The sequence below is a fragment of the Scyliorhinus canicula genome, chromosome 6, assembly GCF_902713615.1.
Source record: "Scyliorhinus canicula chromosome 6, sScyCan1.1, whole genome shotgun sequence".
In the NCBI taxonomy this organism is placed as follows: Eukaryota; Metazoa; Chordata; class Chondrichthyes; order Carcharhiniformes; family Scyliorhinidae; genus Scyliorhinus; species Scyliorhinus canicula.
In genome coordinates, this window is record NC_052151.1 from 2,198,638 (window position 1) to 2,270,444 (window position 71,807).

General features: G+C 49.7%; 2 protein-coding genes across 2 annotated transcripts; one reads left to right on the top strand and one right to left on the bottom strand.

The window, feature by feature from the left end:
* Window positions 1–2,586: 2,586 nt before the first annotated feature.
* LOC119966779 (heme-binding protein 2-like) lies at window positions 2,587–14,992 on the bottom strand. Its single transcript, XM_038798757.1, has 4 exons — window positions 14,806–14,992; window positions 8,782–8,911; window positions 3,496–3,670; window positions 2,587–2,842 (listed from the first exon to the last, which is right to left on the bottom strand). The coding sequence occupies exons 1-4, from the start codon at window positions 14,935–14,937 to the stop codon at window positions 2,677–2,679; spliced, it is 603 nt and encodes a 200-aa protein (XP_038654685.1). The 5' UTR covers window positions 14,938–14,992; the 3' UTR covers window positions 2,587–2,676.
* A 16,936-nt stretch (window positions 14,993–31,928) lies between these two features.
* LOC119966953 (heme-binding protein 2-like) lies at window positions 31,929–54,008 on the top strand. Its single transcript, XM_038798907.1, has 4 exons — window positions 31,929–32,148; window positions 42,123–42,252; window positions 48,105–48,279; window positions 53,606–54,008. The coding sequence occupies exons 1-4, from the start codon at window positions 32,017–32,019 to the stop codon at window positions 53,769–53,771; spliced, it is 603 nt and encodes a 200-aa protein (XP_038654835.1). The 5' UTR covers window positions 31,929–32,016; the 3' UTR covers window positions 53,772–54,008.
* Window positions 54,009–71,807: the final 17,799 nt, after the last annotated feature.

The window sequence follows — 71,807 nt, forward strand, 5'->3', positions numbered from 1 at the left end:
CAGTGATATCCCATTGACAGAGTTAGAAACACTGCTCAGAGTGGAGTTTGACAGGTTGACGTGTCGGACTGCACGCGGTGTGAGCTGTCACCTGACCAATATGGAGCTCGCTCTCCAAGTGTCACATCTCCCAATAAATTACTCTCCGTATCTTCATTCTTTCTCATTCTTTAATTTTACACCTCAACATCTGAACAGAATCATTTCACTGAAATGTGGAGAGTTTATCTGATATAGAACATAGAACATAGAACATAGAACGGTACAGCACAGAACAGGCCCTTCGGCCCTCGATGTTGTGCCGAGCAATGATCACCCTACTCAAACCCACGTATCCACCCTATACCCGTAACCCAACAACCCCCCCTTAACCTTACTTTTATTAGGACACTACGGGCAATTTAGCCTGGCCAATCCACCTAACCCGCACATCTTTGGACTGTGGGAGGAAACCGGAGCACCCGGAGGAAACCCACGCACACAGGGGGAGGACGTGCAGACTCCACACAGACAGTGACCCAGCCGGGAATCGAACCTGGGACCCTGGAGCTGTGAAGCATTTATGCTAACCACCATGCTACCCTGCTGCCCCAAGTATGAAAGTAGTGATGTGATCATTGACCCAGATTGATTTGTGAGGAAGAATCTAACACGAGACCAAATGTGTAAATGCATCACCCTCTTTATTTCACAGTGAGAATCATTCCCAGCAGTTTGAAAAACAAAAGACAAACAAAGACTAGAAGACGATGGATTATTTACTGCAGCAGAGAAGCCTGTGAATGGCCCCCTGTTAACGGGAGTCAGATCTGAATCCATCATTTTCTCAATCACAGATTCAGTCTGTCGATATTCCCAAAGTCAGCTCCCAGTGTGGGTTTGAGGAGATCTGAATGGAAACTTATTCCATCTTCAGTCTCTGGATTCTAATTTAGATTGGGATTCTTGATCCAGTTTAAGGACCAAGTTTAAGCTGCTTCAGACCTGGGTCAGCAAACTGCCACTTCCCTGAGCTGGGCCCATCTGTTTCCTGAACTTGGACTGATCTGAGTCAGATCAAACCCGATTGAGAAACAACCTTTTTAATCATCCCCACCACAATGTCCAGTGTTTGATTCTCAGGTCTGGCAGGAAAAGGGAATATTTTACTGCCCACACAGGATGTTGTGTCCATTAGCAGGTTTGTCCAGTGAGTGACGTGTTCTTCCTACAGTGTCCAGTATCTATACCACACAGTCTGTTATATGGTCCATTCCCATTATACAGCACAGGACACAGAACTATTCAAACATTGAAGCAAAATCTTCCAGATGATGTGATGAAAATCTCATTATTTTACAAATGGTGAACACACTTTACAGTTTTAAACATTCCCTTGTAATTAAATCATTCATCTGGAACTAACTCCGAGTGAGAGAGCCCAGGAACAGTCCCACATCTGATCACTCCATGATTTCATATTGAACAGCTTCAATACTCTGTGCTCTGTAACAAATCCCAACTCTTTTCACATCAACTTGAAACATTCTGGTCAGTATGGGGATAAATATGAATATATTCCATCGCTGTGTGAAGATAGAACATTCTGGAACTATATCTGACACTAGGGCCATCTCAGTCTCAGTTTCACAATTCATTGAAAGCAAGATGACAGAAAAAGCAAATTAGTGCAGTGATTAATCCCCGTTCCCCAATAGAGGGCCCAGCACCCGGTACTATTGAGTTTTGCCCTGTATCTGTGCAGTGTGGAGCCGTGTTCAGCAATGAATTTGAGACGTGAAGGGAAACCAAATTAAAAAACATTATTAACGGAAATAGAGCAGGCGGGACTCAGAGACAGTCAAATATATCAGGGCTGGAGTCACATGTACGGTTAACGTGTGGGTGGACGATCACGTGTTTGCTCCACATTTGGTTGGTTCAGTGAGTGGTGAAGAACATGGCAGGTAGAATATGATGTGATGATGTTTGGGCTCCTTAGTTAAGGGTGGATGATCCGAGTTTAGTGGGAGTACATTCCCTGTTTATTAGACAGATTACACACTCGAGGGACAGTGTGGGAAGGTGGAGTTTATAGAATTTAGAATAGAATTTAGAGTGCAGAAGGAGGCCACTCGGCCCATCGAGTCTGCACCGGCTCTTGGAAAGAGCACCCTACCCAAGGTTAACACCTCCACCCTATCCCCATAACCCAGTAACCCCACCCAACACTAAGGGCAATTTTGGACACTATGGTCAATTTAGCATGGCCAATCAACCTAACCTGCACATCTTTGGACTGTGGGAGGAAACCGGAGCACCCGGAGGAAACCCACGCACACACGGGGAGGATGTGCAGACTCCGCACAGACAGTGACCCAAGCCGGGAACCGAACCTGGGACCCTGGAGCTGTGAAGCAATTATGCTAACCACCATGATACCGTGCTGCCCTAAAGTTAAGTTCAAAGATCAGCCATGATCTTCCTGAACGGTGGAGCGGACTTGAAGATTCTTTGTTTTTATTTAATTTTCAACAGACATTGCCGTCCCTTAAAGGTCCTTCTGAAGGTAAGGAGATTAAAACTATGCTCAATATTCCAGATTAAACCCAATGCAAAGTTAAACAGTTTTAGAATAGAGTTAAGCACTTCTCACTGTTTGATGCCATGAAAGGTACAGAACCTTCCAGAAAACCTTCATTCTCCTGTTTTTTCAAAACCTATTTCCATTAGCCCATGTGTGCTATAATAAGGGACGCCAAAAAATGTGCTATTGAAGGGTCGGTTGTCTTTTTCCAAATCCTTCAGTAATTGAATCACACGTTCTTCAGTTTGCTGATCATCAACCTTTGTGTCAAAAGTCCTGCAACAGAATTAAGAACAGAGGAATTTAATTTTTATACTCCTGACAAATCCTGTTTGGAAAGTCGGTTGCCAGGACAACAGGGACAGGGGTTGACCATTCAGCCCATTGAGTGGCCTGCACCAGTCAGTTAGTCCACAGCTGGAGTAAGATCATCGAGAAGCTGGCCAAATGGGCAGGCAAGTGGCAGATAGAGTTTAGATAGATAGAACAGTACAGCACAGAACAGGCCCTTCGGCCCTCAATGTTGTGCCGAACAATGATCACCCTACTTTAAACCCACGTAACCCGTATACCCGTAACCCAACAATCCCCCCATTAACCTTACACTACGGGCAATTTAGCATGGCCAATCCACCTAACCCGCACATCTTTGGACTGTGGGAGGAAACCGGAGCACCCGGAGGAAACCCACGCACACACAGGGAGGACGTGCAGACTCCACACAGACAGTGATCCAGCCGGGAATCGAACCTGGGACCCTGGAGCTGTGAAGCATTGATGCTAACCACCATGCTACCGTGAGGCCCCGTCACAGAGAAATGTGAGGTGATGCATTTTACAGAAAGGGTGGAGAGAGTCAATGCAGACTAAATGGCACAGTTCTAAAGAGAGTGCAGTAGCAGAGGGACCTAGGTGTGCACTAAACTCACCGGATATAGTACCAAAGAAGAGGTCCAGTTTGTAATGTAACTGTTGGATCTGTTGGTTCAGGTGGATTGTTGACTTCGGAAACTATCCGGAGAAATACACTGAATCTTTGTTGTATTTTGCCATTTTCCAAATATCCAAAAAATCCCCAAGGTGCAGAGAGAGGGACAACAGTAGCTGTAGGCAGAGAGACAGAGAATTTAACTGGGTAATCAGCTTATGGGGAGTAAAACGTTACAGGTGAGGGGGCAGGGTGACTTTGTTGAAATGTGGAAAATGTTGTGATATCACTTTAAGGGAATATGCAAATGAACAAGTAGCCAGGATGTCGAGCAGCACTTGATGAACTAACTCCACCATCAACAACAACCAAACAAATCATCCTGAAGCCCTGACAATCGTGGCTGGAAACTTCAACCAGGCCGACCTCAGGAATGTTCCACCCAAACTCCATCAACATATCTCCTGCTCTGCCGGAGGTACAAACACCCTGGACCACTGCTACACGGGCATCAAAGGATTCTCCCGCTCCATTCCCCAACCACACTTTGGCAAATCCGAAGGAAACCGTGCAGTGTGGGTCCGAGAATGCAAAAAGACAATATCACATCAAACGAGAGTCCCAGGCCAACGACACTAACCCATGACGTCTATGACAGGGCTTACATGAGATCACGGGCTACAAAGGAAGGCCAGGCGGAATCTCTGGGGCTGGAGCATCCCTACCCGATGATCTGAACAAGTACTATGCCCGCTTTGAGCAGTCAGCCAATGTATCAGTGCCACCCACCCCAACATCCCTGGACACACTCATACCCACTATTACAGCCTCAGGGGTAAGAGCTGCCTTCTTGAAAGTGAACCTGAGGAAAGTGACGGGTCCCGGCGGAGTCCCTGGGCGAGCACTCAGAGCCTGTACAGACTAGCTGGCGAGTGTATTCGCAGATATCTTCACCACCTCACTCCTCCGCTCTGAGGGCCCCACCTCCTTCAAGAAGACCACCATAATACCAGTACTAAAGAAGAACAAGGTAGCCTCCCTCAGCGACTACTGACCGGTGGCCCTGACGTCTGTTATCATGAAATGCTTTGGGCAGCCAGTCATGAGATGGATCACTGCCAGCCTCCCAGACGGTCTCGATCCACTGCAGTTTGCTGATCACCACACCAGTCCACAGCAGGCACTATCTCCCTGGCTCTACAATCAACACTCAACAACACCTCGACAAGAAGGTCACCTACGTCAGACTGCTGTTCATAGACTACACCTCCACCTTGTAATTGATAATATGGAAACATGTGTCACTGCAAACATGGAAGCCTGGCAATATCTGGTCTGAGAGAAACATGAGAGGGTACAGGGAAAGATCCCACGAAGGGTTAATAGCAGCCGCAAAGTACAGGATTATAAAATGCAGATTCCTTCTCTCAAGCAGGCTTAGCAAACACACAGGATTTTTGTATGAAGCGAAAAACAATGGCTCACACCTTCATTGAAAGTAACTATTTTAGGAAGCATCTGGAAAAACATGGACGAAGGTTTCAGTTGAATTAAGTGACGAATGTTTAAAACAGGCAGGCCTTTCAAGTCATAACCAAGTTAAATTTTAGCATACAGCTAAAAGCAATGATTCACACCTTCGTTGAAATTAACTATCTTAGTAAACAGCTGGAAAGGAAAGGATGAGGTTCAGTTGGATTTGGTGACAATTCTAGGTGTGAAATTTTGCTAATATCAGGTAAATTAAAGAAAATTGGAGGCTATTAGTCTACGAGAAACATAATTTAAAGCCAAAATCAAAGTCAAAATTATGAGCTGGGGACAATTGTAAAATAAAACTATAGAAATGACAGGAATTAAAAGTAACACCTCTTGAAACCAAAGCATTTTTGAATATCACAAAGGAACTTTGAACATCACAAAGGAAACAATGTAATCAGATCTGAGAGGTGAGGCCATGCCCAAAATGAATACTTAGTTGTGTTAGAATGTTTAGATCAAAGATACTTTTTACAATCAAAATGAAATAATAGTTACTTTACAATAAGGTCATAAAAACTTAATAACTGTTAGACAGAAAATATAAACCCAAAGACCAGAGCAGGAACTACCAGAACCAGAACTGAGAGAGAAGGAACAAGAGAAGCAGAGTTAGCTTACAGCCAGCTCAGTCATGGGAAACATAAGACAAGCCGAGCTAACACAGCTAATACATCTAAGGAAGACGGGAATTTAAAGAGGAGGCAGAGTCAGCTCAGAGATAGCCAGCAGAGCCAGCTCTCACAGCTCGGTACATGGGAAAGATAGGACACAGCAACCGAGCTCACCAGCAAATACATCTAAAGAAGACCAGATTTTAAAAAGAAGATAGATTGTCAAGGTGGGCCTGAAGGTCCCTTCAACCAACCAGAAGGATCCAGAAGCAAGATCTTTTTACCTTTCTGGAAAGAGAGTGATTGCAGCTTTTAAAATAAAAAAATATAATAATAAAATAACTTAATTTAACCTGAAACAGTGGTTATTCCTAAAGTCTACTTTACTTACTGAGCAATGCAGGACCCAGGATCAATGCTACTAAGTGGTAAGTAGATTAAATTTTCGGTGAAGGTATGGGTTATACCGGGGGATAACTTGAAAATACAGTTTGAGCTGAATAGCACCCACCGAAGCCTGCATCGGAGTCAGGGAGTGAGAATCCCTGTTCACCATTTAGAATGTCGGCCCTTTTTGGTATGGGGGGAATTCTAAGAATAGTGGTGAATTTTCAACAACAGCCTTCAACACTATTATCCCGACAAGACTAATAACCAAACTCCGCAATCTTGGGCTTGACCCCTCCCTGTGCAGCTGGATCCTTCCTCACCAACAGACCGCAATCTGTCAGGATGGGCAACAGCACCTCCTCCACAATAGTCCCCAACACCTGGGCCCCGTAAGGATGTGTGCTCAGTCCTCTACAGCACTCCCTATACACATGACTGTGTGGCAAGATTTAACTCCAACTCAATCTATAAGTTTGCGGATGATACAACTGGTGGGCTGCATCTCAAACAACGACGAATCAGACTACAGAAGGGAGATAGATCACTTGGTTGCATGGTGTACCAAAAACAACCTCTCTCTAAATGTTGGAAAGACCAAGGAACTGATCATTGACTTCAGGAAGGGCAGCACGACACACACTCCCGTCTGCATCAATGGCTCCGAAGTGGAGATAATAATCATAATAATCGCTTATTGTCACAAGTAGGCTTCAATGAAGTTACTGTAAAAAGCCCCTAGTCACCACATTCCAGCGCCTGCTCAGGGAGGCCGGCATGGAAATTGTACCCGCGCTGCTGGTCTTGTTCTGCATTACAAGCCAGCTGTTTAGCCCACTGTGCTAAACCAGCCCCGAAACCAGATGGTCGATAGCTTTAAGTTCCTGGGGATCACCATCACCATTACACTGTCCTGGTCCACTCACGTTGATGCAACAGTCAGGAAAGCCCAACAACATCTCTACTTCCTCCGGAAGCTAAAGAAATTCAGCATGTCTGCATCGACTCTCACAAACTTCTACAGATGTTCCACAGAGAGCATCCTATCCGGCTGCATCACAGCTCGGTATGGCAACTGCTCGGCCCAAGATCGCCAGAAACTGCAGAGTGTGGTGAACTCAGCCCAATGCATCACACAAGCTTGCCACCCCCACATTGATTCTGTCTACACCTCCCGCTGCCTCAGGAAGGCAGACAGCATTATCAGAGACCCCTCCCACCCAGACATTGCCTTCCTCCAGATCCTTCCATCAGGCAGAAGGTACAGAAGTCTGAAGACCCGCACATCCAGACATAGGAACAGCTTCTTCCCCACAGCTACCAGACTCCCCAACGACTCCCCCTTGGACTGATCTATTCCCTGTGAGAACACTATTCACGACGCCTATGCTGCTTTTGTTTGGCCTTGTTCCGCACTGTAACCAATCAGTATATGTTGATGTACCATTTGTTCCTTTGGCCACAGAAAAATACTTTTCACTGTACTTCGGTACATGTGACAATCAATCAATGGATCAATTCTGGATCCAAGCTGCTGCCCCTTCCATCACATCAGTTTAAATTCTGCTAACAGTCTACTAATCATTCACCCTCAACTACCATTAACCATTCACCCTCAACTACCATTAACCTTTAAACATTCAGCCTCAACCACCATTAACCATTAAACATTCAGCCTCAACCACCATTTACCATTAAACATTCACCCTCAACCACCATTAACCATTAACCATTCACCCTCAACTACCATTAACCATTAAACATTCACCCTCAACCACCATTAACCATTAAACATACAGCCTCAACCACCATTAACCATTAAACATTCAGCCTCAACCACCATTAACCATTAAACATTCACCATTATCCACCATTAACCATTAAACATTCACCCTCAACCACCATTAACCATTAAACATTCACCCTCAACCACCATTAACCATTAAACATTCAGCCTCAACAACCATTAACTATTAACCATTCAGCCTCAATCACCATTAACCATTAAACATTCCCCCTCAACCACCATTAACCATTAACCATTCAGCCTCAACCACCATTAACCATTAAACATTCACCCTCAACCACCATTAACCATTAAATATTCAGCCTCAACCACCATTAACCATTAAACATTCACCCTCAACCACCATTAACCATTAAACATTCACCCTCAATCACCATTAACCATTAAACATTCACCCTCAATCACCATTAACCATTAAACATTCAGCCTCAATCACCATTAACCATTAAACATTCAGCCTCAACCACCATTAACCATGAAATAACTGGACGCAGTTAGTTACAGACGATTTCTCTTTAACAAGGTAGAATTTCCTGTCACTGAGTCTCAGACAGGAGCCAGCTTTCCTGCAGCATCCACTGAGCTGAGAGAGATGCTGTTTCTCAGCTTCTACAAGGGTTCATGTCGACTCCAATAGCGGGTTCATGCCTGACAAAGAGCCTTTATTACACTGGGGAAATTCAGCAACTACAGCTGGAATCCTGCTCCCAGTACACGTGGGAAACTGTCCTGGATTCTGGGAATATAAAGCCGGCAGGTATCAAAGCAGGAGCCCCATTAGCGCCTCAACCCACTAGTCCCATGTGACCGAGGATCACTCTGGGATTGACAATTCTTTGGTCAGTGTGTCAGTCTGTACAGAAAGTTTCAAACCTGACAGGTTAAAGAGGGAACGGTTGTTTTATAATCTGTTGTTACTTTGAAGGAACATCTGACATACCTGCAACATTCCCACAACGTGCATAACTGAATAGTTTCTCCAGACCGATTGCCAGCGCACTTTCAATATCCTCTGCATCAACTTCAGTTTGAACCCATTGCCGAAATTCAAATTCAAACTCATAATAATTCTGAAACAAGAAAATAAAATCCATCACCATGTGACTCAACTGAACTGGCACCAAAACCCATCAGTGTTGAGGGGCCTGTCCTCGGTTCCCAGGTGTGGGAACAGTATTCATGTCCTGCATGGAGTGACCTGGGAAAAGAGTTTGGAGTTGATGATGGGAGACTTGGCATCCCCATTTCCAGATGGATTTTCCTGACCCCCTCATGCACTCTTTCAACTTTCGAGTTACCCTGCACATTGGGCCTGACTCCTTCCCCTTGGGCTTTCAATGAAAACAAATATAGAGAATGTTATTGACGGCCATCGACACTGAATCATGTCCAGTCATTGTGTTTCCCTTTGACTGTTTTACCACATTATTTAAACAGAAAGGTTTCAATGGGTCAGAAACTGGGCCTCGTATCCAAGCACTAATCCAGGCTGAAAGCATAGGAGCTGGAATAGGCCCAACAGCTCCTCAAGCCTTTTGTTTAGAAAATATTTTATTTAAGCATTTGCAATTTTTACAATTTGACATGTTGACATTTCTAAAACAACCGCACAGGTCGACGCACAAAATACCCCCTAAAAGATCAAATAATAAACCACATCCCCCACGTCCCCCACCCTGTCCCCAATTACCCGTATACTAAGCTCCCTGTCCTTATCCAACATTACCCTGCCTCCTGATATCCTTCCCCCCCTTTTCCCTTTCCCCCCTTACTGCTGACGTTCAGTTTTTGTTGAAGAAATCGATGAGCGGCTGCCAACTCCGGGCGAATCCCTGTATTGATCCTCTCAGAGTGAACTTGATTTTCCCCAGACTGAGAAACTGGACCATATCGCTGACCCACACTCCTGACTTCAGGGGCTCCGGGTCCCTCCATCTCAGCAAGATCCATCTCCGAGCCACCAGGGAGGAGAAGGTCAGGATATCAGCCGCCTCCCCCCTTTGCCCCCGGACCCTCCGACACCCCAAATATTGCTCATTCTGGACTCGGAGTTACCCTACCTTCCAGGACTTCTGACATAACATCTGCAAATCCCTGCCAGAATTCCCTCAGTTTGGGACATGCCCAAAACATATGAACATGGTTGGCCGGGCTACCCCCACACCGCCCACATCTTTCCTCCATGTTCTCGAAGACCCTACTCATCCGAGCTGCCGTCATGTGGGCCCTGTGGGCTACCTTGAACTGAATCAAGCTGAGTCTAGCACAGGGCGAGGATGCATTTACCCTTTTCAAGGCTTTTTCCCACAGTTCAGTTTCCAGCTCCCCTCCCAACTCCTCTTCCCACTTCCTCTTCACCTCTCTGATAGGGGCCCCTTCCCACTCTAACAATTCCCTGTTTATCTATGGAACTTTCCCACTCCAACCCCTGTTTTTGACAGCACTTTATCCTCAGGGGGAGGCTTGGAAAGCTTGGGGCCTGTCTCTGTACAAAGTCCCGCACACCCTCCGGGCCCCCACACCCTCAGGGCCCCCACACCCTCAGGGCCCCCACACCCTCAGGGCCCCCACACCCTCAGGGCCCCCACACCCTCCGGGCCCCCACACCCTCAGGGCCCCCACACCCTCAGGGCCCCCACACCCTCAGGGCCCCCACACCCTCCGGGCCCCCACACCCTCCGGGCCCCCACACCCTCAGGGCCCCCACACCCTCCGGGCCCCCCCACCCTCAGGGCCCCCACACCCTCAGGGCCCCCACACCCTCAGGGCCCCCACACCCTCAGGGCCCCCCCCACCCCCCCCACCCTCAGGGCCCCACACCCTCAGGGCCCCACACCCTCAGGCCCCCCCACCCTCAGGGCCCCCACACCCTCAGGGCCCCCACACCCTCAGGGCCCCCCCACCCCCCCCACCCTCAGGGCCCCACACCCTCAGCCCCCCCCCCCCACCCTCAGGGCCCCCACACCCTCAGGGCCCCCCCACCCTCCGGGCCCCCACACCCTCCGGGCCCCCACACCCTCAGGGCCCCCACACCCTCAGGGCCCCACACCCTCAGGCCCCCCCCACCCTCCGGGCCCCCACACCCTCAGGGCCCCCACACCCTCAGGGCCCCCACACCCTCAGGGCCCCCACACCCCCTACCCCCCACACCCTCAGGGCCCCCCCACCCTCAGGGCCCCCAGACCCTCAGGGCCCCCACACCCTCAGGGCCCCCACACCCTCAGGGCCCCCACACCCTCAGGGCCCCCCCACCCCCCCCACCCTCAGGGCCCCACACCCTCAGGGCCCCACACCCTCAGGCCCCCCCCACCCTCAGGGCCCCCACACCCTCAGGGCCCCCACACCCTCAGGGCCCCCCCACCCCCCCCCCCACCCTCAGGGCCCCACACCCTCAGGCCCCCCCCCCCCCCTCAGGGCCCCCACACCCTCAGGGCCCCCCCCCCCTCCGGGCCCCCCCACCCTCCGGGCCCCCACACCCTCAGGGCCCCCACACCCTCAGGGCCCCCACACCCTCAGGGCCCCCACACCCCCTACCCCCCCCACCCTCAGGGCCCCCCCACCCTCAGGGCCCCCACACCCTCAGGGCCCCCACACCCTCAGGGCCCCCACACCCTCAGGGCCCCACACCCTCAGGGCCCCCACACCCTCAGGGCCCCACACCCTCAGGGCCCCCACACCCTCAGGGCCCCCACACCCTCAGGGCCCCCACACCCTCAGGGCCCCACATCCTCAGGGCCCCCACACCCTCAGGGCCCCCACACCCTCAGGGCCCCCACACCCTCAGGGCCCCACACCCTCAGGGCCCCCACACCCTCAGGGCCCCCACACCCTCAGGGCTGTCACCACCACAGGACCTGTGGAGTATCGAGTCGTTGAGAACGGCAGGGACGCCATCAGTAAAGCCTCCAAACTCGTACCTTTGCAGGATGCTGCCTCCATCCGCTCCCAGACCGACCCCTCCCCCTGTACCCACTTCCTGACCATCAATGTGTTGGCAGCCCAGGAATAGTTAATAAAGCTCGGGAGAGCCAATCCCCCTTCCCCGTGTGCCGGTTCCAGGAGTGCCCTCCTTACTATCGGGGTTTTACCTGTCCATATAAACCTCGATATCACCGCATTCATACTTCTGAAAAAAGCCTTTGGGACGAAAATCAGGAGACATTGAAAAAAGAAAATCAGTCTCGGAAGGACAGTCACCTTCACCGTCTGAACCCTCCCCGCCCCCAGCGTCAGTGGGAGCCGGTCCCATCTACAAAAATCCCATTGGATCCACTGCTTTGCCCAAATTTAACTTGTGAAGCTGCCTCCAATCCTTGGCCACTTCAATCCCCAGATCCCTAAAGCTCTTCACCCTCCATCCCAGGGCTCCGACCCGCTGTTCCTGCCAACCCAGAGCCCCCAGCTCGGAGCGCCGCAGGTATGTATCACGGAGGGAGTTGCAGGCGGGGGATGTGGGGGCCTGGTGGTGGGATGCGGGGTCCGTGCCCCAGGCTTGATTCCCCCCCCCCGCCCCAATCTAGTTGGTGAACCTGGAGACGATCAGAGCGTCCCGTCCCCATTTGCCCCGGTGCACATGTCGGGCAGCCTCCTGTGCCGCCCATTGCAGGGGACCCTGGGGGGGTCTCCCTATCACAGGGGTCTCTGTGGGGGGTCTCTGTGGGGGGGGGGGTCTCCCTATCACAGGGGTCTCTGTGGGGGGGTCTCACTATCACAGGGGTCTCTGTGGGGGGGGGTCTCCCTATCACAGGGGTCTCTGTGGGGGGGGGCTCCCTATCACAGGGGCCTCTGTGGGGGGGGGGTCTCCCTATCACAGGGGCCTCTGTGGGGGGTCTCTGTGGGGGGGGGTCTCCCCATCACAGGGGCCTCTGTGGGGGGGGGGTCTCCCTATCACAGGGGTCTCTGTGGGGGGTCTCTGTGGGGGGGGGTCTCCCTATCACAGGGGTCTGTGGGGGGTCACTGTGGGGGAGGGGTCTACCTATCACAGGGGTCTCTGTGGGGGGTCTCTGTGGGGGGTCTCTGTGGGGGGTCTTTGTGGGGGGGTCTCACTATCACAGGGGTCTCTGTGGGGGGTCTCTGTGGGGGGGGGTGTCCCTATCACAGGGGTCTCTGTGGGGGGGGTGTCCCTATCACAGGGGTCTCTGTGGGGGGTCTCCCTATCACAGGGGTCTCTGTGGGGGTGTGGTCCTCCCTATCACAGGGGTCTCTGTGGGGGGGGGTCTCCCTATCACAGGGGACTCTGTGGGGGGGGGTCTCCCTATCACAGGGGTCTCTGTGGGGGGGGTCCCTATCACAGGGGTCTCTGTGGGGGGATCTCTGTGGGGGGTCTCTGTGGGGGGGGTCTCCCTATCACAGGGGTCTCTGTGGGGTGTCTCCCTATTACAGGGGTCTCTGTGGGGGGGGGGGGTGGTCTCTGTGGGTGGGCCTCCCTATCACAGGGGTCTCCGTGGGGGGGTCTCCCTATCACAGGGGTCTCTGTGGGGGGGGGTCTCCCTATCACAGGGGTCTCTGTGGGGGGGGGGTCTCCCTATCACAGGGGTCTCTGTGGGGGGGGGTTCTCACTATCACAGGGGTCTCTGTGGGGGGGTAAGTTGTATCACTGCTGTATTTGTGCGTCTGGGAGGGGTCGGAGGTGGGGGGTGGGGGTTGGGGGTGTCGGCGATGGGTTGCGGCTTATTGGGGGGGTGGGGCAGGGTTGGGGTGGGGGGAGTGTCGGGGAAGGGTTGGGGGTTGTTGGGGGGAGTGTTGGGGCAGTTTCGGGGGTGGGACGTCACACTACCACAGGGGTTAGCACTATTGCTTCACAGCTCCAGGGTCCCAGGTTTGATTCCCGGCTTGGGTCACTGTCTGTGCGGAGTCTGCACGTTCTTCCCGTGTCTGCGTGGGTTTCCTCCGGGTGCTCCGGTTTCCTCCCACAAGTCCCGAAAGACGTGCTGTTGGGTGAATTGGACATTCTGAATTCTCCCTCTGTGACCTGAACAGGCGCCGGAATGTGGAGACTAGGGGCTTTTCACAGTAACTTCATTCAGTGTTAATGTCAGCCTACTTGTGACAATAAAGATCATTATTATTATTATTATCCTGTCCATGCCCCTCATAATCTTGTCCACCTCGATCAGTTCGCCCCTCAGCCTTCTCTGCTCCTGGGAAACCAACCCCAGCCTATCCAACCTCTCTCCATAACTGAAATGTTCCATCCCAGGCAGCATCCTGGTGAATCTCCTCTGCACTCCCTCCAGTACAATCACATCCTTCCTATAATGTGGTGACCAGAATTACACACAGTCCTCCAGCTGTGACCTCACCAAAGTTCTCCAACTCCAACATGACCTCCCTGCTTTTGGAATCTAGGCCTCGATTGATAACAGCGAGTGTCCCATTTGCCTTTTTCCCCACCCTATTAACCTGCCCTCTGCCTTCAGAGACCCACCCTCAGCTTCCTGCCTCCCCTCCAATGATGGATCCAATATATCCCTTTGCCTTGGGTCCCATGGGCCCTGACTTGATCAATCTGTCAATAGGGACCTTATCAAAAGCCTGGCTAAAGTCCATATCGACCACTCCAAATGTTCCACATCAACACTCCTGGTTCCTGCCTCAAATAATTCTACTGTATTTGTCAGGAAAGACCTTCCCTTAACAAATCCACGCTGACTATTCCTGATTAATCCGTGTCTAAAGTACAGATAGATTCTGTCCCTCAGAATACTTTCCTGATCCCAGCCTTGAATTTAGAAATCATTAACTGTGTGAGTGCCGGGTCCCAGGATGTCTGAACCTCCCGGGGCAGATATTTCACTGTTTATTCCAGTTCACACACTCAGCATTGACAAGCCTCCCTGCCTGAGTGACACAGATGTTTGACAGTAAAGAGAGTAAAGGGGACTCGACCCAAAAATACAGGCATTAAATAATTTCCACTGGGTACGAACATTACAGAGAGCAGCAAACTCTGAATTATACTCACCTTGTCCTTAATGACGACTTCGGGTTTAAGGCAGTCATCCCGTTCACAGAGTTCGATCACCTTGCCTACTGGATTCTGTGCAGCGAGATGGTTCCAGAAGAGGACAGACACGGTTAAGAAGATTCTCAGCATCTTGGTGTCGGGACAGGTCTCTGGTGAATTCACTGAATGACCCTCAGCACCTTCAGCCTCGATCTGCAGTTTGAGCAGAGAGCTCAGAGATTTTTATACAGTTTCAAAGGGATGATTTTGAATAAAGTTTAGCTACGGGAACATCAAATGTTAATGAAATGCCTCGGATGATTAACTATGGAAATGTGTTTTGGTCCCAACCTTGAATTTGGGAATCATTTAGACATCATGATCTGTGTGATGCTGGTTGCTGGGAAATGTGAACTGCCCGGGGGCAGATATTTCACTATTGATTCCCGTTCACACACTCAGCATTGACCCCCCTGCCTGAGTTAGACAGGGTTTTGGTGGGAAAGGTTATGGGGACAGGCAGCAAAGTGGGGTTAAGGCCACAGTGAGATCAGACATGATCTAATCGAACGATGGAGCAGGTTGGAGGGGCTGATCGATCTACTCCAGCTCCAATCTTTATTTAATTCATCCTTGGGATGTGGGTGTTGCTGGGAGGGGCCGCCATTTGTTGCCCATCCCTAATTACCCTGGTACTGAGCGGCTGGCTCAGAGGGAACCGCATTGCTGTGGGTCTGGAGTCACGTGTAGGTCAGACCGGGTAAGGGCGGCAGATTCCCTTCCCTGAAGGACATTAGTGAACCAGATGGGTTTCTACGATAATCGGCAATTGTTTTATGGTCATTATTCGACTTTAACTTCCAGATTTATAAAATGTAATTAAAATGTGACCATGTGCCAGAGTGGGATTGGATCCCGGGATCCCAGACCATTCTCCTGGCTCTCTGGATTACTCGGCCAGTGACAGTGCCATTGTGCCACCTCCTCCCATCTCTGAGGGTTTGATGACACTACCTGTTACGATGCATCATCCTCTGTTTTTAACAGTCAGAATCTATTCCCAGCCTTTTGAAAAGCTAAATACAGACAAAGGTGACAAGACTTTGTTTAATTTACTCCACAGTAAAAACCTGTCAATGGGCTGCCTGTTAATAGACCATACATAGAATCCCTATAGTTCAGATGGAGGCCACTCGGCCCATTGAGTCTGCACTGACCCTCTGAAAAAGCCCCCTACCTCGGCCCAAGGCCCCCTTCCCCGGAAAGCCACCTCACATTTGGACACTAAGGGCAATTTAGCCTGGCCAATCCACCCAACCTGCACATCTTTGGGCTGTGGGAGGAAACCGGAGCACCCGGAGGAAACCCACACAGACACGGGGAGAACGTGCAGACTCGGCACAGACAGTGACCCAAGCCGGGAATCGAACCCGGGTTCAACGTCCTGGCTGAATATTCAAGAACACCAGGTGAGGTTGATGGATTTGGTGTGGAGATGCCGGCGTTGGCCTGGGGTGAGCACAGTAAGAAGTCTGACAACACCAGGTTAAAGTCCAACAGGTTTGATTCAAACACGAGCTTTCGGAGCACTGCTCCTTCCTCAGGTGAATGGAGAGGTATGTTCCAGAAACATTTATATAGACAAAGTCAGAGATGCTGGACAATGCTTGGAATGCGAGCATTTGCAGGTAATCAAATCATTACAGATCCAGGGAGAGGGATAATCACAGGTTAAAGAGGTGTGAATTGTCTCAAGCCAAAACAGTTGGTAGGATTTTGCAAGTCCAGGCCAGATGGTGGGGGGTGAATGTAATGCGACATGAATCCAAGATCCCGGTTGAGGCCGCACTCATGTGTGCGGAACTTGGCTATAAGTTTCTACTCGGTGATTCTGCGTTATCGCGTGTCCTGAAGGCCGCCTTGGAGAACGCTTACCCGGAGATCAGAGGCTGAATGCCCTTGACTGCTGAAGTATTCCCCGACTGGAAGGGAACATTCCTGCCTGGTGATTGTCTTGCGATGTCCGTTCATTCGTTGTCGCAGTGTCTGCATGGTCTCGCCAATGTATCACGCTTCGGGACATCCTTTCCTGCAGCGTATGAGGTAGACAACATTGGTCAAGTCGCACGAGGATGTGCCGCGTACCTGGTGGGTGGTGTTACCACGTGTAATGGTGGCATCCGTGTCGATGATCTGGCATGTCTTGCAGAGATTGCCCTGGCAGGGTTGTGTGGTGACGTGGTCACTGTTCTGAAGACTGGGTAATTTGCTGCAAACAATGGTTTGTTTGAGGTTGCGCGGTTGTTTGAAGGCCAGTAGTTGGGGTGTGGGGATGACCTTGGCAAGATGTTCATCTTCATTGATGATGTGTTGGAGGCTGCGAAGAAGATGTCGTAGTTTCTCCGCCCCAGGAAAGTACTGGACGACGAAGGATACTCTGTCAGTGGTGTCCCGTGTTTGTGTTCTGAGGAGTTCGGTGCGGTTTTTTGCTGTGACGCGTTGGAACTGTCGACCGATGATTCGAGTGCCATATCCCGTTCGTATGAGGGCATCTTTCAGTGTCTGTAGATGTCTGTTATGCTCCTTCTCGTCTGAGCAGATCCTGTGTATACGGAGAGCTTGTCCATAGGGGATGGCTTCTTTAATTTGTTTAGGGTGGAAGCTGGAGAAGTGGAGCATCGTGAGGTTGTCTGTGGGCTTGCGGTAAAGCGAAGTGCTGAGGTGACCGTCCTTGATGGAGATGAGTGTGTCCAAGAATGCAACTGTCATCGATGTGTCTGGTGGATAACGTTGGTTGAAGGTTCTGTGCGGTGAGGAAGTCTTGTTCAAACTTGTGCATGAAGATGTTGGCATATTGAGATGCGAATGTGGACCCCATGGCTGTTCCATGCGTCTGGATGAAGAATTTGTTGTCGAAGGTGAAGACGTTGTGATCTAGAATGAAGCGGATGGGTTTCAGAATTGTGTCTGGAGATTGGCAGTTGTTGGTGTTGAGGACTGAGGCTGTTGCAGCAATGCCGACGTCAAGGGGGATGCTGGTGTAGAGTGCCGAGATGTCCATTGTGACGAGGAATGTTCCTGGTTCAACTGGCCCATGGGTGCTGAGTTTCTGTAGGAAGTCCGTCGTGTCGCGACAGAAGCTGGGTGTACCTTGTACGATGGGTTTCAAGATGCCCTCGATGTGGCCAGAGAGGTTCTCACACAGGGTCCCATTGCCTGATACGATAAGACAGCCTGGTGTGTTGGCCTTGTGTATTTTCGGGAGGCAGTAGAGATCTCCAACGTGGGGAGTACGTGGGATGAGAGTACGTAGGGTGCTCTGAAGGTCTGGGTCCAAAGTCTTGATCAGTCCGTTGAGTTGGCGGATGTGTTTGGGGTTCGGGGCCTTGTGACCATTTCTGATTGGACATGACCCAGGGACGCCAATGTAGACGGTGACAAAACGCCAACAGTCACACACTCGATACGATGCTGAACATCGTTTATCCAGGAACTCTGTAATATTGAAACCAACAAGAAACCACACACGTCGGACATGAAACAGTCAGAACTTTATTCATCAAATAGGTCAAGCGTGAAAATCCATTTAACATTGACAACAATACTTCTATCTATCTTCCCGAGACCTTCCCAGTAATACTTTCCCAGACCTTCCCAGTAATACTTCCCGGGCCCTCCCAGTAATACTTCACGGGCCCTCCCAGTAATACTTCCCGGGACCTTCCCAGTAATGCTTCCCCAGACATTCCCAGTAATACTTCCCGGGCCCTCCCAGTAATACTTCCCGGGACCTTCCCAGTAATGCTTCCCCAGACATTCCCAGTAATACTTCCCCTCGTCGCCACATTCTGGCGCCTGAAGTTTTACTTCAGTGGTCAGTGGGTGCTCCAGACCACCCGGACATTTCCAATGACCTTGTTTTTGAGTGAGGCAATCAGCTGATGTGATTACTTTGCATTGACAGATCCACACACCATCTCCTGGCCTCTCTTCACAGTAACATTTACATGGTGCTTTGCAACTCATGGGAGACGAAGAAAAACATTGTCACAAACTCAAAGTGACTTCAGCTGCACCTGGACAGACTAAATTCCTGAATCTCCTACCATGATGTTCAAAACGTAGCTGTAATTCTCTCGGACTCTTTATTCCCGGGATTAGTTACACAGATTGTCGGCAAACCAGAAGCTGACAGGAATGAGGAGGTGGGTGGTGGGGGTGATTCCGCACAGCAGAGACTGGAGGGAATGATCCCTGGCATCCGGATAGGGGGCTGGGAAAATATCTGGAAGTTATTGCAACTGGGAAAGGTGAAGAGAATTCTGCAGCAATGAATGGCCAAGTGTTTCGATGTTGCCCTGGAGAGACACTCGAATAGACCGGGGGCTCTGATTGGACAGACAGTCGGGGTGGGGGGGGGGGGGTTTGTACTATCTGCTCCTGCCCTCTCTGTCCAATAGCAGCCCATCACAACATTAAAAAGATGGAACACCTGTCCTTCTCGCTGCCACCATGTCACTTTGAGGGGGTTTGTGCCTCTAGATCTGACAAATGGTGTCAATGCCTCATTGTCCCTGTCAGCAGTTAAACCAGCAGCAGAGATGTCTCTGTACCCCAGCATTGAAATGGTCAATAGGACCTGCCTGTCTCCAGCGCAACGTTGGTGAAGTGAACGTGGAGTTTGGCCTGGAATAGATCGACAGCAAGTCTTTCAGCCTTAGATCGACGTTTCTCTTTCAGCCTTATTCCTGCACACACGCACACACACACGCACACACGCACACGCACACGCACACACACACACACACACACACGCACACACACGCGCACACACACACACACCCCTGGTAACTACGTTGTGCGTTGGGAGGTGTAGGGTTCTGGAGGAGGTGATAAAAGTCGGGGTGTTGTCTGAGATACCAACACAGCTGATCCCAATCCTGTCCTCATTAAATCCCCGTGTGGAGTTTGGAGAGCAGAGGTCAGTGGGTTCCACCAGGAGCAGGAACACTGCTGGTTTAATTTTTCCCTTTCCCAGACAAGGAATAAACCGTTGAGCCAACTGGCAGCAGGTTGAGATCAGAGAAGCCCTCACAGACAGCAGGTTAAAGGTGGAACATTCCTGTTCAGATATGTTTCAGTTCCACCTCCCAGGACAACTTCCCCTCACAGAGATCACAGGAGAGGCTGCAATCTCCCCTTGGGCAGTAATACAATCTGAGAGATAGTGAATGGCGGCTCCTTTTACACCCAGCCGATTGTGTAAATCAGCGGGAAAAGGATTGGGCTTCACGCTGACACCTGAGACATGCCATTCACTCTATAACAATACAGGCTCACTGAGAGGTGTGGCCCTGCTATTGGATACTCACATACTGGAATCAGAAATCACCTTCTTAAACATTGACATTTCAGGGAATGGACACAGCTCCGATCAGCACAGGGTGAACATTATTCATAGATTTCCCCCCATCAGTTTGACAGACAGCTCTGTGATCACAGAGATATTTTATTCCCCACCTTACAGAGATAGCAGAACAGTTGTTGGAGTGAAGTTAGTGAGAGAGCAGATAAAGGCAGAGCATTTGCTGCAATGTTTATGCCAGCTCATTTTACTCTTGACACTGAGAGACAGAAAGACATTCGGTCGATGTTTGTTTGATGATCAGGTTTGATTTTGGGCCTTGTGGAAACATTTGACTGGAGTTGTTTTTGTGAATAGAGTTTGGACAATAAGAGTCTGGAATAACATTGGGTTGAACAACAAATCCACTCTTGTCCTTTGTTCATCTCATGAGTAACGTCACCGTGGAAACGGGTTTGAATATAAACTGGCCAAAGAGTCGAACACTTCAGACAACAGGATGGATAAATGAGTCTGTTTTGGATTGGGAAGCTGGAATCACTGTCAAACCACAGCTATTTACAATCTAGATCAATGATTTGGATGAAGAAGCCAAATGTACGGCAGCTCAATTTGCTGATGGCTCCAAGATAGGTGGGAAAGTAAATTGTGAAGAGAAGGTTCAAAAGGTGGGACCTCTATAGACAGGATGGTCTACATCTGAACCTGAGGGGCACCAATATCCTGGGGGGGAGATTTGTTAGTGCTCTTTGGGGGGGTTTAAACTAATTCAGCAGGGGCATGGGAACTTGGATTGTAGTTTTGGGGTACGGGAGATTGAGAGTATAGAGGTCAGGAGCACAGATTTGACTTCGCAGGAGGGTGCCAGTGTTCAGGTAGGTGGTTTGAAGTGTGTCTACTTCAATGCCAGGAGTATACGAAATAAGGTAGGGGAACTGGCAGCATGGGTTGGTACCTGGGATTTCGATGTTGTGGCCATTTCAGAGACATGGATAGAGCAGGGACAGGAATGGTTGTTGCAGGTTCCGGGGTTTAGGTGTTTTAGTAAGCTCAGAGAAGGGGGCAAAAGAGGGGGAGGTGTGGCGCTGCTAGTCAAGGACAGTATTACGGTGGCGGAAAGGATGCTAGATGGGGACTCTTCTTCTGAGGTAGTATGGGCTGAGGTTAGAAACAGGAAAGGAGAGGTCACCCTGTTGGGAGTTTTCTATAGGCCACCTAATAGTTCTAGGGATGTAGAGGAAAGGATGGCGAAGATGATTCTGGAAAAGAGCGAAAGTAACAGGGTAGTTGTTATGGGAGACTTTAACTTTCCAAATATTGACTGGAAAAGATATAGTTCGAGTACATTAGATGGGTCGTTCTTTGTACAATGTGTGCAGGAGGGTTTCCTGACACAATATGTTGACAGGCCAACAAGAGGCGAGGCCACATTGGATTTGGTTTTGGGTAATGAACCAGGCCAGGTGTTAGATATGGAGGTAGGTGAGCACTTTGGAAACAGTGACCACAATTTGGTGACCTTTACGTTAGTGATGGAAAGGGATAAGTATACCCCGCAGGGCAAGAGTTATAGCTGGGGGAAGGGCAATTATGATGCCATTAGACATGACTTAGGATGTGTTGGTTGGAGAAGTAGGCTGCAAGGGTTGGGCACACTGGATATGTGGAGCTTGTTCAAGGAACAGCTATTGCATGTTCTTGATAAGTACGTACCAGTCAGGCAGGGAGGAAGGGGTCGAGCGAGGGAACCGTGGTTTACCAAAGAAGTGGAATCTCTTGTTAAGAGGAAGAAGGAGGCCTATGTGAAGATGAGGCATGAAGTTTCAGTTGGGGCGCTTGATAGTTACAGGGAAGCGAGGAAGGATCTAAAGAGAGAGCTGAGACGAGCAAGGAGGGGACATGAGAAGTCTTTGGCAGGTAGGATCAAGGAAAACCCAAAAGCTTTCTATAGGTATGTCAGGAATAAAAGAATGACTAGGGTAAGAGTAGGGCCAGTCAAGGACAGTGGTGGGAAGTTGTGTGTGGAGGCTGAGGAGATAAGCGAGATACTAAATGAATACTTTTCGTCAGTATTCACTCAAGAAAAAGATAATATTGTGGAGGAGAATGCTGAGACCCAGGCTATTAGAATAGATGGCATTGAGGTGAGTAGGGAAGAAGTGTTGGCAATTCTGGACAAGGTGAAAATAGATAAGTCCCCGGGGCCGGATGGGATTTATCCTAGGATTCTCTGGGAAGCCAGGGAAGAGATTGCTGAGCCTTTGGCTTTGATTTTTAGGTCATCATTGGCTACAGGAATAGTGCCAGAGGACTGGAGGATAGCAAATGTGGTCCCTTTGTTCAAGAAGGGGAGTAGAGATAACCCCGTTAACTATAGGCCGGTGAGCCTAACGTCTGTGGTGGGTAAGGTCTTGGAGAGGATTATAAAGATACGATTTATAATCATCTAGATAGGAATAATATGATTAGGGATAGTCAGCATGGTTTTGTGAAGGGTAGGTCATGCCTCACAAACCTTATCGAGTTCTTTGAGAAGGTGACTGAACAGGTAGACGAGGGTAGAGCAGTTGATGTGGTGTATATGGATTTCAGTAAAGCGTTTGATAAGGTTCCCCACGGTCGGCTATTGCAGAAAATACGGAGGCTGGGGATTGAGGGTGATTTAGAGATGTGGATCAGAAATTGGCTAGTTGAAAGAAGACAGAGAGTGGTAGTTGATGGGAAATGTTCAGAATGGAGTTCAGTTACGAGTGGCGTACCACAAGGGTCTGTTCTGGGGCCGTTGCTGTTTGTCATTTTTATAAATGACCTAGAGGAGGGCGCAGAAGGATGGGTGAGTAAATTTGCAGACGACACTAAAGTCGGTGGAGTTGTAGGCAGTGCGGAAGGATGTTGCAGGTTACAGAGGGACATAGATAAGCTGCAGAGCTGGGCTGAGAGGTGGCAAATGGAGTTTAATGTGGAGAAGTGTGAGGTGATTCACTTTGGAAAGAATAACAGGAATGCGGAATATTTGGCTAATGGTAAAATTCTTGGTAGTGTGGATGAGCAGAGGGATCTCGGTGTCCATGTACATAGATCCCTGAAAGTTGCCACCCAGGTTGAGAGGGTTGTGAAGAAGGCCTATGGTGTGTTGGCCTTTATTGGTAGAGGGATTGAGTTCCGGAGCCATGAGGTCATGTTGCAGTTGTACAAAACTCTAGTACGGCCGCATTTGGAGTATTGCGTACAGTTCTGGTCGCCTCATTATAGGAAGGACGTGGAAGCTTTGGAACGGGTGCAGAGGAGATTTACCAGGATGTTGCCTGGTATGGAGGGAAAATCTTATGAGGAAAGGCTGATGGACTTGAGGTTGTTTTCGTTAGAGAGAAGAAGGTTAAGAGGTGACTTAATAGAGGCATACAAAATGATCAGAGGGTTAGATAGGGTGGACAGCGAGAGCCTTCTCCCGCGGATGGAGGTGGCTAGCACGAGGGGACATAGCCTTAAATTGAGGGGTAATAGATATAGGACAGAGGTCAGAGGTGGGTTTTTTACGCAAAGCGTGGTGAGGCCGTGGAATGCCCTACCTGCAACAGTAGTGAACTCGCCAACATTGAGGGCATTTAAAAATTTATTGGATAAGCATATGGATGATAAGGGCATAGTGTAGGTTAGATGGCCTTTAGTTTTTTTCCATGTCGGTGCAACATCGAGGGCCGAAGGGCCTGTACTGCGCTGTATCGTTCTATGTTCTATGTTCTAGGTGAAGTCACACGGGATCAGGGGTGAGGTGGCAAGGTGGATACAGAACTGGCTAGGGTCATAGAAGGCAGAGAGTAGCAATGGAAGGGTGCTTTTCTGATTGGAGGGCTGTGACTAGTGGTGTTCCGCAGGGATCAGTGCTGGGACCTTTGCTGTTTGTGGTATATATAAATGATTTGAAGGACAATGTAACTGGTCTGATTAGTAAGTTTGCCGACAACACAAAGGTTGGTGGAATTGCGGATAGCGATGAGGACTGTCAGAGGATACAGCAGGATTTAGATCGTTTGGAGACTTGGGCGGAGAGATGGCAGATGGAGTTTAATCCGGACAAATGTGAGGTAATGCATTTTGGAAGGTCTAATACAGGTAGGGAATATACAGTGAATGGGACAACCTTAAAGAGTATTGACAGTCAGAGAGATCTAGGTGTACAGGTCCACAGGTCACTGAAAGGGGAAACACAGGTGGAGAAGGTAGTCAAGAAGGCATACGGCATGCTTGCCTTCATTGGCCGGGGCATTGAGTATAAGAATTGGCAAGTCATGTTGCAGCTGTATAGAACCTTAGTTAGGCCACACTTGGAGTACAGTGTTCAATTCTGGTTACCACACTACCAGAAGGATGTGGAGGGTTTAGAGAGGGTGCAGAAGAGATTTACCAGGATGTTGCCTGGTATGGAGGGCATTAGCTATGAGGAGAGGTTGAATAAACTCGGTTTGTTCTCACTGGAACGACGGAGGTTGAGGGGGCGACCTGATAGAGGTCTACACAATTATGAGGGGCATAGACAGAGTGGATAGTCAGAGGCATTTTCCCAGGGTAGAGGGGTCAATTACTAGGGGGCATAGGTTTAAGGTGCGAGGGGCAAGGTTTAGAGGAGATGTACGAGGCAAGTGTTTTACTCAGAGGGTAGTGGGTGCCTGGAACTCGCTGCTGGAGGAGGTGGTGGCAGCAGGGACGATAATGACATTTAAGAGGCATTTTGACAAATACATGAATAGGATGGGAATAGAGGGATACGGACCCAGGAAGTGTAGAATATTTTAGTTTAGACGGGCAGCATGGTTGGCACAGGCTTGGAGGGCCGAAGGGCCTGTTCCTGTGCTGTACTTTTCTTTGTTCTTTGGCCAGGTGCCTCCTCGTCCTCCTCTGGGGTGGCCACATGTCCCTCCTCCTCCACCCCCAGCACGTCGGCCCGCTGCTGTGCCAGGTTGTGGAGGAAAGAGCAGACCACCACAAAGCGGGTGACCCTCTGGAGGGGGTGTACTCAATGGTCGAGGTATCGGAACCGCATACGATAATGAAGAGTAGACTGGGACTGTACTCGCTAGAATTTAGAAGGATGTGGGGGGAGCTTATAGAAACATATAACATTATGAAGGGACTAGATAGGATAGATGCGGAGCAGGTTGTTTCCACTGGCGGGTGACAGCAGAACTAGGGGACAGAGCCTCAAAATAAAGTAGGTTTAGGACTGAGTTTAGGAGGAACTTCTTCACCCAAATGGTTGTGAATCTATGGAATTCCTTGCCCAGTGAAGCAGTTGAGGCTCCTTCATTACATGTTTTTAAGGTAAAGGTAGATAGTTTATTGAAGAATAAAGGGATTAAGGGTTATGGTGTTCGGGCCGGAAAGTGGAGCTGAGTCCACAAAAGATCAGCCATGATCTCATTGAATGGCGGAGCAGGCTCGAGGGGCCAGATGGCCTACTCCTGCTCCTGGTCCTTATGTTCTTATATTGAGGAGTCCGATGCACGGCTCAATCACAGCCTGGTTGGCTGCATGGGCTCCGGTATCTGGTCTCCGTTTCAGTCTCCGGCCTCTGTACTGTTGTCATTAGCCAGATTCTCAACGGGTACCCCTGATGCCCCGAGAGGCAACCCGGCATCATGGCATGGTCCTCAAAGGGGCCAGGGATGTCCAACTTCCCCAGGATGTAGCTGTTGTGCACACTCCATGGGAAGCATGCACATGTGCATGATCTTCATGTGGTGGTCACACATGAACCTGTTGATGTAGGGCACTCCCAGATGGCTTGATGAGGGCAAGGCGGCATGCGTGCAATACACTATGGAGAGTACTTGCAGGCAAGGAGATGGGTTGAAGTGTGTATACTTCAATGCAAGAAGCATCAGGAATAAGGTGGGTGACCTTAAGGCATTGATCGGTACTTGGGACTACGATGTGGTGGCCATCACGGAAACTTGGATAGAAGAGGGGCAGAAATGGATGTTGGAGGTCCCTGGTTATAGATGTTTCAACAAGATTAGGGAGGATGGTAAAAGAGGTGGGAGGGTGGCATTGTTAATTAGAGATAGTATAACAGCTGCAGAAAGGCAGTTCGAGGAGGATCTGCCTACTGAGGTAATATGGGATGAAGTCAGAAATAGGAAAGGAGCAGTCACCTTGTTGGGAGTTTTCTATAGGCCCCCCAATAGCAGCAGATATGTGGAGGAACAGATTGGGAAATAGATTTTGGAAAGGTGCAGAAGTCACAGGGTAGTAGTCATGGGTGACTTCAACTTCCCAAACATTGAGTGGAAACTCTTTAGATCAAATAGTTTGGATGGGGTAGTGTTTGTGCAGTGTGTCCAGGAAGCTTTTCTAACACAGTATGTAGATTGTCCGACCAGAGGGGAGGCCATATTGGATTTGGCACTTGGTAATGAACCAGGGCAGGTGATAGATTTGTTAGCGGGGGAGCATTTTGGAGGTAGTGACCACAATTCTGTGACTTTCACTTTAGTAATGGAGAGGGATAGGTGCGAGCAACAGGGCAAGGTTTATAATTGGGGGAAGGGTAAATACAATGCTGTCAGACAAGAATTGAAGTGCAGAAGTTGGGAACATAGGCTGTCAGGGAAGGACACAAGTGAAATGTGGAACTTGTTCAAGGAACAGGTACTGCGTGTCTTTGATATGTATGTCCCTGTCAGGCAGGGAAGAGATGGTCGAGTGAGGGAACCATGGTTGACAAGAGAGGTTGAATGTCTTGTTAAGAGGAAGAAGGAGACTTATGTAAGGTTGAGGAAACAAGGTTCAGACAGGGCGCTGGAGGGATACAAGATAGCCAGGAGGGAACTGAAGAAAGGGATTAGGAGATCTAAGAGAGGGCATGAAAAATCTTTGGCGGGTAGGATCAAGGAAAACCCCAAGGCCTTTTACACATACGTGAGAAATATGAGAATGACTAGAGTGAGAGTAGGTCCGATTAAGGACAGTAGCGGGAGATTGTGTATTGAGTCTGAAGAGATAGGAGAGGTCTTGAACAAGTATTTTTCTTCAGTATTTACAAACGAGAGGGGCCATATTGTTGGAGAGGACAGCATGAAGCAGACTGATAAGCTTGAGGAGATACTTTTCAGGAAGGAAGATGTGTTGCGCGTTTTGAAAAACTTGAGGATAGACAAGTCCCCCGGGCCTGACGGGATATATCCAAGGATTCTATGGGAAGCAAGAAATGAAATTGCAGAGCCGTTGGCAATGATCTTTTCGTCCTCGCTGTCAACAGGGGTGGTACCAGAGGATTGGAGAGTGGCGAATGTCGTGCCCCTGTTCAAAAAAGGGAATAGGGATAACCCTGGGAATTACAGGCCAGTTAGTCTTACTTCGGTGGTAGGCAAAGTAATGGAAAGGGTACTGAGGGATAGGATTTCTGAGCATCTGGAAAGGCATTGCTTGATTAGGGATAGTCAGCACGGATTTGTGAGGGGTAGGTCTTGCCTTACAAGTCTTATTGAATTCTTTGAGGAGGTGACCAAGCATGTGGATGAAGGTAAAGCAGTGGATGTAGTGTACATGGATTTTAGTAAGGCATTTGATAAGGTTCCCCATGGTAGGCTGATGCAGAAAGTAAGGAGGCATGGGATAGTGGGAAATTTGGCCAGTTGGATAACAAACTGGCTAACCGATAGAAGACAGAGAGTTGTGGTGGATGGCAAATATTCAGCCTGGAGCCCAGTTATCAGTGGCGTACCGCAGGGATCAGTTCTGGGTCCTCTGCTGTTTGTGATTTTCATTAACGACTTGGATGAGGGAGTTGAAGGGTGGGTCAGTAAATTTGCAGATGATACGAAGATTGGTGGAGTTGTGGATAGTGAGGAGGGCTGTTGTCGGCTTCAAAGAGACATAGATAGGATGCAGAGCTGGGCTGAGAAGTGGCAGATGGAGTTTAACCCTGACAAGTGTGAGGTTGTCCATTTTGGAAGGACAAATCTGAATGCGGAATACAGGGTTAATGGTAGGGTTCTTGGCAATGTGGAGGAGCAGAGAGATCTTGGGGTCTATGTTCATAGTTCTTTGAAAGTTGCCACTCAAGTGGATAGAGCTGTGAAGAAGGCCTATGGTGTGCTAGCGTTCATTAGCAGAGGGATTGAATTTAAGAGCTGTGAGGTGATGATGCAGCTGTACAAAACCTTGGTCAGGCCACATTTGGAGTACTGTGTGCAGTTCTGGTCACCTCATTTTAGGAAGGATGTGGAAGCTTTGGAAAAGGTGCAAAGGAGATTTACCAGAATATTGCCTGGAATGGAGAGTAGGTCATACGAGGAAAGGTTGAGGGTGCTAGGCCTTTTCTCATTAGAACGGAGAAGGATGAGGGGCGACTTGATAGAGGTTTATAAGATGATCAGGGGAATAGATAGAGTAGACAGTCAGAGACTTTTTCCCCGGGTGGAACACACCATTACAAGGGGACATAAATTTAAGATAAATGGTGGAAGATATAGAGGGGATGTCAGAGGTAAGTTCTTTACCCAGAGAGTAGTGGGGGCATGGAATGCACTGCCTGTGGTAGTAGTTGAGTCGGAAAATTTATGGACCTTCAAGCGGCTATTGGATAGGTACTTGGATTAGGGTAGAATAAGGGAGTGTAGGTTAACTTCTTAAGGGCAGCACGGTAGCATTGTGGATAGCACAATTGCTTCACAGCTCCAGGGTCCCAAGTTCGATTTCGACTTGGGTCACTGTCTGTGTGGAGTCTGCACATCCTCCCCGTGACTGCGTGGGTTTCCTCCGGGTACTCCGGTTTCCTCCCACAGTCCAAAGATGTGCAGGTTGGGTGGATTGGCCATGAAAAATTGTCCAAAATTCTATGATTAACCTAGGACAAAAGTTCGGCGCAACATCGTGGGCCGAAGGGCCTGTTCTGTGCTGTATTTCTCTATAAAGGGAAAGTCTATCAGTATGGCCCCTTCCCGAGTTGGACTATTTACATACTGCTGTAAAAAAACTCTCCTGGATGCTCCTTACAAACTCTGCTCCATCTACGCCTCCAACACTACACAAATCCCGTTCAATGTTAGGGAAGTTAAAATCTCCCATCACAACCACCCTATTGCTCCGACATTGTTCTATAATCTGTCTGCATATTTGTACCTCTATTTCACGCTCACTTTTGGGAGGCCTGTAGTAAAGTCCCAACAATGTTACTGCACCCTTCCTATTTCTCAGCTCCACCCATATTGCCTCAGTGCTCGAATCCTCCATCGTGCCCTCCTTAATCACAGCTGTGATATCATCTCTGACCAGTAATGCAACTCCTCCACCCCTTCTACCTTCCTCTCTATCCCTCCTGAAGCATCTATACCCTGGGATATTCAGTTGCCAGTCCTGCCCTTCCCTCAACCAAGTCTCAGTAATACCAATAACATCATATTCCCAGGTACTGATCCAAGCCCTAAATTCATCTGCCTTACCTGCTACACTTCTCGCATTAAAACAAATGCACCTCAGACTACCTGCCCCTTTGCGTTCATCATCTCTTCCCTGTCTACTCTTCCCCTTAGTCACATTGAGTTTATTATCCAGTACCTTACTGGATTTAGTTGCTGCCTCTTTACTGACCTCTAACTTCCTAATCTGGTTCCCATCCCCCTGCCACATTAGTTTAAAACCTCCCCAACAGTGTTAGCAAAAGCACCCCCTAGGACATTGGTTCCAGTCCTGCCTAGGTGTAGACCATCCGGTTTGTAATGGTCCCACCGCCCCCAGAACCGGATCCAATGTCCCAAAAATCTGAACCCCTCCCTCCTGCACCATCTCTCAAGCCACGTATTCATTCTGACTATTCTTGAATTTCTACTCTGACTGTCCCGTGGCACTGGTAGCAATCCTGAGATTACTACCTTTGAAGTCATACTTTTTAACTTATCTCCTAACTCCCTAAATTCTGATTGTAGGACCTAATCCCGTTTTTTACCTATATCGTTGGTGCCTATATGCACCACAACAACTGGCTGTTCACCCTCCCCCTTCGGTGTGTCCTGCAGCCGATCTGAGACATCCCTGACCCGAGCACCCGGGAGGCAACATACCATTCGGGAGTCTCGCTTTCGACCACAGAAACGCCTGTCTACTCCCCTTACGATTGAATCCCCTTTGACTATAGCCCTGCCAGTCTTTTTCCCGCCCTTTTGTACAGCAGAGCCAGCCACGGTGCCATGTGCCTGGCTACTACTGCCTTCCCCTGGTGAGTCATCTCCCCCAACAGTATCCAAAACGGTATACCTGTTTTGGACGGAGATGACCGCAGGGAACACCTGCACTGCCTTCCTGCTCTTTCTCTGCCTTTTGGTCACCCATTCCCTGCCTCACTCACCAATCCTAATCTGCGGTGTGACCAACTCACTGAACGTGCTATCCACAACCTCCTCAGCATCGCGGATGCTCCAAAGTGAGTCCATCCGCAGCTCCAGAGCCGTCATGCGGTCTAACAGGAGCTGCAACTGGACACACTTCCCACACATGAAGGAGTCGGGGCATCGGCCGCGTCCCTGAACTCCCACATTGAGCACGAGGAGCATAACACGGGTCTGGGATCTCCTGCCATTTTCACACTTTACCTTAACTGATTGCAAATAAAGTATCAAAAGATGAATAAAATAAAGGAATAAAGATTTTACTTACAATCACAATACTTACCAACGCACAGAGTTAAATTTCTCCCAGCTACTGCTAATTGGAGCACTTTCATTACCAGCCAATCAACTCACTGCTTTGCTGTGATGTCACCCTTCAAGGTAAGTTTTTAAAGAGATAAACTTACCTTCCCGAGGTAACAATGGTTGTTTTTTTCGGGTTAGAGGAGGAGGTAGGGGGGGAAACACTGAGGAAGTGTTTCGGGTTTAACTGTCACTTGACAACAGCCCCTCCACAAACTACCTTCAAATTACACTGACCGCACTGCACGTATGCAAATCTCCCCGGAACAGCCAATCAGTAGCTCCGCTTTGCTTCCCTCTGCTGGATCAATTGTTGCACCACAAGAAGCAGTTCAACTTCAAGGCCCGCTACCAGATGGATGGGCCCAGCTGAGCAGCAGTGTGGCCTAACTAAGGTTCTGCAACATAACTTGCCAATTTTTATACTCAATGCCCCGGCCAATGAAGGCAAGCATGCCGTATGCCTTCTTGACTACCTTCTCCACCTGTGTTGCCCCTTCCAGTGACTTCACCTGTGTTGGCCCTTTCAGTGACCTGTACACCTAGATCTCTCTGACTGTCAATACTCTTGAGGGTTCTATCATTCACTATATATTCCCTACCTGCATTAGACCTTCCAAAATGCATTGCCTCAAATTTCTCCAGATTAAACCCCATCTGCCATCTCTCTGCCCAAATCTCCAAACAATCTAAATCCTGCTGTATCCTCTGACAGTCCTCATCGCTATCCGCAATTCCACCAACCTTTGTGTCGTCTGCAAACTTACTAATCAGACCAGTTACATTGTCCTCCAAATCATTTATATATACTACGAACAGCAAAGGTCCCAGCACTGATCCCTGTGGAACACCACTAGTCACAGTCCTCCAATCAGAAAAGTACCCTTCCATTGCTACTGTCTGCCTTCTATGACCTAGCCAGTTCTGTATCCATCTTGCTAGCTCAGCCCTGATCCCGTGTGATGTCACCTTTTGTACTAGTTTTGAAAACATTTCCATAGTTAATCAGCTGGGGCGTTTCTTCAACACCGTGATGTTCCCGTAGCTAAACTTTATTCAAAACCATCCCTTTGAAACAGTATAAAAATCTCTGAGCTCTCTGCTCAAACTGCAGATCGAGCTGAAGGTGCTGAGGGTCATTCAGTGAATTCACCAGAGACCTGTCCCGACACCAAGATGCTGAGAATCTTCTTAACCGTGTCTGTCCTCTTCTGGAACCATCTCGCTGCACAGAATCCAGTAGGCAAGGTGATCGAACTCTGTGAACGGGATGACTGCCTTAAACCCGAAGTCGTCATTAAGGACAAGGTGAGTATAATTCAGAGTTTGCTGCTCTCTGTAATGTTCGTACCCAGTGGAAATTATTTAATGCCTGTATTTTAGGGTCGAGTCCCCTTTACTCTCTTTACTGTCAAACATCTGTGTCACTCAGGCAGGGAGGCTTGTCAATGCTGAGTGTGTGAACTGGAATAAACAGTGAAATATCTGCCCCGGGAGGTTCAGACATCCTGGGACCCGGCACTCACACAGTTAATGATTTCTAAATTCAAGGCTGGGATCAGGAAAGTATTCTGAGGGACAGAATCTATCTGTACGTTAGACACGGATTAATCAGGAATAGTCAGCGTGGATTTGTTAAGGGAAGGTCTTTCCTGACAAATACAGTAGAATTATTTGAGGCAGGAACCAGGAATGCATTTGGAGTGGTCGATATGGACTTTAGCCAGGCTGTTGATAGGGTCCCTCGTGGCAGACTGATCAAGTCAGGGCCCATGGGACCCAAGGCAAAGGGATATATTGGATCCATCATTGGAGGGGAGGCAGGAAGCTGAGGGTGGGTCTCTGAAGGCAGAGGGCAGGTTAATGGGGTGGGGAAAAAGGCAAATGGGACACTCGCTGTTATCAATCGAGGCCTAGATTCCAAAAGCAGGGAGGTCATGTTGGAGTTGGAGAACTTTGGTGAGGTCACAGCTGGAGGACTGTGTGTAATTCTGGTCACCACATTATAGGAAGGATGTGATTGTACTGGAGGGGGTGCAGAGGAGATTCACCAGGATGCTGCCTGGGATGGAACATTTCAGTTATGGAGAGAGGTTAGATCGGCTTGGGTTGTTTTCACAGGAGCAGAGAAGACTGAGGGGCGATCTGATCGAGGTGGACAAGATTATGAGAGGCATGGTCAGGATAATAATAATAATAATGATCTTTATTGTCACAAGTAGGCTGACATTAACACTGCAATGAAGTTACTGTGAAAAGCCCCTAGTCGCCACATTCCGGCACCTGTTCGGGTCACAGAGAGAGAATTCAGAATGTCCAATTCACCTAACAGCACGTCTTTCGGGACTTGTGGGAGGAAACCGGAGCACCCGGAGGAAACCCACGCAGACACGGGGAGAGCGTGCAGACTCCGCACAGACAGTGACACAAGCCGGGAATCAAACCTGGGACCCTGGAGCTATGAAGCAATAGTGCTAACCCCTGTGGTAGTCTGACGTCCCACCCCTGAAACTGCCCCAACACACACCCCAACAACCCCCGACCCTTCCCCGACACTCCCCCCACCCCAACCCTGCCCCACCCCCGACCCCTCCCAGATGCACAAATACAGCGGTGATACAACATACCCCCCCCCCCACACAGAGACCCCTGTGATGGGGGACACCCCCCCACAGAGACCCCTGTGAGAGTGAGACCCCCACAGAGACCCCTGTGATAGGGAGACCCCCCACAGAGACCCCTGTGATAGGGAGACCCCGCCCACAGAGACCCCTGTGATAGGGAGACAGCCCCCCACAGAGACCCCCCACAGAGACCCCTGTGATAGGGAGACCCCCCACAGAGACCCCCCACAGAGACCCCTGTGATAGGGAGCCCCCCCCCCACAGAGACCCCTGAGATAGGGAGCCCCCCCCCCCCACAGAGACCCCTGTGAAAGGGAGACCCCCCCCCACAGAGACCCCTGTGATAGGTAGACCCCCTCCACAGTGACCCCTACAGAGACCCCTGTGATAGGGAGACCCCCCCACAGAGACCCCTGTGATAGGGAGACCCCCCCCACACAGAGACCCCTGTGATAGGGAGACCCCCCCCCACAGAGACCCATGTGATAGGGAGACCCCCCCACAGAGACCCCAGGATAGGGAGACCCCCCCCCCACAAAGACCCATGTGATAGGTAGACCCCCCCACAGAGACCCCTGTGATAGTGAGACCCCCCCCCACAGAGACCCCCCACAGAGACCCCTGTGATAGTGAGACCCCCACAGAGACCCCTGTGATAGGGAGACCCCCCCACAGAGACCCCTGTGATAGGGAGACCCCCCCCACAGTGACCCCCACAGAGACCCCTGTGATAGGGAGACACCCCCACAGAGACCCCTGTGATAGGGAGACCCCCCCCCCCACAGAGACCCCCCACAGAGACCCCTGTGATAGGGAGACCCCCCACAGAGACCCCTGTGATAGGGAGACCCCCCCACAGAGACCCCTGTGATAGGGAGACCCCCCACAGAGACCCCTGTGATAGTGAGACCCCCACAGAGACCCCTGTGATAGGGAGACCCCCCCCACATAGACCCCTGTGATAGGGACCCCCCACCCCACAGAAACCCCTGTGATAGGGAGACCCCCCCACAGAGACCCCTGTGATAGGGAGACCCCCCCCCCCCACAGTGACCCCCACAGAGACCCCTGTGATAGGGAGACACCCCCACAGAGACCCCTGTGATAGGGAGACCCCCCCCCCACAGAGACCCCCCACAGAGACCCCTGTGATAGGGAGACCCCCCCACAGAGACCCCTGTGATAGGGAGACCCCCCCACAGAGACCCCTGTGATAGGGAGACCCCCCACAGAGACCCCTGCGATAGTGAGACCCCCACAGAGACCCCTGTGATAGGGAGACCCCCCCCCACATAGACCCCTGTGATAGGGACCCCCCACCCCACAGAAACCCCTGTGATAGGGAGACCCCCCCCCACAGAGACCCCCCACAGAGACCCCTGTGATAGGGAGACCCCCCCACAGAGACCCCTGTGATAGGGAGACCCCCCCACAGAGACCCCCCACAGAGACCCCTGTGATAGGGAGACCCCCCCACAGTGACCCCTGTGATAGGGAGCCTCCCCCCCCCACAGTGACCCCTGTGATAGGGAGACCCCCACAGAGACCCCTGTGATAGTGAGACCCCCCCACAGAGACCCCTGTGATAGGGAGCCCCCTCCCCCACAGTGACCCCTGTGATAGGGAGACCCCCACAGAGACCCCTGTGATAGTGAGACCCCCCCCACAGAGACCCCTGTGATAGGGAGACCCCCCCCACAGAGACCCCTGTGATAGTGAGACCCCCCCCACAGAGGCCCCTGTGATAGGGAGACCCCCCCCACAGAGACCCCCCCACAGAGACCACTGTGATAGGGAGACCCCCCCACAGAGACCCCCCCACAGAGACCCCCCCCTCAGAGACCCCTGTGATAGGTAGATCCCCTCCACAGTGACCCCCACAGAGACCCCTGTGATAGGGAGACCCCACCCCACAGAGACCCCTGTGATAGGGAGACCCCCCCCCCCACAGAGACCCCTGTGATAGGGAGACCCCCCCACAGTGACCCCTGTGATAGTGAGACCCTCACGGAGACCCCTGTGATAGGGAGACCCCACCCCTCAGAGACCCCTGTGATAGGGAGAACCCCCCCACAGAGACCCTCCACAGAGACCCCTGTGATAGGGAGACAGCCCCCCACAGTGACCCCTGTGATAGTGAGACCCTCACGGAGACCCCTGTGATAGGGAGACCCCCCCACAGAGACCCCTGTGATAGGGAGACCCCCCCACAGAGACCCCTGTGATAGGGAGACCCCACCCCTCAGAGACCCCTGTGATAGGGAGAACCCCCCCACAGAGACCCCCCACAGAGACCCCTGTGATAGGGAGACCCCCCCACAGAGACCCCCCACAGAGACCCCTGTGATAGGGAGACCCCCCCACAGTGACCCCTGTGATAGGGAGCCTCCCCCCCCCACAGTGACCCCTGTGATAGGGAGACCCCCACAGAGACCCCTGTGATAGTGAGACCCCCCCACAGAGACCCCTGTGATAGGGAGCCCCCTCCCCCACAGTGACCCCTGTGATAGGGAGACCCCCACAGAGACCCCTGTGATAGTGAGACCCCCCCCCACAGAGACCCCTGTGATAGGGAGACCCCCCCCCCCCACAGAGACCCCTGTGATAGTGAGACCCCCCCCCACAGAGGCCCCTGTGATAGGGAGACCCCCCCCACAGAGACCCCCCCACAGAGACCACTGTGATAGGGAGACCCCCCCACAGAGACCCCCCACAGAGACCCCCCCCTCAGAGACCCCTGTGATAGGTAGATCCCCTCCACAGTGACCCCCACAGAGACCCCTGTGATAGGGAGACCCCACCCCACAGAGACCCCTGTGATAGGGAGACCCCCCCCCCCCCCCACAGAGACCCCTGTGATAGGGAGACCCCCCCACAGTGACCCCTGTGATAGTGAGACCCTCACGGAGACCCCTGTGATAGGGAGACCCCCCCACAGAGACCCCTGTGATAGGGAGACCCCCCCCCCCCCACAGTGACCCCCCACAGAGACCCCTGTGATAGGGAGACCCCCCCCCCACAGAGACCCCTGTGATAGGGAGACACCCCCCACAGAGACCCCTGTGATAGGGAGACCCCCCCCACAGAGACCCCTGTGATAGGGAGACCCCCCACAGAGATCCCTGTGATAGGGAGACCCCACCCCTCAGAGACCCCTGTGATAGGGAGAACCCCCCCACAGAGACCCTCCACAGAGACCCCTGTGATAGGGAGACAGCCCCCCACAGTGACCCCTGTGATAGTGAGACCCTCACGGAGACCCCTGTGATAGGGAGACCCCCCCACAGAGACCCCTGTGATAGGGAGACCCCCCACAGAGACCCCTGTGATAGGGAGACCCCACCCCTCAGAGACCCCTGTGATAGGGAGAACCCCCCCACAGAGACCCCCCACAGAGACCCCTGTGATAGGGAGACCCCCTCCACAGTGACCCCTGTGATAGTGAGACCCTCACGGAGACCCCTGTGATAGGGAGACCCCCCCCCCCACAGAGACCCCTGTGATAGGGAGACCCCCCACAGAGATCCCTGTGATAGGGAGACCCCACCCCTCAGAGACCCCTGTGATAGGGAGAACCCCCCCACAGAGACCCTCCACAGAGACCCCTGTGATAGGGAGACAGCCCCCCACAGTGACCCCTGTGATAGTGAGACCCTCACGGAGACCCCTGTGATAGGGAGACCCCCCCACAGAGACCCCTGTGATAGGGAGACCCCCCCACAGAGACCCCTGTGATAGGGAGACCCCACCCCTCAGAGACCCCTGTGATAGGGAGAACCCCCCCACAGAGACCCCCCACAGAGACCCCTGTGATAGGGAGACCCCCTCCACAGTGACCCCTGTGATAGTGAGACCCTCACGGAGACCCCTGTGATAGGGAGACCCCCCCCCACAGAGACCCCTGTGATAGGGAGACCCCCCCACAGAGACCCCTGTGATAGTGAGACCCCCCCCCACAGAGACCCCTGTGATAGGGAGCCCCCCCTCCACAGAGACCCCTGTGATAGTGAGACCCCCACAGAGACCCCTGTGATAGGGAGCCCCCCCCCCACAGAGACCCCTGTGATAGGGAGACCCCCCCCCACAGAGACCCCTGTGATAGGGAGACCCCCCCCCACAGAGACCCCTGTGATAGGGAGACCCCCCCACAGAGAACCCTGTGATAGGGACACCCCCCCCACAGAGACCCCTGTGATAGGGAGACCACCCCCCCACAGAGACCCCTGTGATAGGGAGACACCCCCACAGAGACCCCCCCCCCCCACAGAGACCCCTGTGATAGGGAGACCCCCCCCACAGAGACCCCTGTGATAGTGAGGCCCCCCCCCACAGAGACCCCTGTGATCGGGAGACCCCCCCCACAGAGACCCCTGTGAAAGGGAGACCCCCCACAGAGGCCCCTGTGATAGGGACACCCCCCCCACAGAGACCCCTGTGATAGGGAGACCCCCCCCACAGAGACCCCTGTGATAGGGAGACCCCCCCCACAGAGACCCCTGTGATAGTGAGACCCCCCCACAGAGGCCCCTGTGATAGGGAGACCCCCCCCACACAGAGACCCCCCACAGAGACCCCTGTGATAGGGAGACCCCCCCCCACAGAGACCCCTGTGATAGGGACACCCCCCCCACAGAGACCCCCCCACAGAGACCCCTGTGATAGGGAGACCCCCCCACAGAGACCCCCCCACAGAGACCCCTGTGATAGGGAGACCCCCCCCACAGAGACCCCTGTGATAGTGAGACCCCCCCACAGAGGCCCCTGTGATTGGGAGACCCCCCCCCCCCCACACAGAGACCCCCCACAGAGACCCCTGTGATAGGGAGACCCCCCCACAGAGACCCCTGTGATAGGGACACCACCCCACAGAGACCTCCCCACAGAGGCCCCTGTGATAGGGAGCCCCCCCCCACAGAGACCCCTGTGATAGGGAGACCCCCCACAGAGACCCCTGTGATAGGGACACCCCCCACAGAGACCCCCCCACAGAGACCCCTGTGATAGGGAGACCCCCCCACAGAGACCCCTGTGATAGTGAGACCCCCCCACAGAGGCCCCTGTGATAGGGAGACCCCCCCCCACACAGAGACCCCCCACAGAGACCCCTGTGATAGGGAGACCCCCCCACAGAGACCCCTGTGATAGGGATACCACCCCACAGAGACCCCCCCACAGAGGCCCCTGTGATAGGGAGCCCCCCCCCCCCACAGAGACCCCTGTGATAGGGAGACCCCCCACAGAGACCCCTGTGATAGGGACACCCCCCCACAGAGACCCCCCCACAGAGGCCCCTGTGATAGGGAGCCCCCCCCCCCCACAGAGACCCCTGTGATAGGGAGACCCCCCCACAGAGACCCCCCACAGAGACCCCTGTGATAGGGAGCCCCCTCCCCCACAGAGACCCCTGTGATAGGGAGACCCCCCACAGAGACCCCTGTGATAGGGACACCCCCCCACAGAGACCCCCCCACAGAGGCCCCTGTGATAGGGAGCCCCCCCCCCCCCCACAGAGACCCCTGTGATAGGGAGACCCCCCCACAGAGACCCCTGTGATAGGGACACCCCCCCACAGAGACCCCTGTGATAGGGAGACCCCCCCCCACAGAGACCCCCCACAGAGACCCCTGTGATAGGGAGACCCCCCCAGGGTCCCCTGCAATGGGCGGCACAGGAGGCTGCCCGACATGTGCACCGGGGCAAATGGGGACGGGACGCTTTGATCGTCTCCAGGTTCACCAACTAGATTGGGGCGGGGGGGGGGGGGGGGGGGGGGAATCAAGCCTGGGGCACGGACCCCGCATCCCACCACCCGCCCCCCACATCCCCCGCCTGCAACTCCCTCCGTGATTCATACCTGCGGCGCTCCGAGCTGGGGGCTCTGGGTTGGCAGGAACAGCGGGTCGGAGCCATGGGATGGAGGGTGATGGCAGCCCGCTCTGCGATGGGCTCCGTGCTCCACATCGTTTGACAATGTCTGCCTCATGCCCACAGTGGTTGGGAAGAGTTTTAGGGATCTGGGGATTGAAGTGGCCAAGGATTGGAGGCAGCTTCACAAGTTAAGTTTGGGCAAAGCAGTGGATCCAATGGGATTTTTGTAGATGGGACCGGCTCCCACTGACGCTGGGGGCTGGGAGGGTTCAGATGGTGAAGGTGACTGTCCTTCCGAGACTGATTTTCTTTTTTCAATGTCTCCTGATTTTCGTCCCAAAGGCTTTTTTCAGAAGTATGAATGTGGTGATATCGAGGTTTATATGGACAGGTAAAACCCCGATAGTAAGGAGGGCACTCCTGGAACCGGCACACGGGGAAGGGGGATTGGCTCTCCCGAGCTTTATTAACTATTCCTGGGCTGCCAACACATTGATGGTCAGGAAGTGGGTAGAGGGGGAGGGGTCGGTCTGGGAGCGGATGGAGGCAGCATCCTGCAAAGGTACGAGTTTGGAGGCTTTACTGATGGCGTCCCTGCCGTTCTCGCTGGCTCGATACTCCACAGGTCCTGTGGTGAAGGCAGCCCTGAGGGTGTGGGGGCCCTGAGGGTGTGGGGGCCCTGAGGGTGTGGGAGCCCTGAGGGTGTGGGGGGGGGGGGCGCCCTGAGGGTGTGGGGGCCCTGAGGGTGTGGGGGCCCTGAGGGTGTGGGGGCCCTGAGGGTGGGGGGGCCCTGAGGGTGGGGGGGGCCCTGAGGGTGTGGGGGCCCTGAGGGTGTGGGGCCCTGAGGGTGGGGGGGGTGGGGGCGCCCTGAGGGTGTGGGGCCCTGAGGGTGTGGGGCCCTGAGGGTGGGGGGGGTGGGGGCGCCCTGAGGGTGTGGGGGCCCTGAGGGTGTGGGGGCCCTGAGGGTGTGGGGGCCCGGAGGGTGTGGGGGCCCGGAGGGTGGGGGGGGGCCCGGAGGGTGGGGGGGGCCCTGAGGGTGTGGGGGCCCGGAGGGTGGGGTGGGGCCCGGAGGGTGGGGGGGGCCCTGAGGGTGTGAGGGCCCGGAGGGTGGGGTGGGGCCCGGAGGGTGGGGGGGGCCCTGAGGGTGTGGGGGCCCTGAGGGTGGGGGGGGCCTGAGGGTGTGGGGCCCTGAGGGTGTGGGGCCCTGAGGGTGGGGGGGTGGGGGCGCCCTGAGGGTGTGGGGGCCCTGAGGGTGTGGGGGCCCTGAGGGTGTGGGGGCCCTGAGGGTGTGGGGGCCCTGAGGGTGGGGGGGCCCTGAGGGTGTGGGGGCCCTGAGGGTGTGGGGGCCCTGAGGGTGTGGGGGCCCTGAGGGTGTGGGGGCCCGGAGGGTGTGGGGGCCCTGAGGGTGTGGGGGCCCTGAGGGTGTGCGGGACTTTGTACAGAGACAGGCCCCAAGCTTTCCAAGCCTCCCCCTGAGGATAAAGTGCTGTCAAAAACAGGGGTTGGAGTGGGAAAGTTCCATAGATATACAGGGAATTGTTAGAGTGGGAAGGGGCCCCTATCAGAGAGGGGAAGAGGAAGTGGGAAGAGGAGTTGGGAGGGGAGCTGGAAACTGAACTGTGGGAAAAAGCCTTGAAAAGGGTAAATGCATCCTCGCCCTGTGCTACACTCAGCTTGATTCAGTTCAAGGATGTGGAGGACAGATGTGGTCAGTGTGGGGGTAGCCCGGCCAACCATGTTCATATGTTTTGGGCATGTCCCAAACTGAGGGAATTCTGGCAGGGATTTGCAGATGTTATGTCAGAAGTCCTGGAAGGTAGGGTAAATCCGAGTCCAGAATTAGCAATATTTGGGGTGTCGAAGGGTCCGGGGGCAAAGGGGGGAGGCGGCTGATATCCTGACCTTCTCCTCCCTGGTGACTCGGAGATGGATCTTGCTGAGATGGAGGGACCCGGAGCCCCTGAAGTCAGGAGTGTGGGTCAGCGATATGGTCCAGTTTCTCAGTCTGGGGAAAATCAAGTTCACTCTGAGAGGATCAATACAGGGATTCGCCCGGAGTTGGCAGCCGTTCATCGATTTCTTCAACAAAAACTGAACGTCAGCAGTAAGGGGGGAAAGGGAAAAGGGGGGGGGGGAAGGATATCAGGAGGCAGGGTAATGTCAGATACGGGCAATTGGGGACAGGGTAGGGGACGTGGGGGATGTGGTTTATTATTTGATCTTTTAGGGGGTATTTTGTGCGTCGACCTGTGCGGTTGTTTTAGAAATGTCAACATGTCAAATTGTAAAAATTGCAAATGCTTAAATAAAATATTTTCTAAACAAAAGGCTTGAGGAGCTGTTGGGCCTATTCCAGCTCCTATGCTTTCAGCCTGGATTAGTGCCTGGATACGAGGCCCAGTTTCTGACCCATTGAAACCTTTCTGTTTAAATAATGTGGTAAAACAGCCAAAGGGAAACACAATGACTGGACATGATTCAGTGTCGATGGCCGTCAATAACATTCTCTATATTTGTTTTCATTGAAAGCCCAAGGGGAAGGAGTCAGGCCCAATGTGCAGGGTAACTCGAAAGTTGAAAGAGTGCATGAGGGGGTCAGGAAAATCCATCTGGAAATGGGGATGCCAAGTCTCCCATCATCAACTCCAAACTCTTTTCCCAGGTCAGTCCATGCAGGACATGAATACTGTTCCCACACCTGGGAACCGAGGACAGGCCCCTCAACACTGATGGGTTTTGGTGCCAGTTCAGTTGTGTCACATGGTGATGGATTTTATTTTCTTGTTTCAGAATTATTATGAGTTTGAATTTGAATTTCGGCAATGGGTTCAAACTGAAGTTGATGCAGAGGATATTGAAAGTGCGCTGGCAATCGGTCTGGAGAAACTATTCAGTTATGCACGTTGTGGGAATGTTGCAGGTATGTCAGATGTTCCTTCAAAGTAACAACAGATTATAAAGCAACCGTTCCCTCTTTAACCTGTCAGGTTTGAAACTTTCTGTACAGACTGACACACTGACCAAAGAATTGTCAATCCCAGAGTGATCCTCGGTCACATGGGACTAGTGGGTTGAGGCGCTAATGGGGCTCCTGCTTTGATACCTGCCGGCTTTATATTCCCAGAATCCAGGACAGTTTCCCACGTGTACTGGGAGCAGGATTCCAGCTGTAGTTGCTGAATTTCCCCAGTGTAATAAAGGCTCTTTGTCAGGCATGAACCCGCTATTGGAGTCGACATGAACCCTTGTAGAAGCTGAGAAACAGCATCTCTCTCAGCTCAGTGGATGCTGCAGGAAAGCTGGCTCCTGTCTGAGACTCAGTGACAGGAAATTCTACCTTGTTAAAGAGAAATCGTCTGTAACTAACTGCGTGCAGTTATTTCATGGTTAATGGTGGATAATGGTGAATGGTTAATGGTTAATGGTGGTTGAGGGTGAATGTTTAACGGTTAACAGTGGTTGAGGGTGAATGTTTAATGGTTAATGGTGGTTGAAGGTGAATGGTTAATGGTTAATGGTGGTTGAGGCTGAATGTTTAATGGTTAATGGTGGTTGAGGGTGAATGTTTAATGGTTAATGGTGGTTGAGGGTGAATGTTTAATGGTTAATGGTGGTTGAGGCTGAATGTTTAATGGTTAATGGTGGGTGAGGGTGAATGTTTAATGGTTAATGGTGGGTGAGGGTGAATGTTTAATGGTTAATGATGGCTGAGGGTGAATGTTTAATGGTTAATGGTGGTTGAGGGTGAATGTTTAATGGTTAATGGTGGTTGAGGCTGAATGTTTAATGGTTAATGGTGGTTGAGGGTGAATGTTTAATGGTTAATGGTGGTTGAGGGTGAATGGTTAATGGTTAATGGTGGTTGAGGGTGAATGCTTAATGGTTAATGGTGGCTGAGGGTGAATGGTTTATGGTGGTTGAGGGTGAATGTTTAATGGTTAATGGTGGCTGAGGGTGAATGGTTAATGGTTAATGGTGGTTGAGGGGGAATGTTTAATGGTTAATGGTGGTTGAGGGTGAATGTTTAATGGTTAATGGTGGTTGAGGGTGAATGTTTAATGGTTAATGGTGGTTGAGGGTGAATGTTTAATGGTTAATGGTGGTTGAGGCTGAATGTTTAATGGTTAATGGTGGTTGAGGGTGAATGTTTAATGGTTAATGGTGGTTGAGGGTGAATGTTTAATGGTTTATGGCGGTTGAGGGTGAATGTTTAATGGTTAATGGTAGTTGAGGGTGAATGGTTAATGGTTAATGGTAGTTGAGGGTGAATGGTTAATGGTAGTTGAGGGTGAATGATTAGTAGACTGTTAGCAAAATTTAAACTGATGTGATGGAAGGGGCAGCAGCTTGGATCCAGAATTGATCCATTGATTGATTGTCACATGTACCGAAGTACAGTGAAAAGTATTTTTCTGTGGCCAAAGGAACAAATGGTACATCAACAAATACTGATTGGTTACAGTGCGGAACAAGGCCAAACAAAAGCAGCATAGGGCATCCTGAATAGTGTTCTCACAGGGAACAGATCAGTCCGAGGGGGAGTCGTTGGGGAGTCTGGTAGCTGTGGGGAAGAAGCTGTTCCTCTGTCTGGATGTGGGGGTCTTCGGACGTCTGTACCTTCTGCCTGATGGAAGGGTCTGGAAGAAGGCAATGTCTGGGTGGGAGGGGTCTCTGATAATGCTGCCTGCCTTCCTGAGGCAGTGGGAGGTGTAGACAGAATCAATGTGTGGGTGGCAAGCTTGTGTGATGCATTGGGCTGAGTTCACCACACTCTGCAGTTTCTTGCGATCTTGGGCCGAGCAGTTGCCATACCAGGCTGTGATGCAGCTGGATAGGATGCTCTCTGTGGAACATCTGTAGAAGTTTGTGAGAGTCGATGCAGACATGCTGAATTTCTTTAGCTTCCGGAGGAAGTAGAGATGTTGTTGGGCTTTCCTGACTGTTGCATCAACGTGAGTGGACCAGGACAGTGTAATGGTGATGGTGACCCCCAGGAACTTAAAGCTATCGACCATCTGGTTTAGGGGCTGGTTTAGCACAGTGGGCTAAACAGCTGGCTTGTAATGCAGAACAAGACCAGCAGCATGGGTACAATTTCCATACCGGCCTCCCCGAACAGGTGCTGGAACGTGGTGACTAGGGGCTTTTCACAGTAACTTCATTGAAGCCTACTCGTGACACTCAGCGATTATTATGATTATTATCTCCACTTCGGAGCCATTGATGCAGACGGGAGTGTGTGACGTGCTGCGCTTCCTGAAGTCAATGATCAGTTCCTTGGTCTTTCCAACATTTAGAGAGAGGTTGTTTTTGGTACACCATGCAACCAAGTGATTTATCTCCCTTCTGTCGTCTGATTCGTCGTTGTTTGAGATACGACCCACCACAGTTGTATCATCCACAAATGTCCAGATTGAGTTGGAGTTAAATCTTGCCACACAGTCATGTGTATAGGGAGTGCTGTAGAGGACTGAGCACACATCCTTGTGGGGCCCCGGTGTTGGGGACTATTGTGGAGGAGGTGCTGTTGCCGATCCAGACAGATTGCGGTCTGTTGGTGAGGAAGTTGAGGATCCAGCTGCACAGGGAGGGGTCAAGCCCAAGATTGCAGAGTTTGGTTATTAGTCTTGTCGGGATAATAGTGTTGAAGGCTGTTGTTGAAAATTCACCATTATTCTTAGAATTCCCCCTATACCGAAAAGGGCCGACATTCTAAATGGTGAACAGGGATTCTCACTCCCTGACTCCGATGCAGGCTTCGGTGGGTGCTATTCAGGTCAAACTCTATTTTCAAGTTATCCCCCGGTATAACCCATACCTTCAACGAAAATTTCATCTACTTACCACTTAGTAGCATTGATCCTGGGTCCTGCATTGCTAAGTAAGTGAAGTGAAATGAAAATCGCTTATTGTCACAAGTAGGCTTCAAATGAAGTTACTGTGAAAAGCCCCTAGTCACCACATTCCGGCGCCTGTTCGGGGAGGCTGTTACGGGATTCGAACCGTGCTGCTGGCTTGCCTTGGTCTGCTTTCAAAGCCAGCAATTAGCCCTGTGAGCTAAACAGACCCTGTTTAAGTAAAGTAGACTTTAGGAATAACCACTGTTTCAGGTTAAATTAAGTTATTTTATTATTGTATTTTTTTATTTTAAAAGCTGCAATCACTCTCTTTCCAGAAAGGTAAAAAGATCTTGCTTCTGGATCCTTCTGGTTGGTTGAAGGGACCTTCAGGCCCACCTTGACAATCAATCTTCTTTAAAGTCTGGTCTTCTTTAGATGTATTTGCTGGTTAGCTCGGTTGCTGTGTCCTATCTTTCCCATGTACCGAGCTGTGAGAGCTGGCTCTGCTGGCTATCTCTGAGCTGACTCTGCCTCCTCTTTAAATTCCCGTCTTCCTTAGATGTATTAGCTGTTTTAGCTCGGCTGCTATGTCTTATCTTTCCCATGACCGAGCTGGCTGTAAGCTAACTCTGCTTCTCTTGTTCCTTCTCTCTGACTTCTGGTTCTGGTAGTTCCTGCTCTGGTCTTTGGGTTTATATTTTCTGTCTAACAGTTATTAAGTTTTTATGACCTTATTGTAAAGTAACTATTATTTCATTTTGATTGTAAAAAGTATCTTTGATCTAAACATTCTAATACAACTAAGTATTCATTTTGGGCATGGCCTCACCTCTCAGATCTGATTACATTGTTTCCTTTGTGATGTTCAAAGTTCCTTTGTGATATTCAAAAATGCTTTGGTTTCAAGAGGTGTTACTTTTAATTCCTGTCATTTCTATAGTTTTATTTTCCAATTGTCCCCAGCTCATAATTTTGACTTTGATTTTGGCTTTGAATTATGTTTCTTGTAGACTGATAGTCTCCAATTTTCTTTAATGTACCTGATATTAGCAAAATTTCACACCTAGAATTGTCACCAAATCCAACTGAACCTCATCCTTTCCTTTCCAGCTGTTTACTAAGATAGTTAATTTCAATGAAGGTGTGAATCATTGCTTTTAGCTGTATGCTAAAATTTCACTTGGTTATGACTTGAAAGGCCTGCCTGTTTTAAACATTCGTCACTTAATTCAATTGAAACCTTCGTCCATGTTTTTCCAGATGCTTCCTAAGATAGTTACTTTCAATGAAGGTGTGAGCCATTGTTTCTAGCTTCATCCAAAAATCCTGTGTGTTTGCTAAGCCTGCTTGAGAGAAAGAATCTGCATTTTATAATCCTGCTCTTTGCAGCTGCTATTAACCCTTCGTGGGATCTTTCCCTGTACCCTCTCATGTTTCTCTCAGACCAGATATTGCCAGGCTTCCATGTTTGCAGTGACACATGTTTCCATATTACCAATTACAAGGCGGAGGTGTAGTCTATGAACAGCAGTCTGACGTTGGTGACCTTCTTGTCGAGGTGTTTGAGTGTTGATTGTAGAGCCAGGGAGATAGTGCCTGCTGTGGACTGGTGTGGTGGTCGGCAAACTGTAGTGGATCGAGACCGTCTGGGAGGTTGGCAATGATCCATCTCATGACTGGCTGCCCAAAGCATTTCATGATAACAGACGTCAGGGCCACCGGTCAGTAGTCGCTGAGGCAGGCTACCTTGTTCTTCTTTAGTACTGGCATTATGGTGGTCTTCTTGAAGGAGGTGGGGACCTCAGAGCGGAGGAGTGAGGTGGTGAAGATATCTGCGAATACACTCGCCAGCTAGTCTGTACAGGCTCTGAGTGCTCGCCCAGGGACTCCGTCGGGGCCCGTCGCTTTCCTCGGGTTCACTTTCAAGAAGGCAGCTCTTTCCCCTGAGGCTGTAATAGTGGGTATGGGTGTGTCCAGGGCTGTTAGGGCAGGTGGCACTGATACATTGGCTGACTGCTCAAAGCGGGCATAGAACTTGTTCAGTTCATCGGGTCGGGATGCTCCAGCCCCAGAGATTCCGCCTGGCCTTCCTTTGTAGCCCGTGATCTCATATAAGCCCTGTCATAGACGTCATGGGTTAGTGTCATTGGCCAGGGACTCTCGTTTGATGCGGTATTGTCGTTTTGCATCCATGATGGCTTTCCGTACGTCGTACCAGGATTTCTTATATAGGTCAGGGGCATCAGACTTGAACGCCTCTGTCCGGAACTTCAGCAGGGAGTGAACCCTTTGTTTGAGCCAGGGTTTCCCATTGGGGAAGACCCGGATTGTCTTCTTTGCATCACAGTCCTCGACACAGTTACTGATGAAGTCTGTGACGGTAGTTACGTATTCGTCCAGGTAGCTGAATATGGACCAATCCACAGACCCCGAGCAGATGCGGAGGATGTGCTCAGATTCCTCGGACCAGCACTGCACGGTTTTCTTGATTAGCTCAGCGCACTGGAGTTGCCGTTTGTAAGCCGGAAGTAGGAATACCGACTTGTGGTTGGATTTGCCAAAGTGTGGTTGGGGAATGGAGCGGGAGAATCCTTTGATGCCCGTGTAGCAGTGGTCCAGGGTGTTTGTACCTCCGGCAGAGCAGGAGATATGTTGATGGAGTTTGGGTGGAACATTCCTGAGGTCGGCCTGGTTGAAGTTTCCAGCCACGATTGTCAGGGCTTGAGGATGATTTGTTTGGTTGTTGTTGATGGTGGAGTTAGTTCATCAAGTGCTGCTCTACATCCTGGCTACTTGTTCATTTGCATATTCCCTTAAAGTGATATCACAACATTTTCCACATTTCAACAAAGTCACCCTGCCCCCTCACCTGTAACGTTTTACTCCCCATAAGCTGATTACCCAGTTAAATTCTCTGTCTCTCTGTCTACAGCTACTGTTGTCCCTCTCTCTGCACCTTGGGGAGTCTTTGGATATTTGGAAAATGGGAAAATACAACAAAGATTCAGTGTATTACTCCGGATAGTTCCAGAAGTCAACAACCCACCTGAACCAACAGATCCAACAGTTACATTACAAACTGGACCTCATCTTTGGTACTATATCCGGTGAGTTTAGTGCACCCCTAGGTCCCTCTGCTACTGCACTCTCTTTAGAACTGTGCCATTTAGTCTGCATTGACTCTCTCCACCCTTTCTGTAAAATGCATCACCTCACATTTCTCTGTGTTAAACTCTATAGAACATAGAACATAGAACGATACAGCGCAGTACAGGCCCTTCGGCCCTCAATGTTGCACCGACATGGAAAAAAAACGAAAGGCCATCTAACCTACACTATGCCCTTATCATCCATATGCTTATCCAATAAACTTTTAAATGCCCTCAATGTTGGCGAGTTCACTACTGTTGCAGGTAGGGCATTCCACGGCCTCACCACTCTTTGCGTAAAAAACCCACCTCTGACCTCTGTCCTATATCTATTACCCCTCAGTTTAAGGCTATGTCCCCTCGTGCTAGCCACCTCCATCCGCGGGAGAAGGCTCTCGCTGTCCACCCTATCTAACCCTCTGATCATTTTGTATGCCTCTATTAGGTCACCTCTTAACCTTCTTCTCTCTAACGAAAACAACCTCAAGTCCATCAGCCTTTCCTCATAAGATTTTCCCTCCATACCAGGCAACATCCTGGTAAATCTCCTCTGTACCCGTTCCAAAGCATCCACGTCCTTCCTATAATGAGGCGACCAGAACTGTACGCAATACTCCAAATGCGGCCGTACTAGAGTTTTGTACAACTGCAACATGACCTCATGGCTCCGGAACTCAATCCCTCTACCAATAAAGGCCATCACACCATAGGCCTTCTTCACAACCCTATCAACCTGGGTGGCAACTTTCAGGGATCTATGTACATGGACACCGAGATCCCTCTGCTCATCCACACTACCAAGAATTTTACCATTAGCCAAATATTCCGCATTCCTGTTATTCTTTCCAAAGTGAATCACCTCACACTTCTCCACATTAAACTCCATTTGCCACCTCTCAGCCCAGCTTTGCAGCTTATCTATGTCCCTCTGTAACCTGCAACATCCTTCCGCACTGTCTACAACTCCACCGACTTTAGTGTCGTCTGCAAATTTACTTACCCATCCTTCTGCGCCCTCCTCTAGGTCATTTATAAAAATGACAAACAGCAACGGCCCCAGAACAGATCCTTGTGGTACGCCACTCGTAACTGAACTCCATTCTGAACATTTCCCATCAACCACCACTCTCTGTCTTCTTTCAACTAGCCAATTTCTGATCCACATCTCTAAATCACCCTCAATCCCCAGCCTCCGTATTTTCTGCAATAGCCGACCGTGGGGAACCTTATCAAACGCTTTACTGAAATCCATATACAACACATCAACTGCTTTACCCTCGTCCACCTGTTCAGTCACCTTCTCAAAGAACTCGATAAGGTTTGTGAGGCATGACCTACCCTTCACAAAACCATGCTGACTATCCCTAATCATATTATTCCTATCTAGATGATTATAAATCGTATCTTTTATAATCCTCTCCAAGACTTTACCCACCACAGACGTTAGGCTCACCGGCCTATAGTTACCGGGGTTATCTCTACTCCCCTTCTTGAACAAAGGGAACACATTTGCTATCCTCCAGTCCTCTGGCACTATTCCTGTAGCCAATGATGACCTAAAAATCAAAGCCAAAGGCTCAGCAATCTCTTCCCTGGCTTCCCAGAGAATCCTAGGATAAATCCCATCAGGCCCCGGGGACTTATCTATTTTCACCTTGTCCAGAATTGCCAACACTTCTTCCCTACGCACCTCAATGCCATCTATTCTAATAGCCTGGGTCTCAGCATTCTCCTCCACAATATTATCTTTTTCCTGAGTGAATACTGACAAAAAGTATTCATTTAGTATCTTGCTTATCTCCTCAGCCTCCACACACAACTTCCCACCACTGTCCTTGACTGGCCCTACTCTTACCCTAGTCATTCTTTTATTCCTGACATACCTATAGAAAGCTTTTGGGTTTTCCTTGATCCTACCTGCCAAAGACTTCTCGTGTCCCCTCCTTGCTCGTCTTAGCTCTCTCTTTAGATCCTTCCTTGCTTCCCTGTAACTATTAAGCGCCCCAACTGAAACTTCACGCCTCATCTTCACATAGGCCTCCTTTTTCCTCTTAACAAGAGATTCCACTTCTTTGGTAAACCACGGTTCCCTCGCTCTACCCTTTCCTCCCTGTCTGACTGGTACGTACTGATCAAGAACACGCAATAGCTGTTCCTTGAACAAGCTCCACATATCCAGTGTGCCCAACCCTTGCAGCCTACTTCTCCAACCTACACATCCTAATTCATGTCTAATGGCATCATAATTGCCCTTCCCCCAGCTATAACTCTTGCCCTGCGGGGTATACTTATCCCTTTCCATCACTAATGTAAAGGTCACCGAATTGTGGTCACTGTCTCCAAAGTGTTCACCTACCTCCAGATCTAACACCTGGCCTGGTTCATTACCCAAAACCAAATCCAAAGTGGCCTCACCTCTTGTTGGCCTGTCAACATATTGTGTCAGAAAACCCTCCTGCACACATTGTACAAAGAACGACCCATCCAATGTACTCGAACTATATCTTTTCCAGTCAATATTAGGAAAGTTAAAGTCTCCCATAACAACTACCCTGTTACTTTCGCTCTTTTCCAGAATCATCTTCGCCATCCTTTCCTCTACATCTCTAGAACTATTAGGTGGCCTATAGAAAACTCCCAGCAGGGTGACCTCTCCTTTCCTGTTTCTAACCTCAGCCCATACTACCTCGGAAGAAGAGTCCCCATCTTGCATCCTTTCTGCCACCGTAATACTGTCCTTGACTAGCAGCGCCACACCTCCCCCTCTTTTGCCCCCTTCTCTGACTTTACTAAAACACCTAAACCCCGGAACCTGCACCAACCATTCCTGTCCCTGCTCTATCCATGTCTCTGAAATGGCCACAACATCGAAGTCCCAGGTACCAACCCATGCTGCCAATTCCCCTACCTTATTTCGTATACTCCTGGCATTGAAATAGACACACTTCAAACCACTGACCTGAACACTGGCACCCTCCTGCGAAGTCAAATCTGTGCTCCTGACCTCTCTACTCTCAATCTCTCGCACCCCAAAACTACAATCCAGGTTCCCATGCCCCTGCTGAATTAGTTTAAACCCCCCCAAAGAGTACTAACAAATCTCCCCCCCAGGATATTGGTGCCCCTTAGGTTCAGATGTAGACCATCCTGTCTATAGAGGTCCCACCTTCCCCAGAAAGAGCCCCAGTTATCCAGAAATCTGAATCCCTCCCGCCTGCACCATCCCTGTAGCCACGTGTTTAATTGCTCTCTCTCCCTATTCCTTGTCTCACTATCACGTGGCACGGGCAACAACCCAGAGATAACAACTCTGTTTGTTCTCGCTCTGAGCTTCCATCCTAGCTCCCTAAAGGCCTGTCTGACATCCTTGTCCCCTTTCCTACCTATGTCGTTAGTGCCAATGTGGACTACGACTTGGGGCTGCTCCCCCTCCCCCTTAAGGACCCGAAAAACACGATCCGAGACATCACTTACCCTTGCACCTGGGAGGCAACATACCAAACGTGAGTCTCTCTCGCTCCCACAAAATCTCCTATCTGTGCCCCTGACTATTGAGTCCCCAATTACTAATGCTCTGCTCCTCTCCCCCCTTCCCTTCTGAGCAACAGGGACAGACTCCGTGCTAGAGACCTGCACCCCATGGCTTACCCCTGGTAAGTCGTCCCCCCCACAAGTATCCAAAACGGTATACTTGTTACTCAGGGGAACGACCGCAGGGGGTCCCTGCACTGACTGCTTCTTCCCAGTCCCTCTTACAGTTACCCATCTATCTCCAGTCTTTGGTGTAACTACTTCCCTGAAGCTCCTATCTATGACCACCTCTGCCTCCCGAATGATCCGAAGTTCATCCAACTCCAGCTCCAGTACCATAACTCGGTCTTGTAGGAGCTGGAGCTGGCTGCACTTCCTGCAGGTAAAATCAGCAGGGACACTAACGGCATCCCTCACCTCAAACATCCTGCAGGAGGAACATTGCAGTACCTTCCCTGCCATCCCACTTAATTTCAACCAAGTTCTGGTAAACAAATATAAAACAAATAAAAAATAAAAAATAAAAAAATAATAATATAATATAGCACTTACCTGCTCACACCAATGGGTCTTATTATTAGGTTAGAGGAGGAGGGCGGGTAGGAGACACTATACGTGTAGTGTCTCGGGTATCCTCTCCACCACAATTTATTGGCTAGGAGAAAATCCTTCCCAGAAGTCCGCGGGTCGTACTTCCGGTTCCCGCCTTATATTATCTTTGCTCCCACTGGCACCCCGCCGCTCTCAATGTGTCCCCTCCCGCTCTTTTCAATGTCCCGGCTGTCTCTCCTCTCGCGCTCTTTTCAATGTCCCGGCTGTCTTACCTCTCGCGCTCTTTTCAATGTCCCGGCTGTCTCTCCTCTCGCGCTGTTTTCAATGTCCCGGCTGTCTTACCTCTCGCGCTCTTTTCAATGTCCTGGCTGTCTTACCTCTCGCGCTGTTTTCAATGTCCCGGCTGTCTTACCTCTCGCGCTGTTTTCAATGTCCCGGCTGTCTCCCTCTCGCGCTCTTTTCAATGTCCCGGCTGTCTCCCTCTCGCGCTCTTTTCAATGTCCCTGCTGTCTCTCCTCTCGCACTCTTTTCAATGTCCCAGCTGTCTTATCTCTCGCGCTCTTTTCAATGTCCTGGCTGTCTCTCCTCTCGCGCTCTTTTCAATGTCCTGGCTGTCTTACCTCTCGCGCTGTTTTCAATGTCCCAGCTGTCTTACCTCTCGCGCTCTTTTCAATGTCCTGGCTGTCTCTCCTCTCGCGCTCTTTTCAATGTCCTGGCTATCTCTCCTCTCGCACTCTTTTCAATGTCCCAGCTGTCTTACCTCTCGCGCTCTTTTCAATGTCCCGGCTGTCTCTCCTCTCGCGCTGTTTTCAATGTCCCGGCTGTCTCTCCTCTCGCGCTGTTTTCAATGTCCCGGCTGTCTTACCTCTCGCGCTCTTTTCAATGTCCCTGCTGTCTCTCCTCTCGCGCTCTTTTCAATGTCCCAGCTGTCTTACCTCTCGCGCTCTTTTCAATGTCCCTGCTGTCTCTCCTCTCGCGCTCTTTTCAATGTCCCAGCTGTCTTACCTCTATCTGCCACTTGTCTGCCCATTTGGCCAGCTTCTCGATGATCTTACTCCAGCTGTGGACTAACTGACTGGTGCAGGCCGCTCAATGGGCTGAATGGTCAACCCCTGTCCCTGTTGTCCTGGCAACCGACTTTCCAAACAGGATTTGTCAGGAGTATAAAAATTAAATTCCTCTGTTCTTAATTCTGTTGCAGGACTTTTGACACGAACGTTGATGATCAGCAAACTGAAGAACGTGTGATTCAATTACTGAAGGATTTGGAAAAAGACAACCGACCCTTCAATAGCACATTTTTTGCCGTCGCTTATTATAGCACACATGGGTTAATGGACATGGGTTTTGAAAAAACAGGAGAATGAAGGTTTTCTGGAAGGTTCTGTACCTTTCATGGCATCAAACAGTGAGAAGTGCTTAACTCTATTCTAAAACTGTTTAACTTTCCATTTTGTTTAATCTGGAATATTGAGCATAGTTTTAATCTCCTTACCTTCAGAAGTACCTTTGAGGGACGGCAATGTCTGTTGAAAATTAAATAAAAACAGAGACTCTTCAGGTCCGCTCCACCGTTCAGGAAGATCATGGCTGATCTTCGACCTTAACTTTAGGGCAGCACGGTAGCATGGTGGATAGCACTGTGGCTTCACAGCTCCATGGTCCCAGGTTCGATTCCCGGCTTGGGTCACTGTCTGTGTGGAGTCTGCACATCCTCCCCGTGTCTGCGTGGGTTTCCTCCGGGTGCTCCGGTTTCCTCCCACAGTCCAAAGATGAGCAGGTTAGGTGGATTGGCCATGCTAAATTGCCCATAGTGTCCAAAATTGCCCTTAGTGTTGGGTGGGGTTACTGGGTTATGGGGATAGGGTGGAGGTGTTAACCTTGGGTAGGGTGCTCTTTCCAAGAGCCGGTGCAGACTCGATGGGCCGAGTGGCCTCCTTCTGCACTCTAAATTCTATTCTATATTCTATAAACTCCACCTTCCCACACTGTCCCTCGAGTGTGTAATCTGTCTAATAAACAGGGAATGTACTCCCACTAAACTCGGATCATCCACCCTTAACTAAGGAGCCCAAACATCATCACATCATATTCTACCTGCCATGTTCTTCACCACTCACTGAACCAACCAAATGTGGAGCAAACACGTGATGGTCCACCCACACGTTAACCGTACATGTGACTCCAGCCCTGATATATTTGACTGTCTCTGAGTCCCGCCTGCTCTATTTCCCCTTAATATTGTTTATAATTTGGTTTCCCTTCAACGTCTCAAATTCATTGCTGAACACGTCTCCACACTGCACAGATACAGGGCAAAACTCAATAGTACCGGGTGCTGGGCCCTCTATTGGGGAACGGGGATTAATCACTGCACTAATTTGCTTTTTCTGTCATCTTGCTTTCAATGAATTGTGAAACTGAGACTGAGATGGCCCTAGTGTCAGATACAGTTCCAGAATGTTCTATCTTCACACAGCGATGGAATATATTCATATTTATCCATCATACTGACCAGAATGTTTCAAGTTGATGTGAAAAGAGTTGGGATTTGTTACAGAGCACAGAGTATTGAAGCTGTTCAATGTGAAATCATGGAGTGATCAGATGTGGGACTGTTCCTGGGCTCTCTCACTCGGAGTTAGTTCCAGATGGAATGATTTAATTACAAGGGAATGTTTAAACTGTAAAGTGTGTTCACCATTTGTAAAATAATGAGATTTTCATCACATCATCTGGAAGATTTTGCTTCAATGTTTGAATAGTTCTGTGTCCTGTGCTGTATAATGGGAATGTACCATATAACAGACTGTGTGGTATAGATACTGGGCACTGTAGGAAGAACACGTCACTCACTGGACAAACCTGCTAATGGACACAACATCCTGTGTGGGCAGTAAAATATTCCCTTTTCCTGCCAGACCTGAGAATCAAACACTGGACATTGTGGTGGGGATGATTAAAAAGGTTGTTTCTCAATCGGGTTTGATCTGACTCAGATCAGTCCAAGTTCAGGAAACAGATGGGCCCAGCTCAGGGAAGTGGCAGTTTGCTGACCCAGGTCTGAAGCAGCTTAAACTTGGTCCTTAAACTGGAGCAAGAATCCCAATCTAAAATTAGAATCCAGAGACTGAAGATGGAATAAAGTTTCCATTCAGATCTCCTCAAACCCACACTGGGAGCTGACTTTGGGAATATCGACAGACTGAATCTGTGATTGAGAAAATGATGGATTCAGATCTGACTCCTGTTAGCAAGTGAGCCATTCACAGGTTTCTCTGCTGCAGTAAATAATCCATCGTCTTCTAGTCTTTGTTTGTCTTTTGTTTTTCAAACTGCTGGGAATGATTCTCACTGTGAAATAAAGAGGCTGATGCATTTACACATTTGGTCTCGTGTTAGATTCTTCCTCACAAATCAATCTGGGTCAATGATCACATCACTACTTTCATATCAGATAAACTCTCCACATTTCAGTGAAATGATTCTGTTCAGATGTTGAGGTGTAAAATTAAAGAATGAGGAAGAATGAAGATACGGAGAGTAATTTATTGGGAGATGTGACACTTGGAGAGCGAGCTCCATATTGGTCAGGTGACAGCTCACACCGCGTGCAGTCCGACACTTCAACCTGTCAAACTCCACTCTGAGCAGTGTTTCTAACTCTGTCAATGGGATATCACTGGAGAGATAGAGGCCGACACTCAACAATTCATGGACCCAATCTGGGTGGGTCGGGGAGGGATGTAATTTGGGATCTGGTTCATAGAATCCCTGCATTGGAACATACAGCGATACAGGAGGAGGCCATTCAGCCCTTCCAGCCTGCTCTGCCATTCGGCCCTTCGAGCCTGCTCTGCCATTCAGCCCTTCCAGCCTGCTCTGCCATTCAGCCCTTCCAGCCTGCTCCGCCATTTGGCCCTTCGAGCCTGCTCTGCCATTCGGCCCTTCCAGCCTGCTCTGCCATTCGGCCCTTCCAGCCTGCTCTGCCATTCAGCCCTTCCAGCCTGCTCCGCCATTCGGCCCTTCGAGCCTGCTCTGCCATTCATTATGATCATGGCTGATTATCAAGTTCAATACCCTGATCCCGCCTTCCCCCATATCCCTTGATCCCTTTGCCCCAAGAGCGGAATCTAATTCCTCCTTGAAATTACACAAAGTTTTGGCCTCAACTACTTTCTGTGGGAGTGAATTCCACAGATTCCCCGCTCTCTGGGTGAAGACATTTCTCCTCACCTCAGTCCTAAAAGGTTGACCCCTTATCCTCAAACTATGGCCCCTAGTTCTGGACTCCCCCACCATCGGGAACATTCTTTCTGAATCTGTCTAATCCTGTTAGAATTCTGTAAGTTTCTATGAGATCCCCTCTCATTCTAAACTCCAATGAATATAATCCTCCCACCATCCCAGGAATCAGCCTGGTAAACCTTCACTGCTCTCCCTCCATAGCAACAACATCCTTCCTCAGGTAAGGACCCCAAAACTGGGCACAATACTCCAGGTGTGGCCTCACCAATGCCCGATACAATTGCAGTAAAACATCTCTATCCCTATCCCCAAATCCTCTCGCTATAAAGGCCAACATACCATTTGCTGCCTTTACTGCCGGCTGTACCTGCGCGCTTACTTTCAGCGACTGATGCACGAGGACACCAAGGTCTCGCTGAGTATCTGCCTCTCAATTTACACCCATTCCAATAATAATCTGCCTGCCTATTTTTGCTGCAGAACTGGATAACCTCACATTTCTCCACATTATGCTGTATCTGCCATGCATGTGGCCACTCACTCAGCCTGTCCAAATCCTGCTGAAGCATCTCTGCATCCTCCTCACAGCTCACCCCCCCCTCCCCCCCCACCCCCAACCCCGTAACTAATTATCAGCTGTAAATGTTGAGATAAAACATTTCTTTCTCTTGTCCAAATCATTAATATATAATGTGAACAGTTGGGGCCCCAGCACAGATCCCTGCGGTACCCCACTAGTCACTGCCAGCCAATCAGAAATAGACCCATTTATTCCAACTTTCTGCTTCCTTTCTGCTGACCAGCTTTCTATCCATCTCAAGGCATTACCCATAATCCCATGAGCATTAACTATACACAGTAATCTGCTTTGTGAAACGTTACAGAAAGCCTTCTGAAAATCTAAATAAACCACATCCATCAGTTCTCCCTGGTCAACCCTTCTCATTACATCTTCAAAGAATTCTGGTAGATTTATCGAGCAGGATTTCCTGTTCATAAATCCATGCGGCTTTGTCTGATTACACCACTGCTTTCCAAATGCTCTGCTCTGAAACCCCTGATAATGGATTCTGGCAACTTCCCTACTATAATCATAATAATAATAATCTTTATTGTCACAGTAGGCTGACATTAACACTGCGATGAAGTTACTGTGAAAAGCTCCTCGTCGCCACACACCGGCGCTATTCAAAACGGGAGGTAGGGAGAAAACAGGGAACTATAGACCAGTGAGTTTCAGATTTCTGGACCATTGGGATCTCTTCTGGGGCAGGTGGGACCTGTACAAGGACGGGTTGCATCTAAACTGGAGAGGCACCAATATCCTGGCTGGGAGGTTTGCTAGAGTCACTCGGGAGGGTTTAAACTAATATTCACCTGAGGAAGGAGCTCCGAAAGCTCGTGTTTGAAACAAACCTGTTGGACTTTAACCTGGTGTTGTCAGACTTCTTACTGTGCTCACCCCAGTCCAACGCCGGTATCTCCACATCATTTAAACTAGTCTGGCAGGGAGCAGGAACCAGAGGGTGAGCTTAGAAGGTGTCAGAACTGAAGGGGAAATAGAGAACAAAAATAATAGAACAACATCACCCTCAGGCAGAGCAAAAAAGGTGACGAGTGTGAGAAGGGAGGGTGTCAATGCAGGATTGAGGGTGTTGTACCTAAATACGCGCAGTATACGGAACAAGGTAAATGGGCTTGTTGGGCACATTGACATTGGCCGGTACGATGTTGTGGGCATCACAGGGACGTGGCTGCAAGGGGATCAGGGCTGGGAGCTAAATATCCAAGGATATGTGTCCTATCGAAAGGACAGGCAGATGGGCAAAGGGGGCGGGGTTGCATTGTTAGTAAGGAATGAAGTTAAATCGATAGCAAGGAGCGATATAGGATCAGAAGGCAGAGAATCTCTGTGGGTAGAGTTAGGAATCGCAAAGGTAAAAAGACCCTGATGGGAATTATGTACAGGCCCCCGAGCAGTAATCAGGATGTGGGGCAGAAAATAAATCAGGAGATAGGAAAGGCATGTAAAAAAGGCAATATTACAATAATCATGGGGACTTCAATATGCAGGTGGACTGGGAAAATCAGGTTGGTAGTGGATCCCAGGAAAAGGAATTTGTGGAATGTCTAAGAGATGGTTTATTGGAGCAGCTTGTGACAGAGCCGACTAGGGAACAGGCAATTCTGGATTTGGTGATGTGTAATGAGGCAGACTTGATTAGGGAGCTTAAGGTGAAGGAACCCTTAGGGAGCAGTGACCACAATATGATAGAATTTACCCTGCAGTTTGAGAGGGAGAAGCTGCAATCAGATGTAACGGTATTACAATTAAATAAGGGTAACTACAAAGACATGAGGGAGGAGCTGGCCAGAGTTGATTGGAGAAGGAGCCGAGCAGGGAAGACAGTGGAACAGCAATGGCAGGAGTTTTTGGGGATTATTCGGGAGGCACAGCAGAAATTCATCCCAAGGAGGAGGAAACATGCTAAGGGGAGGACAAGGCATCCATGGCTGACGAGGGATTTCAAGGGCAGCATTAAAGCTGAAGAAAAAGCAGACAAAGTGGCGAGGATTAGTGGGAAGCCAGAGGATTGGGAATCATTTAAAAGCGAGGAGAGGATAACGAAAAAAGCAATAAGGGGGGAGAAGATGAAATATGAGTGCAAGCTAGCTAGTAATATAAAGGAAGATGGGAAGAGTTTATTTCAATATATAAAAGGTAAGAGAGAGGCAAAAATAGACATTGGACCACTGGAAAACGTGGCTGGAGAAGTAATAATAGGAAACAAAGAAATGGCAGAGGAACTGAATAGTTACTTTGCATCAGTCTTCACGGTGGAAGACACCAGTGGGATGCCAGAGCTCCAGGAGAACCAGGGGGCAGAGGTGAGTGCAGTGACCATCACTAAGGAGAAGGTTCTGGGGAAACTGAAAGGTCTGAAGGTGGATAAGTCACCTGGACTACACCCCAAGGTTCTAAAAGAGATAGCTGAGGAGATTGTGGAGGCATTGGTGATGATATTTTAGGAATCACTGGAGGCAGGAAGGGTCCCAGAGGATTGGAAAGTGGCTAATGTAACTCCGCTGTTTAAGAAGGGAGGGAGGCAGAAGACAGGAAATTATAGGCCGGTTAGCCTGACTTCGGTCATTGGTAAGATTTTAGAGTCTGTTATTAAAGATGAGATTGCGGAGTATTTGGAAGTGCATGGTAAAATAGGGCTGAGTCAGCACGGCTTTGTCAAAGGGAGGTCGTGTCTGACAAATCTGTTAGAGTTCTTTGAGGAAGTAACAAGGAAGTTAGACAAAGGAGAACCAGTGGATGTGATTTATTTAGATTTCCAGAAGGCCTTTGACAAGGTGCCGCATTGGAGACTGTTAAATAAGGTAAGAGCCCATGGTGTTCAGGGTAAGATCCTGGCATGGATAGAGGATTGGCTGACTGGCAGAAGGCAGAGAGTGGGGATAAAGGGGCCTTTTTCAGGATGGCAGCCGGTGACTAGTGGTGTGACTCAGGGGTCTGTGCTGGGACCACAACTTTTCACAATGTACAGTAACGATCTGGAAGAAGGTACTGAAGGCACTGTTGCTAAGTTTGCAGGTGATTCAAAGATCTGTAGAGGGACAGGTAATATTGAGGAAGCAAGGGGGCTGCAGAAGGACTTGGACAGGCTAGGAGAGCGGGCAATGAAGTGGCAGATGGAATACATTGTGGAAAAGTGTGAGGTTATGCACTTTGGAAGGAGGTATTTAGGCACAGTCTATTTTCTAAATGGGAAGATGCTGAGGAAATCAGAAACACAAAGGGACTTGGGAGTCCTTGTTCACGATTCTCTTAAGGTGCAGGTTCAGTTGGAAGTTAAGAAGCAAAATGCAATGTTAGCATTCATGCCGAGAGGGATAGAATACAAGACCAGGGAGGTACATCTGAGGCTGTATAAGGCTCTGGTCAGACCCCATTTGGAGTATTGTGAGCAGTTTTGGGCCCCGTATCTAAGGAAGGATGTGCTGGCCTTGGAAAGGGTCCAGAGGAGGTTCACAAGAATGATCCCTGGAATGAAGAGCTTGTCGTATGAGGAACGGTTGAGGACTCTGGGTCTGTACTCGTTGGAGTTTAGAAGGATGAGGGGGGATCTTATTGAAACTTACAGGATACTGCGAGGCCTGGATAGAGTGGACGTGGAGAGGATGTTTCCACTTGTAGGAAAAACTAGAACAAGAGGGCACAGCCTCAGACTAAAGGGACGATCCTTTAAAACAGAGATGAGGAGGAATTTCTTCAGCCAGAGGGTGGGGAATCTAGAAGTTAGGTTGGAAGCTAAAGAGCAGGACAAGCAGAGTAGTGATCTCAGGATTGCTACTGCTGCCACTTGCAAGTGAGGCAAGGAATAGAGTCTTCTGGCACTATTCCTGAAAATGAAAATTGCTTATTGTCACGAGTAGGCTTCAATGAAGTTACTGTGAAAAGCCCCTCGTCGCCACATTCCGGCGCCTGTCCGGGGAGGCTGGTACGGGAATCGAACCGTGCTGCTGGCCTGCCTTGGTCTGCTTTATAAGCCAGCGATTTAGCCTTGTGAGCTAAACCAGTCCCAAAGATGACATAAAGATCAAAGCCAAAGACTCAGCAATCTCCTCCCTAGCTTCCCAGAGAATCCTAGGATAAATCCTATCCAGCCCAGGCGACTTATCTATTTTCACTCTTTCCAGAATCGCTAACACCTCCTCCTTATGAACCTCAAGCCCTTCTAGTCTAGTAGCCTGTATCTCAGTATTCTCCTCGACAACATTGTCTTTTTCCTGTGTGAATACTGACGAAAAATATTCATTTAGCACCTCTCCTATCTCCTCGGACTCCACGCACAACTTCCCACTACTGTCCTTGACTGGCCCTACTCTTACCCTGGTCATTCTTTTATTCCTGACATACCTATAGAAAGCTTTAGGGTTATGCTTGATCCTACCTGCCAAAGAATTCTCATGTCCCCTCCTGACTCTTCTTAGCTCTCTCTTTAGAGCCTTCCTAGCTAACTTGTAACTCTCGAGTGCCCTAACTGAACCTTTACGTCTCATCTTTACATAAACCTCCTTCTTTCTCTTGACAAGTGTTTCAACTGCTTTAGTAACCCATGGTTCCCTCGTTCGACTACTTCCTCCCTGCCTGACAGGTACATACTTATCAAGGACACGCAGTAGCTGTTCCTTGAACATGCTCCACATTTCCATTGTGTCCATCCCCTGCAGTTTCCCTCCCCATCCGATGCATCCTAAGTCTTACCTCATCGCATCATAATTGCCTTTCCCCCAGATACAACTCTTGCCCTGCGGTATATACCAAAGTGTTCACCTACCTCCAAATCTAACACCTGTCCTGGTTCATTATCCAGTACCAAATCCGATATGGCCTCGCCTCTCGTTGGCCTATCTACATACTGCATCAGGAAACCCTCCTGCACACATTGGACAAAAACGGACCCATCTAAAGTACTCAAACTATAGCATTTACAGTCAATATTTGGAAAGTTAAAGTCCCCCATAACAACTACCCTGTTACTTTCACTCCTATCCAGAATCATCTTTGCAATCCTTTCCTCTGCATCTCTGGAACTTTTTGGAGGCCTATAGAAAACCCCTAACAGGGTGACCTCTCCTTTCCTGTTTCTAACCTCAGCCCATACTACCTCAGTAGACGAGTCCTCAGCAAATGTCCTCTCAGCCACCGTAATACTGTCCTTGACTAACAATGCCACCCCTCCCCCTCTCTTACCACCTTCCCTGAGCTTACTGAAATATCTAAACCCAGGCACCTGCAACAACCATTCCTCGCCCTGCTCTATCCATGTCTCCGAAATGGCCACAACATCGAAGTCCCAGGTACCAACCCATGCCGCAAGTTCACCCACCTTATCCGGATGCTCCTGGCATTGAAGTAGATGCACTTTAGACCACCTTCCTTCCTGCTGATACACTCCTGCAACTTTGAAACCTTACTCATGACCTCACTACTCTCAACCTCCAGTATACAGGAGCTACAATTCAGGTTCCCAATCCCCTGCTGAACTAGTTTAATCCCTCCCGAAGAGGAACTTCCCTAATATTGACCGGAACCTCCTTAGTGCAAATGGTTTGGATGGAGCAGATTTTGTCAGGTGTGTACAGGAATCCCTGACTCAATATGTAGATAGGCCGACTAGGGGGGAGGCCATATTGGACTTGATGCTCGGCAACGAACCAGGCCAGGTGTCAGATGTCTCGGTGGGAGAGCATTTCGGTGACAGTGACCACAACTCCTTGACCTTTACCATAGTCATGGAGAGAGATAGGAACAGGCAGTATGGGAAGGTATTTAATTGGGGGAGGGGAAATTATACTGCTATTAGACAGGAGCTGAGGAGCATAAAGTGGGAACAATTGTTCTTGGGGAAATGCACAACAGTAATGTGGGGATTGTTTAAGGAGCACTTGCTGTGAGTGCTGAATAGTTTTTTCCCACTGAGACGAGGAAGGAATGGTAAGGTGAAGGAGCCTTGGATGACAAGAGAAATGGAGCTTCTAGTCAAGAGGAAGAAGGAAGCTTACATCAGATTGAGGAAGCAAGGATCTGACTCGGCTCTAGAGGGTTACAAGGTAGCCAGGAAGGAACTGAAAAATGGACTGAGGAGAGTTAGAAAGGGGCATGAAAAAGCCCTGGTGGGAAGGATTAGGGAAAACCCCAAGGTGTTCTACACTTATGTGAGAAATAAGAGGATGATCAGAGTGAGAGTCGGGCCGATCAGGGATAGTGGAGGGAACTTGTGCCTAGAGTCTGAGGAGATGGGGGAGGCCCTAAATGAACACTTTGCTTCAGTATTCACGAGAGAGAGGGACCTTGTTGCCCATGAGAACAGTGTGAACCAGGTTAATAGACTCAAACAGTTTGATATTAAGAAGGAGGATGTGCTGGAAATTTTGAAAAGCATCAGGACAAATAAGTCCCCTGGGCCTGATGGGATATACCCAAGGTTACTACGGGAAGCGAGGGAAGGGATTGCTGTGCCGTTGGCGATGATCTTTGCAACCTCACTCTCCACTGGAGTAGTACCGGATGATTGGAGGGAGGCGAATGTTATTCCCCTGTTCAAGAAAGGGAATAGAGAAATCCCTGGGAATTACAGACCCATCAGTCTGACGTCTGTGGTGAGCAAAATATTGGAAAGGATTCTGAGAGATAGGATTCATGATTATTTAGAAAAACATAGTTTGATTAAAGATAGTCAGCATGGCTTTGAGAGGGGCAGGTCATGCCTCACAAGCCTCATTAAATTCTTTGAGGATGTGACGAGACAGATTGCTGAAGGTCAGGCAGTGGATGTGGTGTATATGGATTTCAGTAAGGCATTTGATAAGGTTCCCCATGGTAAGCTCATTCAGAAAGTTAGGGGGCATGGGATACAGAGAAATTTGGCTGTCTGGATACAGAATTGGCTGGCTGAAAGAAGGCAGTAAGTGGTAGTGGATGGAAAGTATTCCGCCTGGAGGTCGGTGACCAGTGGTGTCCCGCAGGGATCTGTTCTGGAACCTCTGCTCTTTGTGGTTTTTATAAATGACTTGGATGAGGAAGTGGAAGGGTGGGTTAGTAAGTTTGCCAATGACACGAAGGTTGGTGGAGTTGTAGATAGTGTTGAGGGATGTTGCAGGTTACAACAGGACATTGACAGGATGCAGAGCTGGGCTGAGAAGTGGCAGATGGAGTTCAACCGTATAAATGTGAAGTGATTCATTTTGGAAGGTCGAATGTGAATGCTGAATACAGGGTTAAACACAGGATTCTTGGAAGTGTGGAGGAACAGAGGGATCTTGGGGTCCACGTGCATAGATCCCTCAAAGTTGCCACCCAGGTTGATAGGGTTGTTTAGAAGGCGTATGGTGTGCTGGCTTTCATTAACCAGGGGGATTGAGTTTAAGAGCCGCGAGGTTTTGCTGCAGCTTTATAAAACCCTAGTTAGACCACATTTGGAATATTGTGTCCAGTTCTGGTCGCCTCATTATAGGAAGGATGTGGATGCTTTGGAGAGGGTACAGAGGAGATTTACCAGGATGCTGCCTGGACTGGAGAGCATGTCTTATGAAGAAAGGTTGAGGGATCGAGGGCTTTTCTCACTGGAGCGAAGAAGGCAGAGAGGTGACTTGATAGAGGTGTACAAGGTAGTTTCTCTATTACTCCTACTACCACTTCACCACTCTTCACTGGACTTCCCAATCTTACCTTACATAATGGACGCTAGTCCTCTCACCCTGAATTCCACATATCGCCACCTTTTCTGGCAACATTCTTCCCAAATTACATAATTCCTCGTCTCTTCCCATTGTAATTTTCTTTGTTCTTTATAGGAGACATGTTTAGATAAAGGATCTGGATTGGCGCAGGCTGGGAGGGCCGAAGGGCCTGTTCCTGTGCTGTAATTTTCTTTGTTCTTTGTTCTTTATTAAAGATTGACTAGCCCCTGTATCTCTTAAAATTGTGACTTCTTTACCTGCTCCTCCAGATACACATGAGTAAACTTTACCCACACAAGTAAATTCTTTAAAGACATCTGGCACCTTCTTAACAATTACTTCTTGAACAGGCTGTACAATCGTTTGTACCTCCTTCGCTTCCCTTGGGCTTTCCTTTACCACTCTAACAAATCCCGTCTTATCCTGTTTTACCACATCAGCCTTTCCAGTGCTTTTCTTCAACCACCAACACTGTGACTTTACATGGCCTAGTTTATTACAGTGAAAATATTTGAAACTTTTCATCTCTTTTCCACCCTCCTGGATTTCTTTTATAATCTGAGGTACACTCTCTTTATTGTCTCCCATCAGATCACCTTTACCTTTACCACTTGAGTATTTCTCATGTCCCCAGTTTCTATCCCTCACCGGCTGAAACTGATGTTGAAAACCAATCTTTGATTTATGAACTAATTCATAATCATCTGTCATTTCTGCTGCTAATCTCACAGTTTTAACCCTCTGTTCTTCCACATGAGTTCTCACTACATCAGGAATTGAATTTTTAAATTCCTCCAAAAGTATAATTTCTCTGAGAGCTTCATACATTTGGTCTATTTTCAAAGCCCTTATCCACCTGTCAAAATTACTCTGTTTGAGCCTTTCAAACTCCATGTATGTTTGACCAAATTCTTTCCTTAAATTTCTAAACCTTTGTCTGTAGGCTTCAGGCACTAGCTCATATGCACTTAAGATGGATTTCTTCACCTCCTCATACGTTCCAGATACCTCCTCCGATAGTGATGCAAACACTTCACTAGCTCTACCTACCAGCTTTGTTTGAATCAGTAATACCCACATGTCCTGTGGCTATTTCATTTCTTTAGATACTTTCTCAAATGAAATGAAAAAAGCTTCTACCTCTTTCTCATCAAACCGTGGCAATGCTTGGACATATTTAAATAGATTCCCACCAAGCCTTCGACTATGACAATCTTTCTCACTATCCTCATCACTATCATCCAACTATATGTTTCCCTTTACGTCTGCCAATTTTAATTGACTGTCATGTTTCATGGCCATTTCCTGAAGTTCAAACTCCCTCTCTTTATCCTTTTCCCTGATCTGTATCTCCCTTTCTCTTTCTTTTTGTTCTGCTCGGGCTATTCTTTCTTTTCTCCTTTCTTCTCTCTCCCTTTCTTTTTCCTCTCTCTCTCTTTCTTTTTCCTCTCTCTCTCTCTTTCGTATTCAAGCCGCTTTAATTCTTTCTCATGTTCCATTTGTTTAATTTGCAACTGAATTTTTGCCATTTCCAATGAGTCAGACTCTATCTCAGGCAACTTTAAATGCTTAACCACTGCCATAATTACCTCATCTTTTCGCATTTTGCCAGGTAATGTTAACTGCAATGTTTTTGCCAAACCTAACAGTCTGCTTTTTGTCTCTGTCTGTAAGGTACTGCGTGTGACCGTCTCCACCCCCAAATACGTCTGAGCCTCTGAAAGAGCCATTGTCCACAACACACTCCCCACTTTAACAACAATCCTTCACTGTCTTTAAGCTCACAAAAGCCAATCCAATAGATAGACTTTTATCGCCCTCAAACCCAATTGTCCCAATTGTTATGGGTTTTTAAACACAAAACAATGTTTATTCCATGAATTCAACTTAACTTTTTAAATAAACATTGGATCACCTCTAACACCCCTTTACTTCAAAGATAATCCCGAAAATAATACAACACTAAATAATCCCTCAAAATGTACCTTCAAACCTCCAAAAGACTTCACCTTTAACAACAGACATGAGGTTACAGTCAATAAACTTATAGTCGTGGGGCGGAATTCTCCGCTCCCGGGAAAAATCGGGAGGGCCGTCGTGAACTCGGCCGAGTTTCACGTCAGCCTCGGAGGCCGCTCCTCGCCCCCTATTCTCCCCTCCCGGCGGGGCTAGGAGCGGCGCTCCGTAACTCTCGGCCAAGGGGGCGTCGCGCAGAGAATGACGCGGCCGGCGCACCTAATGACATCAGCCCGCATGCGCAGGTTGGCCAGCTCCAACCCGCGCATGCGCGGCCGACGTCATGACGCTGACGGCACGAACCCGCGCATGCGCGGTGGCCAACTTTCCCCTCAGCCGCCCCGCAAGACGTGGCGGCTTGATCTTGCGGGGCGGCAGAGGGGAAATAGTGCTTCTGATTTGGATGCCGGCCTGACGATCAGTGGGCACCGATCGCGGGTCTGTCCCCTCCCGAGCACAGTTGTGGTGCTCTTTCCTTGCTAGGCCACCTACAAGCCCCAAACGGGCTTCTCACTCCCGTTTCACGATGGCAGCGACCAGGTGTGTTTGCCGCTGTCGTGAAACGGCCGTGAACGGCAGGCCGCTCGGCCCATCCGGGTCGGAGAATTCGGCCCATCCGCGAGCGGCGATTCTTCCGATCGGGAGGGGGGGAATCGCGGGGGGCGCAAGGGGGGCGTGAATTTTGTCGGGGGGCCCTCCCGCGATTCTCCCACGCTGCGTGGGGAGCGGAGAATCGTGCCCATTGGACTTTCAGACATCAACAGACCAGTTCTGTGTTTTCTTCTTCAGCTTTTTGCAAAACACACAAACACTCCCAGCTTTCTCCTCAAACCTGAAACCAAAAGCAGAAGTCAGCTCAGCTCAGCTCCCCCCACCCTCTGACATCACTTCAGTAATATGAGCTGCTCCATTTCTTAAAGGTACATTGCTGAAACATCCATTTCTTAAAGGTACTCTCACATGACAACTATGTAACCAATATAAAGGCAGGTGTCCTGCTCTGCGATGTTCCTCCCCTGGGAGACAGACATAGAATTCCAGGATTAAGTCCCAAGATCGGACGTGGGGACTCTGGTAATTGAATTTTCATGTTAACTTCCCCTAAATGATTGGAGTGTTCCCTCATTCAGAAACAGATGGTGTTTGATGCTTCTTTCTGTTGTTATGATGTGACAGGTAGTCAGTTCCAGGCTACCCAAATCCCAAAGGGAAACTTGAACAAGTTATCACAACAGTTTGTTATTTGTATTTACTGAGAAGGTGTCTAAAGTTAGGGGAAAGAGTTTCAAACCACTTGTCACTATTTTGACAACTAAATTTGAACATTTATTTGAAAGAAAAGAAAAAAACATGAAAGGCACAAAATAATATTGACACAGTTAACAGCATTTCTCCAAATATATCGCCAGATAATCTCTGCTTAATTCACGCTGAGCTAATGTGTTACTGCAGTCACTGAAAATTTACACAGGCCTTTCTCTCACTCTCATTCGATACAAAGATTGTCACCAAAACCTTGCAGAAACAAACACTTTTCTCTGAGAATGGCAGAAACCACTTCCTTACTGCTTCAACCCTATCTCAGAACCACACCGACTGGCACAGTTGTACATCTCGCTCTGCAAATATTTATGTTTCCCTTTCATCCTTAACTTTTATCGTTTTACCTTCCAATAGTCGTCCCTTTTCTCAGAAGATGCAGCACATTCATGGTATTTTTATGGCCACTACTTTTGGGTTAACTAACACTGAATAATGAAAATGAAAATGAAATGAAAATCGCTTATTGTTACGAGTAGACTTCAATGAAGTTACTGTGAAAAGCCCCTAGTCGCCACATTCCGGCGCCTGTTCGGTGAGGCTGTTACGGGAATCGAACCGTGCTGCTGGCCTGCTTGGTCTGCTGTCAAAGCCAGCAATTTAGCCCAGTGTACTAAACAGCCCCTTTGCTTTGCTTTGCTTTAGGTAGTTGCTTTAGATAATTTATGACATCCTTTAATTGTCCCTGTTCCTTTGAAATAAACAGTTAACTTCAAGTCACTTCCCTTATCTTCCTAATGCACATTCCCATTCATGCTGCTCCCTGGTTCAGTAATGGAGCCAGAAGATTCAGGACAGGTTTCTTTTGAGGAACTTGCCAGGAAGCAACTACTGTGAGCGATTGTGATCCAGGTGTCGTTTCATTAGCTTCCCCCCAGACATGAACTTGGTAAGAGACTGGTCCCATTTACGCACGACAATGCCAGATTGCCAGTGAGCACCATCATTGAAGTTATGAACCCGGATCGTCAGGTCTGAATCAACAAAGATGTCCACCTTGAACTGGGCAATGCCCTTCCAAATCTTGGATATGACACACCTTTGCACCGATATCCGGTAGAATCAAAGTCAGTCGTGTACGATGAGTGCGACCCATTAACAGATGGGTCTGTTCCATAATATTCCATAAACTAGCTCTGGGGGCTGGTTTAGCTCACTGGGCTAAATCGCTGGCTTTTAAAGCAGACCTAGGCAGGCCAGCAGCACGGTTTGATTCCCGTACCAGCCTCCCCGGACAGGTGCCGGAATGTGGCGACTAGGGGCTTTTCACAGTAACTTCAGTGAAGCCTACTCGTGACAATAAGCCATTTGCATTTTTCATTTCATTTCATCCCAGCAGGGAGTCCCCAGTTACTGTCTGTGGCGTGATTGTGTACAAAACTCAAAATCTAGCCAGTCTTGTGTCCATCTTGCGTCCCCTCAGCACCTTACATGTTTCAATGAGATCATTGACAGGCATTCTAAACTCCAATGGGTATTGGCCAAACCTGTTCAAGTTTGCTCCAGAAGAAAAGCCTTTCATCCCAGAAATCAGTCCAGCAAACCTCCTCTGATCTGCCTCTAATGCAATAATAACAAGACCAAAACTGTGCACAGCATTCCAGATGTGTCTCAGCAAAGCCTCGTACAGCTACAATCCACCTTACCTGCACATCTTTGGGTTATGGGGGTGAAACCCAGCCAGACTCGGGAAGAAAGTGCAAACTCCATTCAACAGTGACCCGGGGCCGGAATCAAACCCAGGTCCTCAGCTCCGTGAGGCAGTAGTGCTAACCGTAGTGCGGCACGGAAGCACAGTGATTAACACTGTTGCTTCACAGCTCCAGAGTCCCAGGTTCGATTCCCGGCTTGGGTCACTGTCTGTGTGGAGTCAGCACGTTCTCCCCGTGTCTGCGTGGGTTTCCTCCGGGTGCTCCGGTTTCCTCCCACAAGCCCCGAAAGACGTGCTGTTAGGTGAATTGGACATTCTGAATTCTCCCTCTGTGACCCGAACAGGCGCCGGAATGTGGCGACTAGGGGCTTTCCACAGTAACTTCATACTTGTGACAATAAAAGATTATTATTATTATTATTAATGGTGATTGAAGGGGACCAGGAGTTGCCCCTTGTGTCTCCACAGAGATCTGGGTGAGGTATAAGAGGAGAAAATGATCTGTACAAATATACTCTGCGATTCAGCGTCGGCCAGTGTCTGTACATTGCTCGGCTCCGGGGAGGGAATGTTTTGATCAACTAATTTCCAACACATTGGGTATTCAGAACAAATACTGAGATTGACTGTAAACTCGCCCAATGGGGGCTGAGCCACTCCATAAACAGCAGTGGGAAAGTGGATCGTCTGAAAGTGGGATCATTCTGTCCTGTGGGCAGCATTGAGACCCTGCCCAATGGGGAGTGAGGAGGTGGTCTATTATGAGACCTCCTTCCAGTAGATTGCTCTCACTGCCTTCACTGACGGCATGTCTGAACTCAGGATCGTCATTTTGTTCCAATATCGGGGCCCAAGCCTGGGATCAGAGGACTGAGTTTTTTAAAATAAGTTTAGAGTGCCCAATTCAATTCTTCCAATTTAAGGGGTAATTTAGCTCGGGTCAATCCACCTACCCTGCACATCTTTGGGTTGTGTGGGTGAGACGGACAGTGACCGGGATTGAACCTGGGACCTCGGTGCCGTGAGGTAGCAGTGCTAACCACTGTGTGACTGTGATGCTGCGGACTGAGTTGAGAAGGAAGGTCAGTGACACTGAGGATTTTTAAACAGCAAAGCAGCGACGTACGACAGGAAGTGGAATAGAATAGGTCAATCCAGAGCAATGCTCTAAATTCAGTCAGAATTATGCAGGTGTGTAGATATTGGGAGACGGTAACTTCAGGATTAACATCGATTAAGGTTAATTGGTGGAGGCAGGCGGCAGGAATATCCTTGCAGGTTACCCTGATCGAATGGTGGAACTTTACTGAGACGGAGACAAAGCAGGAATGGGGGTGGATTGAGGCCGGGATATTTCAACTTCCTCTGTTCCCTGAAACCACTCGCTTCACTCTGACAGGAAGGGGCATCAGAGGCAGAAAGTGAAGGAATTATCAGGAGCATCAAGTGATGGGATGATGGGAGATATTATTGCAGAGGGAATGATGGGTAAGAATTGGAAATAACAACATGAGCTCATTATGTACAGAGTAAAGCTCCTTCCAAGCGGGATCGTTGAGAATTCCCTGGTCAGGCAGAACTCGGGTCAAATATTGTCCGGAATTCTCTGATTGTTGGGATTCACTTTCCCCCCTGACAGCGGACTCCCGCCAGCGGTCTGTACGGCGGTGTGGGGATGGTTTCAATGGGAAATCTTATTGACAGGATAGATAGAATCTCGCCATCAGCGAACGGCGCGCAATGGAGAAACACCTACTGGGGACTGCCCATAATGCCCTAACCCTTGGTCCCCAACTCCAAATCATCTCTATAAATTGTGAACAATTGTGGGCCCAACACTAATCCCTGAGGGACACCACTAGCTACTGATTGCCAACCAGAGAAACCCCCATTAATCCCCACTCTTTGCTTTCTA

Coding starts and splice junctions, on each gene's coding strand:
- LOC119966779 (XM_038798757.1), bottom strand. CDS start 14,937: ATGCTGAGAATCTTCTTAACCGTGTCTGTCCTCTTCTGGAACCATCTC. Junction 8,912..14,805: donor AAGTCGTCATTAAGGACAAG/GTGAGTATAATT, acceptor TTCTTGTTTCAG/AATTATTATGAGTTTGAATT. Junction 3,671..8,781: donor ACGTTGTGGGAATGTTGCAG/GTATGTCAGATG, acceptor CTCTGCCTACAG/CTACTGTTGTCCCTCTCTCT.
- LOC119966953 (XM_038798907.1), top strand. CDS start 32,017: ATGCTGAGAATCTTCTTAACCGTGTCTGTCCTCTTCTGGAACCATCTC. Junction 32,149..42,122: donor AAGTCGTCATTAAGGACAAG/GTGAGTATAATT, acceptor TTCTTGTTTCAG/AATTATTATGAGTTTGAATT. Junction 42,253..48,104: donor ACGTTGTGGGAATGTTGCAG/GTATGTCAGATG, acceptor CTCTGTCTACAG/CTACTGTTGTCCCTCTCTCT.